Here is a 71,323-nt window from a genome sequence, read left to right on the forward strand (position 1 = left end):
CAAAGCTATCTGTTAAAGATGAATTGTATAACTGGCTTGTGAATCTGTGAATGTGTGTGTGCTTGTATGTGTGTGTGCGTGCGTGCGTCTGTGCCCTTGTTTTAGTACATTCATGGGGTCCAAAAACTGGGTGCCCACTATACTGGTGGGGTCTGACAGCTTCATGGGGACCCCACAAGTTTAAATGGCTTTTTTAGCTTGAGGGTTAGGCATTCAGTTATGATGGTTAAAGATAGGATAAGGGGAAAGGGAATGCAATGTGTCAATGACAGGGTCCCTGTGAATATACTACAAGTATGTGTATATAAGTGCGAGTGTGTGTGGCTGCCTTTGTCTATGTGTGCATTGTTAGCGATGCTGAGGAGGACTCCATTGCTCTGGCGAGACGATACAGGAGGGTGGGTTGTCTGGAAAAAAGGTGTTGGCCCATCAGCGGACTGTCAACCACACACGCATTTTCACACACACTCCCACACACGAATAAAATACAGCCATCAACTACTGACAAATACAGAGCTGGGGATAGGAAAGGTATTTGCTGCATCCACCTGCATGCCCACATATCCAAGAACGCATATAGGCCTACGGTAAACACATGATTATAGTCTCATGTAAGCCTTATCATAAGAGCAACAATTTGTCACTCTGTAGTGTTTAAGCTGTCATGATGAACAGAGTGTGAATATCATGAACCGAGTTTGTGCCCTGAATTTAATCAAATCAACTGCTGCTAACCCAGCAGGAATTACAGCTTAAACCACATTACAGCAAGTAAGCACTTTTCGAAATTCATACATACAGTATGTCCTTGAGGTATTTGAATATCACGTGTTAATGAATATTTAATGATGAAAATAGTAACCTCTGAGCAGACTTGATTTTACAACATGCATCGCTGCAACATTTAAGGAAAGATCTCAGTGTGTTAGCTGGCAGAAAATGATGGCATTAATCAGGAGATGTGAAACTGTATCTATGCCTCACTCTGCTAAGCACTGTAAACTGACAGCCTCCTCATGCCACTGAAGAGAATTAAGTAGGTAGAGAAAGTGAATGTTGCGTTAACAGCCTGCTGATGTCATTTACACAGGATTTGCAATCATATCTGGGAGGATGTGATCTTTGGCGCTCTCAACAAATACAAAGACTTGTCTGTTTGTTGATCATAAAGGCCTCTAATGGATTATTGAAGTTAATCACATCTGGCTATTACAGCTTGATTTCATTCATTGTGAATAGTTCCATTACCTAAAGAGACGTGTGTAACTCCAAAACAGGAATCAGCAATCTCACATCCATTCAGCCTAAGAGCATTAGGAAGCTGTACAGATGGATACAACGTATTTACATTGCAAAAATGTAGGCTATTCATACAAGGATACAGAACAAGCACAAAACACCTGAAATTGAGCATTTTTTTGGTCTGCTTTTAGAAGTGATATCTAGCATTCTAGTTTGAGATAAAGCCACTGGACAGCTCACTATTGCATGTCTGTGCTGCTAATATCGATTTAATTTGCTCTTACTGTGTGTCTTCTCTCTTTTTGTGGTCATGGATCATAGAAGGCCAAGGAGAGCAAACAAAAAAAATTAATATGAAGCGAAAATGCATGACCATAGCCTTGGGGGAGTGGAAGGACGGCAGGGTAGGGACCATTTGTGTGTGTGAGCGCATGTGTACATGTGTGGGAGACATAAAGAAAGGGACCATTTCTCTCAGAGCCAAAATGAGGTTGGGGAATTGGACAGAACACTTGCATTCCCCTCAATGAAAGTGGTTCTCTCATCGTCAAAGGAGGACATATGGGGTGTGAAGCCAAAGCCATCGGACGACGACAGAGGGAGAGGAATGCTTGTGAGCCTGAAGAGATAACAAAGAAAAAAAACAAAAAAAACAAAAAAACAAACCCGAAATCAAGTTAAGGGGGAATCTGTCGCAGAGATTGCTCGGGATACCACGGGACTGGCACCAGTGTAAACTTTAAAGAAGAAAGTTCCTGTGTCGCTCTTATGGGAGTGAGTGCCACTGTTTCAACCATCTAAACAAAAACACAGTGATTCTGTCAAACGCTGATGGGCTGCACAGTGTGTTCTAACACCGTGGAGCACAATATACAGTGTCCACCTCACCTCACTCCATCACTGTGAACGTGCTGATACACTTAAGCTTGCACGTGTGCAGACATACCCACACAGCGCACACACATTAACAGCTACACACACAGGCAAGACAAGGTGGTAGACAGTCAGTGTGGAGATAGATGGGGGAGGTAAATAGGGGTGTCATGGCGGTGTGATGGAATGAGGCAGAGGAGAATTCATCCTGTGTTTCCTCTAGCCTCTGTCCCCCTGCTGACAGCATCCTGAAATAGGGCCCACTGTGTCTGTATATATACCTCTATGTGTGTGTGTATGTGTGTGAAAAAGAGTGCATTTCTCTTTGTATATGCTTCCTTCTTTTCTCTCTCTTCTGTGTGTTTTTTGTTTTAACTTTTGTGTGTCTGCATGTAACTCTCTCTCTCTCTCTTTCTGTTGTGTATCTCCTCAGCTCTGGGAGCTGGATGAAAGCAGCCAATGTGGAGAGAGATAGAGATAACGGTAGGGAAGAGGGACAGAGAGAGAGCGAGAGAGAGAGAGGGCCCTCTGGGAAAATGAAACATCCTCCCTGTTCCGTTTTTATGTTCAGATATGGTTTGAACTGGAATCCCATTGGGCCAGTGGTCAGTAAAGTGTTATTACATCCCGCAGAGCAGCTGTGTGTGTTCAGTACAGGTTGGCAATACCTGGGGGTAATCATTTAAATCCTGTTGCCGCTAAAGGTACAAGAGACATAACTTTAAACGTGTAAGGTATTTAGCTTATTTTTTCTCATTTCTGGCTCCAGTGGGACGGGTTTAGGTCATTCAAATGGCGTCTTTGTGAAGAAAAAGAATTGGGAAAAGGAAAAAAAAACAAACAAACAAAAGAAAACATCCTTTGGCTGTGGGAGAATGCTGCAGTGGAGGCGATCCCAGCGCATAAATGCAAATCTACCTTCTGCTACTTTTTAACAATGACTATAAAATATAGATTTCATTCTGCTTAGTGTTATGTTTCAGCAATACTCATTAAAAATACAATCTCAAAATCAGGCAGTAGAGCAAGATTCACTTTTTCTCCCTTATCCTTTCTACCTTTTTGGATCTGACTGACTGTGACGTTGAAGACTGACTGTGGTGTTAATATATTATCTCTGTTTGGCAGGCATGACTGCCATCTTGGGATGTACATAGCAAAAGTGCCATCGGTGTGGCAGAAAAATCTTAAACAGAGCAGTTAAAAGTGTTTTTTTTTTTTTTTTTAAAAAGACACAAAACCCTGCAGGAGTAGTAGCAAAAATTGACTTTAGGCAGTGCTTTGGGAAAGATGGAGAGATCATTTTGTTCCACATATTTTAAATATATAAATATAGATTTTGGGTACTTTTATCAACAGGTTGGTACATAGATCCCTAGTAGATATACAGAGCATTGTTTTCCTTTTAGCGCAGTTTGCACAGTCAAGTTACGGGTTGGCTTCTCCAACCCAACAGCATGTAAGCAGCATGTTTGTAATTTAGCTTCCACGTACCTCATGCACTAAAATGTGCCTGTCTTTTACTCTGTTGGTGGAGCTCTGTATGCTTGTCTGTCCCTGTTATTTAGAAATCTAAGCACTTTACAGCTAGCCATCAGTGAATTAGTGTTGAGCGAGGCAGTACTGTTGTCCTTACTCACTTCATTCTACCTTCCTCTTTTTCACTTTCAACTCTGTTTCTTACTTTCTGTCTGTCTTTCTTTCTTCTCCTCTCTTTCTGGCTGTGTCTGTCTGCCTTTGTCTCCTTCAGACTCCCCCTCTTTCTCTCCAAAGGGATAAAGACCCTCCCAGTCTTCAGCACACTGAAGCCTGTGTGGAGTAATTAGAATTAAAGTATTAGAGTTAAAAAGGAGGATTTGAGTCTGATTATGATGAAGGAAAACTATAATCCAAATACTCCCTCGTGGGTTTCATACAATTTCAGTCAGCAATCCAGTTTTTCAAATGCACAAAGCTAAACAGGCCAAATATTATTTGCTGTTGTCCGTTTGAAGCTGTGAACATGTGTGAGTGTGTTTGTTTGTTTTCGGTGTGTGCGAACATGTATAGGTGTGTCTGCACTGCGTTGTGTAGGTGGCTGGAAGTGAATGGGCCTCATCTATCTGCCTTTCTTTTTGAGGTGAGGCTGACTTTTCCTCTCGATTAAAAATGAATGCCCCCCCTTCTGCTCTCTGTCACTTTTCCTCGCTTGTGCTCCCTCTCTTTTTCTCCCCTATATCCTCTCTATTTTCTTCAAGCCATCTCTATATATCAACCTGCCCCCCCTCAACACCACCAATACATATACACACACACACACACACACACTCACTCACACATGCACACACTTTCTTTCCTCCTGGCTCTCTCTTCTCCGATCTCATTCTCTAAGACCCCCCCTCTCTTTCTGAACATATTTCATCAAAGGCCTCCTCACAGGTAACACTCACCCTGATCTCATTAACTGCTGCTAAGCGCAGAAGACTTGAAAGAACACACTGTCTCTAACACACACACACACACACACACACACACACATACACACATAGACACACACAGCTTGTATAACCCTAATAGTAGCATAGGACAAGAGAATCAAAGACGGGAACCTTCCAGAAGGCTCATGTATAATTCTTAAACTGAGGAGAGTTATAACGATCTAATGATTTCAGGCTATGGCACGAGCACTGAGATAGGCCTTTATATTGGCTCGGTGTGCGTGTGTGTGTGTGTGTGTGTGTGTGTGTATATATATATACCCTCCCTCACTCTGTCTCTGTCCTGTTAGTAGCTGTATTAACCTGGGGTCTCTCTGCTCTCCCGATCACTGTAACCCCATTAACTCCCATTAAGTCTCATTACCACCCTCGTGAGGATCGTTACTACTTGCTTTATCTCATTTCCTAAACACCACAGTATGCATTCTGTGGATGTCTGTTCGGTGCAACACAATTTTTGCCAGTAATTGCGAGTCATTATGCGTTTCATTGGAGGAGGGACCAGTTGTGAATGGTGGTCTGCCACTGAACGATTGACAGTAATTGAGCAATCCACTGACTCCGAAAGACGAAAAGGCAGCCCACACTGCCAAGGAAACTGTATTTTGAGGCCTGAAGGGTTGTGCGGAAAAACTACCAGAGAGGGGGCACTAGAGTGACAGTTTGACATAGAGTCAACTATAATTATACATGACTGCCAGAGTGAAATATTCAGCAGTGTGTGGTCATGGGAATGAATTATATATTCACTACAGTCAGGAGTTCTGTTCCAGAGTGGGATTTGATGTTGTGAGGTCTGAGAGGGAGTGGGATCTGGAGTAAAATGGAGTGAAAAAACACATAAAAGGGGGTGAATGGAATAATTAAAGATGAGAAGGGAGGGCAGATTAGATTAGACATGGAGGAAGTGAAGTTTTACTCTGTAGCTCACTGAGGTCTGTAATGTCCCCAGGTGCATGGAAGATGTACGGCAGTCACTGTTGCCTCGCAGTTCTTTTTATTATATATTTTATTGATAAATTTTTCATTTTAAATTTTAGTTTTCAGTATTCAATAGTTTTAGTTAATATTTTCTTTCTGGCCATTTAGAGGTCTCAGATGATTCACTGTGTGATGATTCATGTGGGGCCCTGTGCAAAAGTGCTGAACAGAGCATGCTGCTTTCAGTGTATTTAGTTTCACTTCTTGTTTTAGTGTGTTTGGCAAGACCTGTTTTTTTTTTTTTTTGTGAAATACAAAAAAGGAAAATGCTCATAAAATTTCAGAATAGGTTTGTTGTTGTGTAAATCATAAATGGAATACATAGAGCGAAACCTACAAAGCTAATTCAGGCAGACAATATGAGTCGCGCTGCCGCACTCACATGTGACACACTCTACTCGCTGCAATAACCAGCAATGCTTTTGTAATAAGGTGGTGTATTTAAGCTGTCAAAAGCCGCAGTTACATTCCTGGTCTGCTAGTGATGTTGCTTTATGGCTCCGTTTGCAACTAGTGCCACTACTGATACTGGTGCTGCTGCGCTCCTGCATTTCATCAACGACTGGTGCTTGACCCACACATAGGAGGTTTCATGGGACGGATATTCCTCAAGGGGGCTTTAAGGTGGCTAATGTAATGGTCATATGGTAGCTGACACACAGAAGATCCTACATAATGTAGCTGATATCACACTCTGTATCTAATGTGGCTTTTGGATTTGAAAGTCACATTATTTGAACCGCTTTTAAAACCCCTGAAAACTTAAAATCATAGTATTTCTCCAAAGAATTAAATATCTATGATGATAATGATAAAAATAATAAAAAAAAAAACTGTTATAAACTGATTTCCTAACTGAGCCCTGCCCACTTCAAACCACAGGAAAAAAATAAATATAGAAATGTGTCATGGGAAATACCCAGATCATATAACCAGATTCCATCACTCATATAAAGAAGCTGAGAAAATACATTTTTAGGGCCTTTAAAATGTATCTTTGCAGAGAGTTATGAGTTCAGAGCCTTGCCTCATATCATCTGTGTGATATGTGCATACACTATGAGAGAAGACTGACATTCAGCAAAAATAGCCCAAAATCATTATTACTCAGCATGAAAACAAACAAAGTATTTCAAACATTTTACTTCAATTTTGAATCGTACAATAGTTTATGTTGTTTAAGGGTGCTGCACACCCACACAGGTGTTTTCATTGACACTGTTTTATAAGGCCTCTTGCCAGGTTTAATTTGGATAGTGTTATGCAGGGAATGACATGGTGTCACCAAACTATATTTGCTAATAAGAAGGATAACAAGGTAAACTGTCCTGCCCTCAATCAGCTGTACATGCCCACACAGCCTTGAGAAGAGGTCTAATCAGGCAACATAAGTACAAACACCCGCCTGGATGGATGATGAGTGTATAGTGGGTTTAAAGCTCTATTTTTTTTCTGTGGACCAAGTATCCAGAATCTGTAATATGGCATACATGAGTGTTACCAGAGGACTACTGCTCACTCATTCAGTCACATTTTATAACCACTTTGATTAAGACCCGTATAAAGCTGAGACCATGTCCTGATTCTGCTCTGCATTGTAAGAGACAGAAAGAGAGACAGGATGGTGTGTGTGGGCCTGAGAAAGAAGTGAAGTGAGAGAATGCGTGTGTGTGTGCGTGTGGGTGCGTGCGTGTGGAGTGAAGTGTGTTACAAGGTAAGATTGGATCTGACCCATTAACTTTACAGGCCACTCATTGAGCACCAGAGCAGCAGGGGTCAGTAGGGAGATTTCACTGTAAATCTCTACAACGATCACAATGATAGACCAGAGAGAGAGAGAGAGGCACAGCTTGCAACTCAGCCCCTGACTCTGTCCAAAGCCAAGCTAAGTTTCACTAAGGATATCATCTGCTGCCAACCAGCCAGGTGGACTTTATTTTCTTCTGTTACTCATTTAAACACTCTACAAAATAGGGGGCTTTGACAGCTCAGCCGTTTTGTGAGAAAATGATGAGAGTATATGTGTGTTGTTTTTCAGGCCGCCCCTCTCATGTTTCTGCCTTAAGAAAAGCTGTTTTTAGATGTGGCCTTTCTGCGGCTGTGTCGGGTCATGGCCTGCAACCCAAAACGCAACCTCAAAAAGATAGCTCAAGGGGCTCATATGAGGACACTCTGCGCCTTAAGGAATACACAAACAGCAGATGTGTTGTGCAGAGGAGGTGAAGCGAGAAGAGGGAAAAGTCGCTGTACCAAACATCGGCCTCAGACCAGGATGCTTCTCGCTCTTCTTTTTTGCCCTGCGGCACGGCAGCTCCTCGGCTTGGTCACACCTCAGATCCAACTACCTCTACCCGCCAAACCCCTGCGGTACTGTACAGCCATTATCTAACACACCCATCCCCTCTCTATACCATCTCTCTTTCTTTTTGACATCAAATCACACTCTGCAACAAATCTTCCCACTGTAGATTATTAATAATTCACCCCCCAATGACCATGCTCTCCACTGAATAATTGCTCCAGTTATTCATGTATCTGATAATCCATTACCTGGGGAGCATCTGCTCTGATAACCCAATCACTGTAGAAAACCCACATCACCTTTTCCCTCCTTCTCCTCAGCTCTCTAAGGTCTAAGTTCCACCATGATCACAATTACACATATATTCATTTCTTAGAGCTGCTTTAAAAATAGCACAGAGCAAACACTGCGTCCAAACCTCGAGAAGTGCAACTTAAAATCAATCATTTTGATTATATAGTACAATGATCTAGAAAGCAGGATGCCTCATTTCATGCACCAGAATTCATTAGCATAGACTTGTGGCTCTAATGCACCCTGCATTATGCTTAGACAGTCAGATATTGCGAAGTGGAAAGCCAATCATGGTAATGGCGGTAGCCTGGGAATACTGGACAGTCCAATCATCACCCTCGCCTGAGAGTGCCTTTTTCTAGACTTGACATTTGATATGTGATTGCTGCTTCCATTCACTTTTGTTTTGATCATCAGCCCGCCCACTCTTTTTCGAGGCAGGATTGTTTGCTGTGTAGCTCACAAGTACTTGACTGCAGAGCTTCTGCTCAGTGAGGTTGAGCTCTGTTCTTCAGTGCCCGAGCTGTTACTGTTTGATCTCTGAGCTTGGCTCCAGAGGGCAAGGAACTCTGGGTCAGTTATTACTGATCACTCGATATATGGAAAAAACAAGACTACCACAGTGGATATATAACTCTGACCTGCTAGATTTACATTAAACTTGAACACTTTTTTCTATCAGTCTTTCTTTTATTTGTTTTTCTTCTTATTACTGTTGCAAAAACCCATGATTTTTCTTTGTTTATCAAGCCTGACCCCCCCATTCAATCAGCACCACTCTTCTTTAGGCGTTAAGATCTTGTGGGAGGAAGAGTAAGCGAGTAATTGTTTACCAAACAGCAGATTAATTGCTGTTAAGGTCTCAGGCTAATTACTTCCCAAGAAACCAGATCAGCGACAAATTTCATTACATTATCTTGTGTATATGTGTGTGTGCTAGTAAAATACAGATATATTTGTGTCACATGTAGACACACACACGCACACACACAGACACACACTCACACTCACACAAACTGGCCACTTAGTGAAGCAGCAGAGCAGAGGGAGTAATTACAGTGTAGGACAGGTCACCATGCCTGTGGTTCACCTCAACCCTGAACACTGGAGCTATTCTGGACCTCTGGGAAAATAAGAGGGGCTGCACTCAAAGGCCAACTTTAGTTACGAGGCTAAGAACATTAATTACTCACAGGGCAGCACAAGAGTGTAGATTAGACTGTAATTGGTGGGTTTGCCTGCAAACTCCATGAATCAGCAAGTGCCTATATACTGACCACCACATCAGTGACTGATTATAAGGATTGTGTTCTTTCAATCCAAGTGCATGGGAAATCACCCCCTGCTAATAAAAGTGTGTGTGTTTTTGTTTTGCACACAAGACAAAGTAATTATGCTCTTGGTAGGGCATGTGAATTTTATGGTCATATTAACAGATGGTGTAGGGAAAGAGAGGAGGGGGTTGAGTGAACTCACGGTATGCATTGTGTTTGCATACCGTGACCTAGACTTGGTCCAGATAGTGTGTTTGTAAAGAGCTCAGTGTTACCGCTCCACAGCAGTGATGAGTGAACTATCAGCTAATCTTGTTCTTGTCTGAACTTTCAAAGTTTTACTCTGCACTGAATCTAGGACACTAGTATAAAAGTTAACTTTGTTTTCACCTCTTTGGTTTCATTCTGTGTAAATGCCTAAACCTGTATAATGATCTTGTCTTTGAGCAGCTGACATTAGTTAAGCTACAATTAAAAAATCTGTCTCACACTGCCAGTCAGAGAGAGCTCACTGGGGGTTTATAGATGTGTATTGCCTGTACGTCCTGAAATTGACTGGGACTTTCACTTACTGCCTCACTCTGTGCGTGTTGCTTAATGTGTGTCTACATAGCCATAATTTGGTAAAATCAGAATACCACAGTACTTTTTGGCGTACTATAATGAATTACAGCATTGTTTTCCAGCGTTGCATAATCAGAACGACGAACTGCTGGTTTCCCAGAAGAAGGCCATACTTGAAACATTGCCACAGTATTTCCCAGCCCAACACAAATGCACACAGGCGTAGACAGGCACAGTTTGTACAGAGGAAAACATAACCACTCACTGACACTCATGCCAGCACAGACACACTCACACCTTTGGCTGTGGAGTTTCCCAGTGTAGACAGACTTCACCCTGAGCCCATCCTAAAATAGGAGGGGATGGGCCAAAACAAAAACTGACTCCAGACCGACAAAATCTGTCAGTCCAGAGAGTAATGAGTTAGAAGAACAGAGACTTGGACTTGAAGGGATAGACAGTTGATTTCCTGACACATTTTCGAGAAGCACCCAGGAGAACTGTGACTTTGAAGACTATTATTTTGTTACATCTACCTCGAATCTGGACATATTACTCAGTCATATTTCAGTACAGCTGTCTAGCATTGACAGAAAACCTGGTGGAGTGTTTTGTTCTTTCAAAACCACAGGCGATATCAGCACTGTTTGTGTCAGACTGTCGGCTGAAAGACTGAGCAGCATGTCAGAGGAGGTGAAGCCAGAGAGCGTGTCGCTCTGTCCTCTAGGCACAGCAGCTGCCCCGGAGCCAGAGCTGCTGTGTATTTTTGGGACAGGGGACTTGGGGCGCTCTCTGGGCCAGCGTCTGCTCCAGTCGGGCTACAGAGTGGTATATGGCAGCCGCAGACCTCACAGCTGTGGCCCCTTGCCTCAGGGAACTCAGGTACAACATATTGCATGACATCTTCTCAAACTCTGGAATTCACCCTTTCTTTTTATTATTGAGGATTGTTGTCGTTATAACAGCTGATACTTCAGAAACCGTGTTGCATGATGGCTTAGAACCAACTCAAATATCTGTACTGATAAAGGTTAAAGTGCGTAGTCTGTTTTGGGGGAAAAAAAACAAACTGTTCTTATCAGACTTTGAAAGCTGACTGAGCTAAACAAGGTCACTGATAATATGTGTGTGCACGTGTGTCTGCAGATGTTGCTGTGCGTTGTTTGTGTGCTACATTCCGAAGTGTTTTGTTTTCATATTTCATGCAATATGTGCTTAAACTAGTAACACACATGTCTGAAAATGCTGAGCCAGTTTTTACTGAGTTTGTTTCCATGTGTAATGGCCACACATGGTAATAGTGCTGTGTTTGTGTGTGTTGTGCAGGTGATGAGCCATGCAGAAGCAGCCCAGTCAGCCAGTCTGGTGTTTATTTGTATTCACAGAGAGAACTATGACTTCCTGGAGACACTTGCACCTCAACTCATGGGGAAGGTACCTTGTTGCACAGTCAGATGCTTTTGTGTAACATAGCAGTTGATTAATTTCGAATGTTTCATCCACTCCGCTGATTTCATTGATCGGAAGGTGCTGGTGGACGTCAGCAACAACCTCAAGAAGAATCTATATCCTGAGGCCAATGCCGAGTATCTGCAAAGGTAAGAGGAAACTAGGCAATAATGTAATTACCTAATTCAGACAAGTTATGGACCATGTGGTTTGAATCATCACCAGTTGGTGGAACATGAAGCAAACGTTTGTTGTTTGTTGTCCAGGCTGATCCCTGGAGCTCATGTGGTGAAAGCTTTTAACACTTTGTCGGCTTGGGCCCTGCAGAATGGACCCTCAGATGCCAACAGACAGGTACTGAATATGTCTGTTTCTGATGCCGCTGTTTCCAAACCCCTTACATATTGAGAATAAGATTCGTTTAAAATGATTGATACATGTTCCAAATTGGGTCTTCTTTTGCTATGTAGGAATGCACCTTTTTTTTTCCTGGTTGGTACAGATCTCATTTTGAAATTAAACTAGTCACTTCTGCTTGTCAGATTCTTCCTCCAATGCAAAACTACAAGGATTTGACAGTTATCCAATGTGTTCACACAGTGGGGTGTTGACCAACAAGTTAAAAATAATAGTCTCTTTCAGAAAGGAAAACATTTCAGTCCAAATTATATTATTAACTCATTTGAAGTTTTGATCAAACCAAATCCAAGTAAAATAAGCCAAATCGGAGGAGTCAGCCTTATGTCTTTGCTGTGAGTGCCATCTCTGATGTATCCTTGAATCAATTAACTCCACAATCTCTCTTAGATCTGAGCTTCTCTTCACATGCTTTGCTCTCTCACTCTGTACTGCAAAGCTGCAGCATATGTGGGTTTTTCTGTTTCATTTTGATCTGGTTGTGCAATCCCAGAGGACAGTAAAACCACACAGGAGTGTGTGTGTGTGTGTCTATGTGTTTGTGTGTGTGTTGTGGAGGGAGTATGTTTATGTATCGGAGTGTGTTGGTGTATTTGGAGCACCATCAGCAACATTACATATGTTTACTTAGTGTTGTTAGTTTTTTACCTGCTTTCTTTGACTAAATTTAGCGTTTCATACAGGAAGCCACAGTATCTCCACGTAATTTTAGGTTCAGTCCTCTGGAGTCAAAACCATCCTTTCATCATTGTGTGTACAAATGCATAATCATAATTGCATAAATATAAAATAATGAAGACACATACTCCTCAGGCGTTCTTGAGTTCTTTAAAAGCTATGGATGTTTTCATCCACCAGGTGTACCTGTGTGGAAACAGTGCTGAGGCGAAGCAGGCAGTAGCGGAGACATCCACCAAACTGGGCTTCACTGTTCTGGACAGGGGGTCTTTGTCTGCAGCCAGAGAACTGGAGGACTTCCCCCTGCAGCTGTTCCCAGAGTGGAGGCTGCCACTACGTCTGGCCTTTGGTCTCACCGTCGTCCTCTTCATTTATGTGGTCATTAGAGATGTCATCTACGCGTATGTTGTACAGGGGAAAGACATCTCCTTCAGAATCATGGTGTCCTTGGCCAACAGGGTACAATTAAGATCATTTGTTCCTCTTTGAAAGGCAGCCTCCAGGTGTGTTCTGGAGAAATCTGGTGCATGTTATCCTCACAATAATCTCTCCTGTGCTTATTCTTCATCATTCAGGTGTTTCCCGTTGTGTCGCTCATCATGTTGTCTCTGTGTTACCTGCCTGGTGTCATAGCTGGTTTCCTTCAGCTCTACAGAGGAACAAAATACAGGTCAGACATCAAAACAAGATGGATTGTTATTTAGTTCCTGCACACGGGTACACTATTTACAATATATTTTATATGTTGTATAATACAAATCAAAGTATGTTTGTTGCAGGCGTTTCCCTGACTGGCTAGATCGCTGGATGCTGTGCAGGAAACAGCTGGGACTGCTAGCACTTGCCTTTGCCTTTCTACATGTGCTCTACACCCTCATCATCCCCATAAGGTGTGTAACAGGTGCACACATTGTGATACAACTTTTATCTGGAATCTCCCATTAAAGCTTTGTTGCTTTCAACCAGACCAAATAATGACAGCTTTGAACATGGAAGCAATCGCATCTGTAACTTACACTACTGCCAGTTGCCAGATTATTATCTCCACCTAGCTAAAACTAATGCAGTAATTAGTTATTAATTTAAACTAGATATTTAAATACAGTTAATAACAGCCCTACAATAAATCCTGCTTTAATGAATTTTTAGTTTGTGTTTGAACTGTTCGAGAGAGGTGTTGTTTCAACTGTATGTACATTCTGGATGCTGCAGTTTCTGCTGCTGTTGAATTGTTTTATGCTTTCTATTACGTTATATATTATGTATTATATAATCCTACTCCGATCAGTAACACTCTTCTAACACCAGAATAGGCGGGAAATGAGGGAGGACCCGCTGTCCAAGATATGTGGGAGAGAGAGGCACATTGTGCATATACTGACAGGGTACAAGACTGCACTTACCCAGGGGAGTTACAGATAGGGTCACAACAATTTCCTAAGAGCACTTGCTGACATCTTGGAGCAGGATTGACAGAAAAGGCATCAGACCCACGTGAGAGCAGCTCCATCCACCCAGTTCATCAGGGAGGTCATATGGTCTCAGGAGGGGATGAGAATCATCCTGATTGAACTGATGTTCCCGTGGGAAGATGGTTGCAAAGAGGCCTTGGAGAGGAAGACCACCAAGTACCAGGACCTGGTCCAACAATCCAGGGACAAAGGGAGGAAAGCCGGGACATTTCCAGTTGGGTTTCCTGGCACAGTCTGTGTGGAAGATGCTCTCAAGTTTGGGAATAGCGGGAAGGGAGAGGAAGACGGCTTCTTGCAGGTTGGGGGAGGCAGCAGAAAGAGCCCCTTCTTGACTGTGGAACATGTGGGAGGAGTTGAGCTGGAAGCCAGGAGAAGATGGGCAGCGACTGGCCATCACTGCTGACCTACCAACTGGGGGACTCTGCTTTAAGGTTAAAACATCACAGGAAAGTTGGATGCCACCTGACAATATCTTTTAATGGGTGACAGCTTCAGTCATAAGAAAGTGACGAAAGGTGTTAGCATCTAGATGTATCTAACATTACCTGAGAGGTATTTCTAAAATATATTCTACTCCATTTATTAGTATAAATGGGGGCTGTTGTATTGGACTCCATTCGTTTTAGCTAGGCGTAACTATAAAGCATAATAATACTAGGTGTTAACAGCATGTGCAACCAGGAGATTCAAAGAATTAGCCCTCAGATTCTTAGGAACACCTAAATAAACTTAAAGGGACTTTATTGTGCTGATGGTAAGACAGAAAGAAGGTAGCTAGCTAGGTGGTTGCTATTTTTTGGATGGATTTTGACCGGCAGTCACTAAGAATGAGCATGAATGGTCACTCTTGACCTTGGAGTTATTTGATGAAACATCTTCATGCAAGATAGACTTATCAGCTTTTATTCAGAGTTCTCAACTGCATCTCACACTCCTCCTTACCAGATAGAAGTTGTTCAGTTGTCATGGAGATAACATGAATGAAGTGTGGAACAAGAGTAACAGGATAACAGGATGTTCACAGTGGGCCCTGGACATTTGCTAGGACATTAATTGGTGGGTAATGTGGTGTTGCTAGGAAGACTGAAGGTGGTTGCTATGGTGATTTAGGGTGGTAAAGGACTAAACTATTGCAGGGTTGATAGGATGTCCATAGTGTTCATAGCCATCTCAAAGGTAGGTCTAACTTTTCCTGATGATTTTTCTCTAAAAAATCTTGCCATTTTCATCCCCAGATATTATGTGAGATACAAAATTGGTGAAAGTACCATCTCAAAGGTAAGGCAGCTACATACCTAGAAAAAATGGTTGATACATTAAAATCTTTGTGTTTGCATAAAAAAAATAAATAAATAAAACTTGCTTATTCATATGAAATCAAAAAGCCATGGTTTTGAATAATAGTTATCTGTTTCTATCAGTACAGAGATGGTTAATCAACATCTCTCTCCTTTGTGTACTGTCACTTTAAGATGAGGGAGAACCGTACATCAGTGTTTGACACCACCACCGCCTGGCGTAGTGACTCTTACTATGCAATGGGGATTCTGGGATTTGGCGTGTATCTCCTGTTGGGAATAACCTCTCTACCCTCTGTCAGCAATGCTCTCAGCTGGAGAGAGTTCAACTTCATACAGGTGGGAACTGGCATGTGTGTCTGAATCATATGATATGTTGGTATCTGGATGTCTGAACTTTAGTGTGTAACACACTTTCACAGTGACACTTTGTGGACACAGAATTTGGCTGAATCCCTGCATCCTGTTTACATGGTGAAACATTGGTGGCCACAACTGGAGGAATGAGACTGTGGAATTTTTTATAACAGTTTCCAAGGCAATCTGTCCAACAGATTTTCCCTCAGCGCATGTTGGTGTCGGCTCGTGTGTGTTTTCCAGGAATTATTAAATGATAATAAGCTGGTAATAGGCGTAATATTTACTGAACAGAGATGTTCTGCTGTTATCTTTGTTTGCTGCCTTCATTTGAATTCGGGCTCGAGCTTGTAGAGATGGATTTGAGTAGTTGCCATTTCCTTTTTTCATGTTCAGCCAATCAGGAGAAAGTGGGCTTTTAAAGAGGCCTCTTAAGGAGGCCTGAGCTAATATTACCTGTTTCTCAAATGAGGGGCTGCATAACACACTGTTTTGAATAAATATTGACTTTTTTGAACTCTGAATCATACAAAGCTTCTCTTGTGGAGTCCCAGAAAGAATAATATAGAGCTGGAAATGAGTAAAACAGGTCTGCTTTAGCCACAAAAGGAAACTGAATGTCACACAAGCGCATTTCCAGTCATTTTAGTACCATTTCTATGATATTTTCATGGTGAAATGAATACAAACAAACTCATTGGGAAATTTAATTTGAGACAGTTGATTATCTCACCTCTTCACTGTGGCCTTGAAAAGCTGCAAATGACAACCATTGATTGATGATTCAGTTAACACAGAGACACATGCTCACAATATTAAATAGGTTCACTTGGTATCCAGCTACAATGTGCCTGCTGGAGATATTTTAAAGTGCGTTATGAAATTTGAAATAGTGTACTTCCGCTATTGCACATGTTTATGCTCTAGGCTGCTGAGGCTCAGTTAGTGTGGAAAGTTACAGAGAGGCTGCTGGACCTTTAAGGAATGTGGATACTGGCAGAAAAACTGTTTTCTGCGATTTTCACTTCATGTCCATTAGCCAAGATTCAACCTATGACAGATGAGGACGATTCTGTGCTCCAGCCTAGATGGAATGTAGTCACATGGGCCTGATTGCTGTTCCCAACTCCCTATTGGAGGTAATCTGTTGAAAGGGTGTTAGTGATATCTCATTCCCTTGCTAAATCTTCCACTGTGATTGTTTTCACTGAGCAGACTCAAATGTTTACCTTTTTTCACACTTTGACCAATCAAAAATGAAATCGGACTCACCACAGGGAACAAACTCATTCATAAATGTAACTGGGTCATGTCAAGCTCATTTTCTCATTCCACACCCCTCCCCTTTACTCCAGCCCAAATTAGAGCAGTGCTTTAAATGTTAAGTTATTCATCAAATGTAGTTTGAGGGGCATACATTATCCTTGGCCACAGTCTTTAGGTTTTGTTCATGTGTATGGAGTGGATCTATGGGTCAGTGAATGTGTAAGTCTGTATGTTTGTGTATGTGTAAGCACATTCTCTATCTACTGTAGCTGAATTGTCTCTATCTATGCACACAAGGTAGATGAGTGTGTTGGAGTATGTGTACATGTGTAGGTCAAAAACTTCTCTTTAAAGGCCATTCTATCACATTTCATCTTACTGAGCCTTTCACATTATAATAATGTGTTTTCAGTGAAAGTGAAACTATGTGAATCTGTGAATGCACACACACTGAGTATAAAGTTATAATTCTTAACTAATTATTCTCCCTTCCAGTCGAAGCTGGGCTACCTCACATTGTTCCTCTGTACCTTTCACACCTACCTGTACGGCTGGAGCAAGTTCCTTTATCCCTCTTCCTACAAATGGTACACTCCTCCGGCCTACATGCTCAGTCTGGTGTTGCCTTCTGCAGTGATGGTGCTCAAGCTGCTGCTCCTCCTGCCCTGCGTGGACCGCACCCTCACCCGCATTCGACAGGGCTGGGAGAGGACTGATCCAGAGGATGTCAGCAAGAAGTTGCTGCTAACATAGGGCTATTACAATAACAGACAAAAAACATTGGTATTCACAGAAAACAGACTCAAAGACAATCCTTGAGATTTATAAGCTCCGTCATCTGGTAACCTCACTTCCTTGTTTTGGATGCCTTCGGTCCAAGACTATAGGCTACAGTTGTTCTGCTCTCCATTGTAAACACATTCCACAGAGAAAAATCATTCAGTCTCTTTATGTAATCATGTTGGAATTGTTCCATTTTGTAAACATAGCATATAATACAACAGCACTGTATAGGTTTTCTTGAGTTACACAAATACCCTGGACCTGCATTGAGAATCATAGATGCATGTTAAAACTGCTATGCTGCATTTCCGGCAGCTGCCCTTCTCTGTTGTAAGCTCATGTCTTTTTCTCCTCTAGAGTTTCATAATTGCACTATACACATGTACAGTCAGTACTGTTACAGACTCTGACTCAGAGACGGGCAACTTTGTTGTATTTCCTTATAATCAGCAGCGACCATTTGACAGATTTGTATATCTTTGACTTTCTCAACAACCTTGAGCTACTGTATATGGTGGCTAATGTTTATTGGACAAACTTCATATATTTTTCTGCTACTTTGTGTTCTCACTAAAGTGTTATCACTGTAAAATGCTATTCAAAGTAAACTTCATTTTGACTGAACAGCATTGTCTTATCTCTCTTTCTCCATGCCATTTATATATATCTCATCCTGTCTGGAAGCTCAGTCAAACTCAGAGTTTTTCCCTGCTGAGTTGAGTGTGCTCTGTCTAGTCGTCTCGGTCTGATCCCTCTCCAGGGTTCATCCCCCCGGCTGATCTGATGCCGTTCTCCAGGAAACATTCACTCTGAGCTATAGGCTTCTCCCCCAGTCACCACTGGGTCTCATCACATCAGTGGAGAGAGGAGCGTGCAGACTCCTCCATCACAGAAGTCTTCTGCAGAAAGGATGAAATATTCGGTTGTGACAGTACAGATAGGCCCCTGATGTTGCGCTGCAGCAAGTCAATTTTGCAAATCATGAAGGGAGTGAAGAAAGCATAGAACTCAGATAAGTGTTAGTTGTTAGCGACACATGATCAAGCATTAATCTATAAACGTTGACAAGGAGGCACACACACAGTAGGTTGTCACATGCATGGATGCATTCAAAACACAGGGCACACAGACACACCTGTAGGCAAGGAAGGAGGAAGGAAGATGAGTTTCACAGTCAACTGAAATATTAATAATCTCAAGAACAATTGTGCTACATTTGGTAAATCAGACTACTAGCTGCTGAATTGTGAAACCTTGTATGATTCCTTGTATGGAATCGTACAGTGTTATGACAAGTCTTATAGGTTAGGGTTGTGTGTATAGATTTGTGGTAAGAAATGATGTCAGACATGAGGATAATGATGTGCGACCATATAGCATAATGTATATGCTATTTTAATGTGAAGCCTCATTTTGCTTTTATCATAACTAAAAATTAATTTGTTTTCTTTTAGGACATACATTTGCTGAGCGTGACACAACTAAAAACAGAGGGCAGGGATTATTTGCAGAAGAAAATGATCTACATATTAACCTGTGCAAAATCAAAAGATAGTGGACAAAACAATAAGCAAACTAAAGAGCTAAGTGGGATATAAAAAATAGTTTTGTTAACAATATTCTCTGTCTTTCTTTGGGACTTGTGATCGACTGGTCTTTAGTAAACTTCCTCACAGCTTCAAAGTATTTTTTTTCATTAATCATGAATGACGGGTTGGCCACATGGGGAGCAGTGCTTACATGTATGCCATTCAGATATCAAGAATCAATAGTTTCTGTATGTTCCTACAAGACCTTTCAACAAAAATAGTTCCAACAAGAGATTTCTATCTTCAGTTTACAGACCAGAATTCCATGATGTAAAATCATCTTCCTCAAAATATCTTTTTGCAATGCATATATTGACTAATTACTTTATTTTTGTAACCACTGTATAATTCATTCATTGATTTTATAATTAACATAAACATTTGTCTCAGATATGTCTTTCTCTCTCTATCGCTCTCTCTCTCTCTCCCTCTCTCCCTCTCTCCCTCTCTCTCCCTCCCTCTCCCTCTCTTCTTTTTAAAGATCTGTGAGGTAAAATGTCAAAATTGAACCAACACAAGTCATGTAAAACTTACTGTATCATGGAAGAATTTCAGTGCCATAACAGTGTGTGTTAAATGTTTAAAATAAAACAAAGGATCCACTTTGCTGCAGTGGTGTATAATGTATGAAGTGTAAGTTCAGTACACCCTGACATTATAATTGCAGAAGGTCTGGTTACTGTAGTAGCACAGTATACTTGAGTATAACTTTAAATCGGCAATTTTAGGCCAAAATGAGAACTAAAATTGCAGTTAATCACGTGCATTTGACTATTTCAACATGAGGATGATTCTGTTGATTCAACAGAAAGCACTGTGTGTGGCATAACACTTTTTTATGTTACAGAAAGTTGAAGCCTAAAAAAATAGAAGTGGATAAAGGAAGGAAACACAAAATCACACAGACAGAAATAGGGAAGCGGTGAGTGTCCAAAACCCAACCCTAATTCACTGCCGTGCACACAGTCCTCACACAGATTTCAAGGTAAGTTCTACACATGCAAAATGCATTAAAGTAATTGTATCATCTGTGAACTATTTTTAATTTTTTTTATGCTTTCCTGTATTGTAGAATTCGAGGCAAATAAGAGTAAATTATGAGTAGCAACTCAAAAGTGGTAGATTTACTGGATCAAATCTAAATGTTTTCCTGGCGTCTTTTGTCTTTATATCAGATGCTGTTTTTACTTGCACTGCTGGTGCTGACAGGATGTGCTGCAAGTCCTCAAGGTAAAAAAAAATAAAAAATCTTCAAATTACATCTCAGACAGTTACAGAAAATTTGTTGCCTTTTGATATTTCTTTTATTTTTTTGACTTCACTCACATGTTGTGCAATACTCTCTGAAGAGAAAATTCTTAATGATGTTTTGAAATGTGCACTGTAACTGTTAATAGCAGACATTTAATTTGGAAAAATATCTATCTAATATATATATATATTTTTTTTTTACTTAAATTACCTATTTACAATCACCAATTAGAAAGTAAAATTACCAATTCATGACTAACCATAGCTGTTCATGGTTCATGGACAGATATTGTGTGACTTGGCAAAACACTGGTTCTCATTCCACTGTCAACCAAGAATAAATTCCACTATTTGCAATAAACCTGACCTGTGCAAAATCGGACAAACCAATAAGCAAACCAAAAAGCTAAATGGAGAATCAAAAAGGCATATCTTAACAATAAAGAGTGGCTATCATTTTCATAAGATTTGTAGTCGACATCATAGCAAGTATTTCCTTCCTCAAAGCTTCGAGTTTTCTCAGCAGTTCTTACATGTGTGCCAAAAGACTCAGTGGTTTACATGGTGCAGTATGTTCCCAGTTTCCTTTGACAGTGAAGGACTTTCACTCCAAATATAGAGCAAATTCATAATTTTAAACAAAACAAAAACTATAAATAGATAGTAAAAACATATTTCTCTCTCATTTTAGATCTGTCAGGTAAAATGTTCACCTTCCCACAAGAAACCAACACGGCTTGTGTGAAGCTGAATACATCACAACAGACTTTCAGTGCTGTAACCGTCTGTCACAGGTAATGTTGAATGTGCAAATGCATAAACAAAAGTGTATTTCTTAATTTTGAAAAGTATGATGCATAATAATGTTTTTATAATGCCTACAGGTCCTTTACAGACCTCAAAAGAGACCATGCCCTTTTCTCTTTGGCCACACCTGCCTCTGCCAATGACTACCTGATTTTTTGGGATGAAACAAATAAGGAGATGGAGCCGCATATCAAGGATAGAAAGACAGAATATGGAAGACAGGACTACAAGCCGAACGCATGGCACTCTATTTGCTCCACATGGGATTCTGATTCTGGACTGGTGCAGCTGTGGATTGATGGACAGCCTTCGATTAGGAAATTCATCAGCTCAGGATCCAGCATCAGAGGATCTACTATAATTATTCTAGGACAGGTGCAGTTTTATTGATAAGCATAATAGTTAATAGCCTTTCGACAAATGATTTATATGCTAAGGTGGTTTATTGTGTGTCTCGTGTGTATAGATGTCAGAACAATGCCGCTTGAATTTACTGTCTTCCAAACCTCTGCACTCTCTACAGGAGCAGGATTCCCATGGTGGGGGCTTTAACGCTAAGCAGTCTTTCGTTGGCATGATGTCTGATGTCCACATGTGGGACTACGTCCTTTCCCCCTGTGAGATCCATAACTACGTTGATGAACAGAACTTCACTCCAGGGAATGTGCTCAATTGGAGTGCACTGAACTTCCAGATCATAGGCAGAGTGCTGCTAGAGGAGAAAGTGATGACATGTCACTGAATGTAGAATGTAGAATAGAAAGTATAAATGATCAATGTCAGAATTCTATGTTACATGATTATTTAGTAAGGGAGAGGTTCTGATTTTTTCAACTCTATCATAAAACAATAATCACATGAAAGTATGTTATGCTTTTCAATAAATACGTTCCAGGAAGGTGTCACCTCACAGCCAGTATTGAGGGAAGGAAGGATTATGTTTACTGTCTCAGCATACATGTAAATTCGAACGTCTCAAGTGAAAAGGGTGTTGACCCAAACGCAGAATCTGCAGGCTGTAAAGGCAGATTAAAAACTGAATTTATTGTGTCGCTGAACACAAAAATGTTCAGCCACAGGAAGGCACTCAGAATGGCAGACTGGCAACAGCACAAAAAAAGTGAAAAGTTATAATTAGCTGACTCGCTTGTATCAACACTATTAAGAAAATCCTTTAGTTTATCGCAAAGATTTTTTTCTTTAAGTGATTATCTTAGATGACTTATGACTGGCTGCATTGTAGCTTTAAAATAAAAACGAGACAGCTATGACGTAGTTAGCTATCGTATCATTTCCTAATCTGTTTTCATTTCTTGGTCAATAAATAAAAATCTAAATTGGCCAAGAGAAAAATAAAAACAATGAATCAAATGACATGTGATGTGGAACGGGTCACTGGTTGTGATTGTCCCTCAACAGATTTTCCATCTGTATGTTTGCTAAGATATTTATCCTGACTAACACATAGTCTTGGTTTTGTCCATGTATGGTTCAGTCTTACCGCCCAGACGCTTTCTGCAGACTAAAAGTAAAAGGTTGTAATGTTGCCCCATGACTCCTCGATGTGTAAGTAGATTCTTTGGGTTTTTTTATTTTATTTTATTTTTTTTACATGTTAGCCATAACAACTTTATACTGCAATAATATCTGGGCTGTGGATCATTCTGCTTATTTTGAATGTCCGCTGACCCCTACTGGCCAAATATTGATAAATGCATCTTTAACTTAGTTTTGATATACAGATGAACTCATCTGATCTTGGCCTGGTATTCTTGAAATAAACATCATCAACTTCATTGAACTGGACAGCACAACTTTGTGCATACTCTCCTGTATGTGAATGGGGCTATACTTGGCAGAGGGCTTAAGTTTCTCCATGTTTCATCACTTCTCCCAGTTCTTTGATAATAAATCACACACACTCCCACATGGACTTTCGATTGTTCATGCAAGTCATTCTGTGCTGACAGATGCTGCCAGTCTCTCACTCAGTAAAATGACTACTCTCTCCTATGGATCCATTCTTCATAATGAGATGGACTACACCAGTCTCTAAGGCTAGTGATGAACCAAGCCATGTTTGTGTTACCTTTTTCTCCTAACTTATTGGATGAATCAAACATGAACTTTATGTTCATAACAACAATTGACTAAATTACCAATTTTGTCCATATAGCATCCTTCTGTTATGCGTGTCACTCATTTCATTAATTTGTAAATTACAATACAGAAAAAAATCCTAATTATCTATTAAGAAAATTTCTTGGTCAATCTACAGCCTTGTGCTGAGCAACAGTCAGGAAAAGTAAACAAGTCCAAGGTGCAGAGGCAGAGGCAAACAAGTTCTCTGATAATAAATCACACACCCTCCACGTGGTGTTTTGATTGTGTGATTGCGCTGCAGATGCTGCTGGTCTCTCAATCAGTAAAACTACTAGATCACAATGAGAAGGACTACACTGCTCTCTAAGGCTGAAGATTACAAAGCCATGTTTATATAATAAATTACCCTACGTTTTGTCTCTGAAGAAGCTACCAGTTCATGAAGGTCCAGAAGTAAAAACCCAATGCTTTTTGAGAGGGTAAAGCTCATGAGGAGACACTGATGCCCAGTGATTCTAGGTGTTTTAAAGCTCTAAAACCTTAGCAAAAATCAGCTGGAACAACAAGCACTTATGTCACTCTTCTGGTAAGGACTTGTAACATTTGCTCAGACTGTGGCACTGGTGATGCTGCAGGATACTTCCACAATAAATTAGGCTGTCCAATAGCAGTTATAGCAGCAACACTACACACCTGATATTCCTGTTGAGAACTTAAAAGAGCGTCTTGTGTAGATTCCTGATGTAACGCAGGGCAACAAGAGTTTGAAATTAATTAGCCGATTCCTCTTCGGTGTGACGCGCAATACGTTGTCACATTCATGGATGCATTCAAAACACAGGGCACACAGACACAAACACATACACCTGTGGGTAAAAAAGAAGGAAGGAAAAATAAGAGAAAAGGGAAAGGAAAAATAAGTTTCACTGGAAACTGAAATATTAATAATCTCATGAATGACTGTTCTACATTTGGTAAATAAGAGAGCAGAGAAGCAACTGCTGAATTGTGAAACCTTACAGTGGAAAGGTTTATCAATACACAAACAATAATGTAATGCAATTGCGGTGCAATGACAAATCTTTTAGGTTTGTAGGTTAGGGTTGTTTGTATAGATTTGGGGTAAGAAATGATGTTCCACATTAGAACAGGTTTGACTTGTAACAATGCACTGATATACAAACAGGCATGAAGATTCTGTTTGTCATAATTTTATGTCCAATGCAAATGATATACAGTAGTCTAATCGTCTCAACAATTTACCTGAAATGTTTTCTTAGAAATTTGGTAATGTGGTATTTTATATATCCCACTGTTTTACCATTAAAGCATCTTTCTGGCTCTATTCAGATAATAATTGTTTGGAATATTACAGGGCTGAAAATCCACTGGTAGTTGTTGCTTATACCAGTGGATGAAATTCTTACTTTGCTGCAGGGATGTATAATGCATTTACTACATCCTCACATTATTGTCACGGTATGTGTGGTTACACATGAAGCACAGTATACAGTACATATGATAGCTTAGTTTGCACCAGCAATTTTAGACCAACAAGAGTAATAAAATTTATCATGAATGAGTTTGGTTTGCTCTCTAATGCTCAATTGTGTGGGTTGTGAAATAATGTGAATCTGCACTTGATTCCTTATGCCGGGAACACACTGCCTGTGTTGCTTGTGCGTGGTGGCTGCGTTGCTGGACTGCTGCAGCTTGCACGCATGTGTGTTCATACTGGCTGCGTGTCTGCTGCTACTGCCAGCTCTATCTCTCTACATAGCGTTTACAAGCTACTCGAGTGTTGCATAACTACCTACTTACATTAATTAGCCCAGATAATGCCAACGTACTCATGAACAGAGAAATACAAATATACAGAAACACATATACAGCAATCTTACAACATTTTCAAAGCACTTTATATTATATACATTTGTCCATCAACATTATTTAATACATTCATTTTACTCTCAGTGTGACTACTTTCCTTTGGCTGTGTCCTGATCATCGATGACATAGTCACCAGGAACGAGGCTTCTAGCCATAGCTCAAGAGCTGCAACTCAAACTACACGACTTAAAGGGACTATTTGTAAGTTTTGCTATTACTACATAGCTGGCGTTAGCATTAACAGCTGTTTACTTACCAGTCTTACAGCCTCATGTTCAGCAACACGTAGGCAGTCAGGATAAGTAAACAAGCCCAAGGTACAAAGGCAGGGGCAAACCAGTTCTTCTAACTATTTTATACACTGTTTCACACAACATCCTGACACAGGATACAAGGTAAGCCCAACTCATGAAACAGAGGAATTCAACGTGAATGCATTAAAAAGTTTTTCTGCTTTTCTCCATGTATTGTATATTTAGATGGCGTTGTTGCTTCTACTGGTGTTGTTGACAGCATGTGATGCCATACTTCAAGGTAGAAAACTAATTTCTTTATTTAACAGAGGGAATACAAAAATGTAATCACAGTAAAGCAAGTGCACTAGGCTCACGAATCAAATATTATCTTTTGATGACTGTTAACTTTGTTTTCACTCTTTTTGATATGTACAATTTTTTGGTTTTTTTAATTTAATATTATGAAATACTGTATGAGCTTTAAGTTAATAGCATCAATTTTGCCTTTAGGCATACATCGATTATGTTTTTGTCATTCATTTATTCATTTATTTAACTTAAAAATTACAGTACAGAAAAAATATATTCTTAAATATTCATTAAGACAGTTTGCTTGGTCAATTTGCCACCATACACTCAGCAACAAGAGGCAGTCACGAGTAAACAAGTCCAGGATGCAAAGGCACGGGTAAAGTCCATAAACAGGCAAGGGGTAATCAAGCTATGGCAGATATCTGAGTAAGAAACAAAGGCTGGAGCATACTGAAGACAATGAGCAGGGTGCAGTCTTCAGCTTGAATTAATTTTCTATGGGAAGTGGTAAATCCTTCACATGGAACATGATGGGGCAGGGTAGTGTAGAGGGCAAAATACAACTGTGAACTGGAAGTGTGGAAAATGGTGACACGGTATGCAATAAAATTTGACACACAGTGTGTAACTGTCTCAGAGACAGGTTTCATTTTTTTTTTATTTCATATGGTTCTGTCTTACATTCATGATAATTTGAGTTCATACTGCCATTAAAAAGAATTAACAATGCAAAGATGTCTTCTGAGTAAATAAATCTGTAGAAGACATCTGTATGAAGAAGTGTGGCCATTATTCGTTGGACCAGTGTAGCTATACAGTACATGACAAATTTATTTTAAATAAATGTATTTAGCAGATTAATGTTAGCTGCACCAGTAGTGTGGCTTTATGAATGGCAGGTACACAATAAATTCTACATTTGAATATATTTTCTGCTAATATATAATTATTTGTTTATTATATTATTTACATTTCACTGTCTGATTTTGAATGTCTTTCCCTTTTTAAGATCTGTCAAGTAAAATGTTCACCTTTCCACAAGAAACCAACACAGCTTACGTGAGGCTGCCTACAACAAGACAGGATTTCAGTGCTGTGACTGTCTGTCTCAGGTAGTGGTGGTTATGCAAAATGACATTCTGTGTTCCTGACAATAAAAATCCTCATGCGTGATAATATCTTTGTAATGCCCACAGGTCCTTTACAGACCTCAAAAGAGACCATGCCCTATTCTCTTTGGCCACATCGTCTGCTGCCAACGACTTCTTGATTTACATGAAACCTGAAAACAACGAGTTTCATCTTAATAGCAAGGACAACCAAGCAAAATTAACAGGGCATGACTACAAGATGAACACATGGCACTCTATTTGTGCCACATGGGACTCTGTGTCTGGACTAGGGCAGCTGTGGTTAGATGGAAAACCCTCGAGTAGGAAATTCCTCAGCTCTGGATCCAACATCAATGGACCCGTTATAATTGTTTTAGGACAGGTGCGTTTTTTAAGAATCACATTTGAAGGAATGGTTTGGCATTATGGGATGTACGTTGATTTTTTTTTATTTATCGCTGACATAAATGTAGCTTGACTCATCCACAAGTTAGTTTAGTTTAGCAGACAGACTGGGAACACAGGGAAAAAGCTAGCTGTGGCTGCATGAGACTGGCTATCTTCTCTATTAAATAAATTCTCAGCAGCAGCTACTTTATAATTTAGTGTATGTCTTCAAATGATATACAGTATATCATAAAAAAAATGAAGCATAACACATTAAAGCTGTTATCTAAAATTTCTGCATATTCTCAGGACCAGGATACCTATGGTGGGGGATTTGACATTAAGCAGTCTTTCGTTGGCATGATGTCTGATCTCCACATGTGGAACTACGTCCTTTCCCCCTGTGAGATCCAGAACTACGACGATGAGCACAACTTCACTCCAGGGAATGTGCTCAATTGGAGCACCCTGAACTTCCAGATTGCGGGCAGAGTGCTGATAGAGGAGAAACAAAAGAGCTGCATCTTTTGAAAAAGTGTTTTGCAAAGTCAAAATATAATTGATTTTTTTTCTGTGTGTTTTTGTGTTTTGTTTGTGAGCTCATTGAAGAACAATGATTTTTTTTTTTTTCTTTAAACTTCACCAATGAGTTTATGTCCTTATGTTGCCCAATATTAATCTGGTTAAACGAATGTTGTTAGGCGAAGTCATTATTTGCCATTGCACTAAAGTTTGTGCAACTGAAACCAGCTGAAGATGATTAAAAAAAGTTCAGATAGTATTGCATCAGTGCTATGTGTAAACTAACCAAATATATATGTGATGGATGTGCCTGGATCCTGAAGATAGTAGGCTAGTGTGTGCTTGCTTTTTATGACTACTGTACAACTCCTGTGTTCTTCATCTCAATGTAAATGTTTTGACGATCCATCAGCCAGCCAGGATTTGAACTGAAGCCCACCTGTTCTCTGCTCTTGTCTCTTTCTTTGTGGGAGGCCTTTTTAAACCAAGACTGTGGTTTCTTTAGTGGAACACTGCGGACTGCACTGTGCCATCTCGCATGTGGGCAGTTCCTGTGTCTTTACAAACATGGGGAGGGCCAACGGTTTAACAGGGAGGGACGCAACATGCGCTAACATGCACATATACAGTACATGCACTACCTTGTATGTGCTGCCATCCAGGATACCAAAACAAAGAGCAAAGAAGCTCAGATTATAATCCACACAGAAGGGGTGTCACTTCATTCTTTGCTCAGGATGCCAATAGTCCAAAATATCTTCACATAGAGAAATTGTTTGCTGCTACAGTATTGTTTAAAATCTTGTTTACAGAACCTTTAATCAAATTACATGTATATGAAAATGAGTTTTTAATTTGCTTGTGTTTTGCTGCTTTACATATATTCTGTATGTAAGCTGCTGAGCTCTCAGCCACTGTACAGGTTAAATACTTGCTCCCTAGGGATAAAAGCTATTTGTAAAACCTATGCAGGGACTTCCACAATAAATTAGCTTATACCGATCTGTTACACTTTGTGTGCTGCATAAGAACTCAAGTCTGTTGTGTTAAGCTAGCTGGGCAATTATGAGTTTGCAATTAGTTGCCTTTTCTGCAGTCGTTGAATCTCATTATTTTAGGCTAATAGCTGTGTGTGTTTATGGAGAAGCTGGACTATGTGTTGTTGATGGGTATAACTGATTTGGTATTCTGGTTCACTTGTATTTATTTTTTGTGCCTATACCCAGTTTGACCCCTACAGTCAAATATTTAGATTTACTATAGTTCTTGGCAACATCACTAATATTCCTCTATGATTTTTGAGAGGCTTATAAGTCAAACTTCATCTGATGCAAAAAAAAAAAATAGAATATTTTTGGGTACTGCCTTTTTCAAAATAACAACTTCAACATTAATAGCTTCACATGAATATCTTTATAACTCAATAATTCATAACCTTCACTATATCAGTTAAACATTTTCATATGCTTGTTAAGAACTTAAACACAAACCTTCGATTTTTCTGAAACTAACTTTATTTTTTTGATAAAGGCAGAGGATTTTGGATGGTTGTACAACCATATTAGTAAACCACAGTTTTCTTGGTACTATTCAACATCCAAGTGTATACTGTATTTCACAGGTGAATCCTGGATGAACTCTCAAACTCCGTATTCTTACCTGCAATTTCAGCTGTTTATTTATGCTCATATGAGTCAAGCCTTCATGGCTGGACACACATAATCTCATTAGGGGTTTCAAGGTTGTAGGTGTGTGAAATTAAATACGAGTGGAACTGAGGAATGTAAGTTAGCTTGTTTCACAGCTTTTCTGTACATTGCTACATCTTAATTTTTTCCCAGGGCAATACTTGGATACTCTATCTCATTTGTACATCAACATACACACACATGCATGCAGGCACACAGCCCAACACACTCCAACAGCAGGAAACAGGCTAAAATCAACAGCGGCTCTTTGGTAATGGGAGAATAATACATTGTGAGAGGGTGTGAGGGATTGTTGCAGATTGTGTGCGCAGATAATGTTGTTAGATGCTAGATAACAGGATGTCTCTGACTAAATGTTCTGCTTTGGGCAAAAAAGGCGCTGCATATTTCTCTCGTAGCACCAGGCGCTGTCATGGCGACAGCTGCTCCATCCTCCTCTCTTTCCCCCCTCTGCATCTTGATCATCTAATTGATTTCTGTGTTGGATGCTATACATACTAACTCTTACTGCTGTTCCACACCTGCCATTCTGCACCTGTCCGCTGGTTGTCCCTGCTGAGTCAGAGTCATACTGTATGTACCCCCAGCTGCTCCTCATGTGCGACCTTGTGTATAGTCACACTACTGTAGAATGTACAAAATCTCAAAAACCTGTCTCTCTACAGCTAAGCCTGTCACATTCCAGTATAATGAACCTGAGACACATTAATTAGTCTGATGCTTTTTGTGGAGTTATAATTAACCATATGTGGGCTTAAGTGCATTTTCTTTCTCAGTTTTACTCAATGGTCTTATACCTACAGGTTGTTCACTTCTCCAGTATACAGTAGGCCCACCTTCTGACTCTGGCAACAATAACACAACACGCATACACAGAAGCAAAGATTCTATCAATATTCATGAATTGCTCTGCCCTCTATTGTCACCAAACTTAACAGAGAAAAATTTCACTGTATCTTTTCATGTAGAAATGCTGAAACTGATATAAAAATATACTGTACAACAGACATAAAAACCCTTTTCTGACCTTTAAGTGTTACAACTGATAAATGATCTTCAAAATAAACGTTAGTGTGATTGAAGAGTTTTGCCTTGTTTCTCTCTCTTTCACTCTCTTGCCACCAACTGTATCTCATCCTGTCTGGAAGCTCAGTCAAACTCAGAGTTTTTCCCTGCTGAGTTGAGTGTGCTCTGTCTAGTCGTCTCGGTCTGATCCCTCTCCAGGGTTCATCCCTCCGGCTGATCTGATGCCGTTCTCCAGGAAACATTCGCTCTGAGCTGTGGGCTTCTCAGTGGAGAGAGGAGCGTGCAGACTCCTCCATCACAGAAGTCCTCTGCAGAGAGAGGATAGAATATTTGGTTGTGACAGTGCAGATTGGCCCCTGATGTTGTGCTTCAGCAAGTCATTTTAGCAAAGAGCATAAGAACCCTGTCTGAAAACTGACAGTTGTTAATGTAAATGATCATTGTGCATGTATGCATACAAAATTCAGAGAAAAGAAAAACAGAAAGAACAATGATACAAAACAATGGTATCTGTCCATACTATACATAAATTAACAACATTATTTAGATTTTTTATTTTTATGATTATATTTTCTAGGTTTATGTCTCTTAGCATGATCCAGATGTATATTTCAATTCAGTGTTGCAAACTAAATTAAAACACACTTTCCACAATTTGGTAACATCTGATTCTTGTTTTTACATCAGCCTCATGTTCAGTCTTTTATGACCATTATTCTGACATAAAACCTTTGGTAACGTTCAGCACATCAATGAGAGGAAATGGTGCAGACACAGCTAAACCAGCTTTTATGCGACACATTTTTTATAATCTCTAGCATGTTTCTGAAACCTGAAGATTCAGCTCTTGGTCCCCTAGAGGTGTCCATGCTCATATGTGCTATAAGAGCTCTACCATGTGCATTATATCTCTTAGTATGCAAGGAAATTTTGCTTCGCTTCAGGCCTATGATTTTAGCCTGTGAAGGCATCGGCACGGCGTTAGGTTTCTGCTTCAGTGTGCGGTGACTTACTCTCTGTAGAACTGTACAAATCCTGCTGGGAACACAATCTGAGGCAATCATACTTTAAAAAACTGTATTAGGGTATTAATTCTCCTTTATCTCCTTTATCACAGTCAAAAAACACATTTAATTTCCACTTACATGAAACTAATTCATAGAATACAAAACCAGCAGGGTTCAGAGCTCTGAGAACCTCAGCCTTAAAGAAATCGAAATTGTAAAAAATTTTTGTTGTCAGATCAATGTAAAAATGATATTTTTATATATACTGTGTATATATATATATATATATATAAACAAATGTCAGAATAAACATTTGTGCATTTATTTTACAGTATAAGCTTTTGACAGTGTTCACCTTTGGACAACAGCCATTAATCCAGCTGATGCTTTATGATTTAATGATTTGTATGAGCCCCAATGTGACTTGGGAAGATCACTGTCCTGATCTTAAGAGTAGTGGCCTGTGACGACTGTATATCTCTCCTCTTTTTATGGGCATCTTCATTCTACTTTTAATGACTCCACATCATTCTCTCTCCTAAACCTTTTTTATATTAACGTGTCTTAGTCGTCTCATTCATGAATGCTCAGTAGTACTTGTATTTTAAACAGGCAAGACCACAGACCTTAGTAACTTCTGTAGCTGAACAACTACAATTCATAGCAAGACTCAGCAATAAAGAGATAAAATACATAATGTCAATGATAAATCTAAAAAAAGTAAGTGCAGCAACTGCAAACTCTTTAAAAAAAAAGACCTACTTATTCTTGCAAATGCTTAAAAAGCAAATGTTTTGAAAAGGATGCTACGTCTCATTGTCCTCGTACTGTGATCTTTGTCACTGCATGTGGACTCTTCACGGTGTGGAACATGCTGCTGTGAAGTTTGTGAGTCAATAAGTTGAAAAGGTTTGGTACTCTGAGTTGAATTTTTTGGTCATTATGTAACTTTATGTTGACTGAGGGAAACGCAGCGCCCACAGTCATTACGCCTTTACATTCAGCAGCAGATGCATACCAACTCTGCGGGTCTGTAAAGATAAATTGTGCCTTAGCAGTCGCTGATTTGTCTGGTGGACTGAGCCAACCGGTCTTTCATCCTTTTTTTTTTTCTTTTTTTTTTTTTTTACCAAGTTTACTCCTTTAAAAGAATTGTAACAATTGCTCTATATGGCACTAGTGGTGCTGTCGGCTACTAGCAAACCTCTAGCGACTTCCACAATAAATTAGGCTGCATGATAAGAGCTGTAGCAACTCTGCTCACCCTAAACACCTCTCTTTTGACATTCCTACTGAATCAATTAAGCATTATGTGCTCCGTGAGAACTCAGAAAAAGCCCCTTGTGGTATGCCAGCTGCTTCCTGATGTAATGGAGGGCAACTTTTACCTCAACAGACCGGGAGACTGAGAGTCTGAGCATGTTGTAAAGGTCTAATCCACCGGACAATGAGGAACACTGTCGCTTGAGATGCCATTTGCCCCTTGGTGTCTAAGGCCATGGTGCATGTACCTCATGCTGTGCTCAGTTATACAGTCTTAATGCAAACCGGAGGTGTTATACAGTTGGGCTTTCTGATCTGTATGAAAAAACAGTATGTCAAGATTTACCATATGGGGAAAGTCTTTCATTTATTTCAGGCAACAAGACTCAGTTTTCCTTTGAACCTGCAACGTTCATAATTCAGAGTTCACAGAAGGTAGAATAACTGAATTTAGAAATTAATTTGACAAAAGATTAAATCGGTTTTGGGAAAAGGCCTTTTTTTTGTGTAAGAACCTAAAAGCTTCAGTGATTCGTCCTTTGTATCTATGTTTTTTTATAATTGTTCACTTGTAAACAGTTTGCATGGAATGGTTTTTGCGGATGTAAATCACTATTGAGACAAGACAAAATGCTAAGACAAAACCAAATATGATAAGCTTCTTTTGATGTTTGTTATCAGCTGTTCTTGACAGAAAAAAATATTATCAATATAATGTTTTTTTCAAAACTTGTACCTACAGCGTGCAGAGGAGATAAGACATTTGATACAATTCAGGAACAAGGGATGGACATAATTCACACATTTATCTATTATTATTTTTTAATTCATAAAAGCAAAAACAGATTTTCTTACAACTTCACAGCTCTTAGACAAGACAGGTTTAGTAATTTGGTTCAATGATCCTTTTGTTACAAAGCAAAATGTAGAAAATCTGAAGCTATGTCCAAACTTTGCCATGGCGCTGTGCAATTTGTGACAAACATTCAGACCACTATCAGTGTTGTTACATACATATCATTCAACATCCAAGTGCATATTTCACAGATGAATCTCACATGAACTCTTTATTAAATTTGGTCCATGATAAGTTTCCTTACCCTCAATTTCAGCTGTTTATTTATGCTCGAATGAGTCAAGCCTTCATGCCTGGACACGCATAATCTTGTTACGGGTTTCAAGGTTGTAGGTGTGTGAAATTGAATATGAGGAATGTAAGTTAGCTTGTTTCACAGCTTTTCTGTACATTGCTACATACAAATTTTTTCCCAGGGCAATATTGGAATTCTCTATCTCATTTATACCTCAGCACACATGCACACACACGAACTCGCATGCACGCACGCGCACGCGCACACACACACACACACACACACACACACACACACACACACACACAGCCCAACACACCCTAACAGCAGGAAACAGGCTAAAATCAACAGTGGCTCTTTGGTAATGGGAGAATAATACATTGTGAGAGGGTGTGAGGGATTGCTGCAGATTGTGTGCGCAGATAATCTTGTTAGATGCTAGATAACAGGATGTCTCTGACTAAATGTTCTGCTTTGGGCAAAAAAGGCGCTGCATATTTCTTTTGGAGCACCAGACCGTCACGGCGACAGCTGCTCCATCCTCCTCTCTTCCCTTTTCTGCCTGTGGATCATCGTAGTGTTGTACGTAATCGACTCTTAAGTTCTTCCACAACTGCCATTCTGCACCTGCCCACCAGCTGTCGGTATTGAGTTTCCTGCCTCTTATCAAGTTACCTGCGTACCCAGCTGCTACTGATCTGTTATCAGTGTACACAGAGGCCACCTCTTCAGTCTTTGCCAAACTGTCTATCTTGCCTTAGTTATACAAGTTATACATCCTGTCTGCCTCCGTTTACATCCTCTGATGACTATTATCTACTTGCTTTAGGCTTCTGAATTAGTTTCTGACTGTAACCCTGTTTTAAATCTAGTTAAGACAGTTTTTTTTTATCACACTTGTTCTGCCTCCAGAGTCTGCTTTTGGCTACACAATGTGTTATCCACTGTTACACACTCTGGTTTTGGCACTTGTACGTGCGCATCTGTGTGTGCACATGTGTGTTGACTCTGCACGTGATAATATAATTAGCTTAACCTTACTCTCCTTTTCGTTGTGTATGTGCATATGTAACTGTGTGTGATTGTAAGTGTACATGTATTGATGCCCTTGAGAGGGAGGAAGGTTTGGGCAGCAAGGTATTTTGTGTTAGAAAACAGGGGGATCAATAACATCCTCCATAGAGAGCAACCTCAGGGATACAATCGCACCACTTGAAGGGAGAGGAGAGAGGGGAAACGGAAACTATTGCCTATGTTTATCAAAACAATGGATTTCAGCAGGGGATATCAATCTTTTTTTCACCACATTCTGTGAAAAGGATACAGCACAAATATGAAATCTGTTTTGTTTTCCATAGCTCAAATGAAATAGAGATTAAAAACATTTATATCCATGGAGACGTGTCCATTTGGCTGAAATAAACTATCCTTGTTTTTTTCTTCTTTTGTTTGGCTATTGCACAGTTGAGAGTAAGCAGCGCTGACTGATTAAAGGACACAATCTCAAACCAACTGAGCATGGACAAAATTATCTTTGGATGTTTTTTTTTTTGTCCGAAGCGTCACTCGTTCTACATAGCAACATTTCTTTCTGCAAAATCAGAACATGACATGTTGTTAATCTTTTTGCCTACTTTATGGCTATTTACAAATTACTAATATTTTCCATTTTAGCCTCATCTCTATTCTTAAGATGTATACTTATGTACATTTTAAGTTTTTTGTCCCTCTTGAAATAATGAACGAATGAGCCCCTCAGTAATCAGCAAACCTGATAACTACAGACTTCAGAGTTCACAGGTTGGTGACCTTGCTCTCACCCATCTCCTCCCTCGGCTGAGTCCTCTCCCAGCCCTGTCGAATGCGGGTGAGGGTGCGGTCCACGCAGGGAAGGAGGAGCAGCGCCTTGAGCACCAAGACCACAGACGGCACAATCAGACAGAGCATGAACGCTGGAGGAGTGTACCATTTGTAGGTAGAGGGTTTAAGAAATTTGTTCCAGCCGTAAACGTAGCCGTGCGCAGTGCATATGGACAGGGTCAGGTGGCCCAGCTTGGACTGAGAAAAACAAAACACGTAGAACGGAAACATTAACAGAATAGTGTCACATTTTAGAAAATAAAATAGCTTAGCTTAGCTTAGCACAAAGACTGAAATGTGGAAACAGCTAGTTTTACTTAAGAATAAAAGATTACTTGACACATACATATCTACAAATAAAAGATACTGCATGATTAAAATCTGGCTTTCTGTAATGGACAGTTGGTAACTGAAGACGTGCTGTAGTTTAGTGAATATCAAAACCTAGCACACACCAAAAGCTTAAGTTTGTGAGGTATTTTTCTGTTAACTTTAAAGATGAAAGTCTGGACATTTTCTATGCTTGTGTAATCCCGAAGCATTACAATGAGCTAAAAATACAAAATGTTTCTCAGCCATTCCAGAATAATTGTGTTTTTGCACCAGTGGCCTTTGAGGCTCGGCTATTGTTAATTACTTGGATAATGTGCTTTCATTTACATTTACATTTTTAGCATTTTGCTGCTGATGTTTTCATCCACAGCAACTTACAACAAGTGCAAACAGCACAATAAGGAAACATTCACATTAATGTGGTGCAGTAATGAACCGTGCCCCTATAATGATAATCAGGGATCTAATTTAACCAATTTAGAACAGCAAATCCTTCGGCTATGGTCATGTATATTTAAAAATGTATATTCCTTGACCCTGATCATAACTGTAAGAACAACAAAAACAGTTTATGTAAAGTGATATCAGTTATTTTACACCTTTTACAGCTCTTAAGGATTATCTTGACCTTAACCCCTATCTCTGAGTTTCATTCTCTATCTGTGGTCTACCAATGGATCTAACCTTTACACAAATGGACCTGTGACCTGCATTAACAATCTTCTCACTAGGGATTATACCAGGTATCATAATTCTATTTAATGAATAACTTAACATTTAAAATCCTGGGCTAAAGTCAGCCAAGCTTTCACTCGGCGTGTCTGTGTTAGGCAGTTGGTTAACTAGGCTCTGGGGAAACGAGCGCCAGTGACAAACTGCTTTTACAACAGTTTAATAACTCTGAAGGAAACTTTGAAACTCCAAATATAGATTATCACAAAGTCAGATTGTCAAATGACTGATAGTAAACATGTGACTGATAACGTCTGCGGGGCCTAAAGGTGATACACACACACACACAGGCACACACACGCCCACACTCCCACACAGAGCACGGTACATTTCCAACTGCGCTCTGACCTGAATGAAGCTGAACTCTCTCCAGCTGAGCGAGCCTCCCACAGAGGGCAGGGATGTTAGTCCTAGCAGGACATAAAGAAAAAAACCCAGGATTCCCAGCACATAGAATGAGTCTGTGGCCCATGCCTCTGTATTATCAAAGTAAAACGGGGTGGTCTTATTGTCCTTCATCTAAGAGATAGAGACATGGAGAGAATAACTACGGTGAATTTCCTACTTAATGATATTTTCATGTCATGTTGCTCTATATATGTACTCGATTGCAGAAATTGTGCAAGAGGTTTGGCCTGTTGTACCTCATCCACCACGAGCGAGATGAGTTTGTGTCTGACAGAATAGCGAATAGGAATGATAAATGTATAGATGGCATGGAGAAAAGCAAAGCCCAGTGCAACCAGCCCCATCTGCTTCCTGCACAGCATCCAGCGGTCCAGCCAGTCAGGGAAGCGCCTGAAACATGCAAAAGTGAGCTGGGCACTTTACACTCCAAAAATAATACAGCTTTTATAACAAACTGCCGCAGGTAGTGAACATTTCGCTCCTGGTTTGATGTCTGACCTGTATTTTGTTCCTCTGTAGAGCTGAAGGAAGGCAGCTATGACACCAGGCAGGTAACACAGAGACAGCATGATGAGCGACACAATGGGAAACACCTCAGTGATGAAGAGTAAGCACAGGACACACGTTTTGAAGGGAACACAAAATAACAGGGTACATAACAGTGTACAGGACTAAACAAGAGGGGTTGGGGCATATCTTTACCTTGTTGGCCAAGGACACCATGATTCTGAAGGAGATGTCTTTCCCCTGTTCAACATACGCGTAGATGACATCTCTAATGAGCAGATAGAAGAAGAAGAAGGCGGTGATGCCGATGGCCACTCGTAGAGGCAGCCTCCACTCTGGGAACAGCTGCAGGGGGAAGTCCTCCAGTTCTCTGGCTGCAGACAGAGACCCCCTGTCCAGAACAGTGAGACCCAGCTTGGTGGCCATCTCTGCTACTGCCTGCTTTGCTCCTGCACTGTTCCCACACAGGTACACCTGGAGCACGGAGGAGTAGGTTATGGGTTTATTTGAAATGGGCTGCAGCATAGTCATGGGTTATTAAAATGACAAGTTTGGGTATATTATATATATGTTACTGTCTATAAATACCAAGAAAAGAATCTCTCACTACTGTCTGATTTCCACACACAGTCTGTGCCACTCAGCCCAAAACCCTCTTGTTGAAGTTAAAGTAAAAATTAAAATCTTTAAAAACAGGTCAATACTTTTACTGGCTGAATACTAACCTTAAGAAGATGGGCACTGTAGGTTATAGCAAATACCACTCAAACAGGAGTAAGTTCAGCCAACTACTGAGTATTTATGGCAGCAGGACAATGTATGTAAAATGAATTACAGTACGTATGAGGGTGCAACAGTGTGCCTCTGATGTGTATTTAATAGTTTTGTTCTGTTTTTTACAAACATGAAATTCTGTGGCACAGAGGAATAAGATACAAAGACAATACTTATTATTGAGATCAGCTCATCTTTGTTGACAAGAAGAAAACCTATATTAGTAGCAACTGGTACAGTAATTACTCATTAGTAATAAAGGTCACAATAACATGTCATGTAGGTGAATATTTATTCACTTTTGGTTACCTTGGTAGCACTGTTTTCAAGAATGTCTTTAGCTCTAATTTATGTACTCTATCACTCAGTAATTTTAAAAACCAAATGCTTTTTTCCTTTTTCTGAATTCTAATAAGCTTTTGTTTTTCTGTAGCTAATAATTACTCTAAGATGATTGTTAGATGACTCACCACTGTTTGGAATATGTAGCGCATGACTGCACCGTCTACACCTACAGTGTCTGTAGGTGTAGACGGTACCCTTGTTTTGTTGATCTCCCCAGTCATTCACTCGTTTTGAGATGTAGCTCCTGGAAGTATATGTGTAAGGACACATGCATACTAAATATACGTATGCTGCTCAATATGTAACTCCCATCTCTACATCTCACAATGCTGAAGCTTATTACCACACTCCCAGCTCTGTGATAAGACGATTAAGCTGTTTGTAAAGGGGGGGGGGGGCTCACATGAAGTGAGAGAGATGGTGAAAGCTAGAGAGTGTGTGAGAGAGAGAGTAGTTTGACAGGCATATGCGGAGTCAGTAGGATTGAGCAGTTTTCCCCCAGGTGTGTGTATAAGTGGACTGGGCAGCCAGCCATGTCCCCCTACATTGCACCAGTAACAGCAGGGGACGGCCGACAGACTAAATCTCCATCTGAATGTAAATGTGACAGAGCCACAGCCCCGCTGTGGATCTGATCAAATTGCTGGCCGGGGAATAGCACACACTTACAAGCATGTGCGTGTGGATATATATACTGTACCTACACATGCACTGATGAAGATACACACATTCAAACACACTACTCCTGGACTCTAACAGCTACCTGTTTTCAAAGAAAATGGAGCAATGCACGGTGTGTGTGTGTGTGTGTGTGTGAGAGAGTGTTTGTGTCTGTGTGTGTGTATGTATGGTTGGGGGGGTTTGTTTGTGTTGAAGAGAATTCGAGGCAGATTCAGGTTTAGTCTCCAGAGGTTCCAGCATGTTTGTGTTTCTCTTTGTAGCTGCGAAACGGAAGCTGCAATAAACATTGGTCTTTCGACTTTGTAACATCATGAAGTGTGTTTGTTTGTTTGTATGTTTATACAAGCACTGTCCTCATTTTCTCTTGCATTGTTGTGGGGAGACGGCAAAATCAATAATCTGCAGCAATACAAATAAGATCAATTCCTTTCCTAAGATTTGCCGGGCCGTATGGTGAAGCGATCATTTCCTATTATTAACAAGTCTGAGAGACACTTTTCCCATTGTATTCCAAGAGAGGATGAAAGCAATGAATGTTGCCTGGTTTTGAAGTCAAACATGTCTCGTCATGAAAGGATCAAGTTGGTAATCGCCCCTCCTGTTACTGCTCTGTCTTTTTATCTTTGCTCTATTCAATCAAAGCCTTCCTTAAGGCGCCGGAGCTCGCTGGCTGTTTCACCTCGATCCCACTGCCTTCTTTTCACGGACTCCTTACCTCCACTCCAGTATTACCTGTTTTCCTGCCAGAAGTCCATTCTGCAGGGCCCAGGCAGACAGTGTGTTAAGGCCTTTCACCACAGCAGCTCCAGGGACCAGCCTGGAGAACACACAAAAAGGACTTTAGTTGCTATTGTTTCCATCTACAAAAACACAGACGTGGAAGGAAGGGTCTCAAAATGGTGAGAATCAATGTTTCCACTCTGAGTGAATAGACACACAGCAGGCCATTCTGCTGAGGGAGCTGCAACCCCACAAATTTTTTCATTTCTTTTGGATTCAGTGGAGAGTTTTGATGTCGCATGCTCTAAGTGGTGTTTAGGAGCACTTTCCCAGAAATATGTTATTCTCACAGATAAAAAAAAAAAAAAATGGCACCCACTATTGCAAAATGATTTTTGACAATAAACTGGAATTTTTCTTGGGAGAAATTGTGGTTCCTTTTATCAGACTATTGCACACATGAAACCTTACTTTCATGGGGAAGGAATCATTTATTTGCACATTATGTTTATGAATGAGACACCCTTCATTTCTTCCCCACACTTTCACAGGAGTCTGTTACCTTTGCAGGTAGGCAGCATTGGCTTCTGGGTACATGTCTTTCTTTAGGTTGTTACTGAGGTCCACCAGCACCTTGTAATCAGCATAAGATGAAACAAAAGAAAAAAGTAGTTCAGTGTATTCAGTTTAACTCTTATCTTATCGCCTACGTATTAGTGAATACTGATTTTCATTTTCTAAAACTTTAATATCTTTATAATCTGAGGTTTGATTTTCCAGTTCAAATATGCCTTATCTGCAGTATATTTGTTTATTTCTCCATTAAAAAAAAAAAAATCATATATTGTTATTCAGGTGGATTTTATTCTATTTCAGTTCTTTTACCTTTCATTTTTTATCTTATTTTTTTATTGTCCTGAAATGTTTTAGCCTTGATTTTCCTGTGTAAAGCACCTTGTAACTTTTTACACAGTAAACACAGTAAAGATATTCGTTTCTTGCTTGAGCTACATTCAATGACTTCTTCATTCTGCCTCCAACATAAACCGGATAGCAGAAGTGAACATGTAAGTGCAAAAGCAATGTAAAGCTGGTGTTACAAGAAAACCTATCATTCATTCAATCTGTAATTCATAACTTTTGAACAGTAACAGCTCTGACACACTGGTTCTGTTTGTATTCTATATGTTACAATGCACTATACACAGTCTGGAGCAGTTACTGTGGAACATATACTGAGCATTAATGAATAACTAACAAGTTTGAAAAACTCTGAGTCATGCATTATATTATGGCTGATGATAAGTTAGTTGAGGACAAACTGTTGGGGGGATATACTGGATATAGGAAAGAAGACAAAACTACTTCACAAAATAAGGCCTTTTTCGTTTTTTCTCTCAGCTTTTCGTGTTATTTGGGAAAATCAGGACACTTATCTTTTCAGGCCTCATAAAAATATTCAAATTAAGCAACCTGAGAGGGAATTATTAGTCCTTTGCGGAACTACTCACAAGTGGAGAAGTAGACATATATAACATGTGACAAGGCATCGCAAGTAAACAGCACTTCATTTTATATGAGACAAAAAAGGGTTGTGGGACCTCTGTCTTACTTGATACTGGTTTATCAGGTGGAAGAATGTCACCAGTCACGACTCCTTTATTATACTGTGAAAATATTACTTTCTAACTCTCTGTCACTCTGAGTTAATACTAAGAAGGCCTTATTATTACCCCAGAGTTACCTTCCATGTACTTCAATTTCTTAACCACGTTCTAAAAGCGTCACAAAAACAAGAACTGATATGCACACAATAACGCAGTACTGGTTAATTACAGTATTTTTAGAGGCTATTTATCATCTAATTCAGAGTTTCCTCAGGAGCAATATGTTGATTATCTATATGTAGATTCACAAATGTGGAGGAACATAAAAAATAAACACTAGTTTGTTGACATAATGTCTAGCACTCAAATAATTTATATTATGTTCCTTAATTCAGAGTCAAGAAGCACCTTCAGTCGTTAGATACTATTATGCATTTATTCATTAGATCCTGATCCTGATTTTGCCATGGTAACTACTGAGGATTTTGTGTACCTAATGCTACCGATCCTAACACCAGTCTTTGATTCACCTTTCCTTCTAGATGAGGTGCCATTGTCTCAAGGAAGTCATAGTGTTCTCTGTGAACACAAATGAAGATCAGACTGGCCGACTGAGCTGCTGCTGCGTGGCTCATCACCTGCAAAACACACACATTCGGGACACGAGAACATGTCTGAGCCGCATGCAGTTTTGTCTCCATAACAAATCCCGAGTGCTTTGTAATGCCATGTGTTGTACCTGAGCTCCCTGAGGCAAAGGGCCACAGCTGTGAGGTCTGCGGCTGCCGTACACCACCCTGTAGCCAGACTGGAGCAGGCGCAGGCCCAGAGAGCGCCCCAAGTCCCCAGTCCCAAAGATACACAGCAGCTCTGGCTCAGGGGCAGCTGCTGTGCCAAGAGGACGCAGCGACACGCTCTCTGGCTTCATCTCCTCTGACATGCCACCAGTCACCGTCATGCTCATACTGAGTTTAGACGGTCAGCGTTCCCTGCTGTGTTATTATATTGCTGTGGAATCTGACCTGTACGCTGCCTCTCCCTCTCAGTCTCTGGGCGTGTACAACAACATGTGATTTTAACCCATGTGTGTGTGTATGTGTGTGTGTGTGTGTGTGTGTGTGTGTGTGTGTGTGTGCGTGTGTATGTGTGTGTGTGTGTGTGTGTATGTGTGTGTGTGTGTGTGTGTATGTGTGTGTATGTGTGTGTGTGTGTTGTCACCGAGGGTCAACAAGTTTAGAGTGTATTTTCTATTTTTCAAATAATTTAATTGCCTATACTTTCCATAGATTGATTATTATCACAGGGCTCTGAACTGTAAATCAGTTGTACTGGATTCCATCTGTGCTCTGTGGATGTAACATTAACCTCACTTTCACATTTTTAAACTTTTTATCACTGCTTAGAAACACAGACTGCTTTAAAGGCAATATCTAGTTCAGCCAGAATTTGACTTTCACATCTGACAGAAAAGAAAATGTTATGCTGCTGCTTTCCAGGGTTGCCTTATTCTATTTCTTCTGTTTCCACACTAGACATGGTGCCATGTGGGAGATCCTGGCCCACAGATTCATTATCATTTCAAAACCCACTGTTCCAACCAAACGACGGGGGAAGAGAATTTGTACAAATTTAGTGTTCATGTCCCCATGGCTGAAACATCTGCAAAGTTGTGACACGAACAGACTCAACAGAGCAGGGATGAAGCTTGGCACATATGTAGGCCTAAGTCTTACTTTCTATGAATGCGTGGCTTTGCTCGCAAGTGTTCGTTGGTGTATACGTGTGAGCCCGTGCGTGTGAGCGCGCGCGCGTGTGGTGCACTGAAATGGGTCAGGACGATCAGAGCCGAGCAGAGTCTCAGCTGTTATCTGACTCACGCGGGGAGTCGGCTCTGGAGACAGGGTGACTACCTGGCTGTAGAAATGACACATAGCATCACATCAACTTTACTGACTATTTGCACAGAAAAAAAATACTCTCCTCACCGTAAACGCAGCCTCGTTGAAATCACAATGTGCATATACATAGCCGGTGATATTTATGGCAGACAGGCCAACACGTTACCTCAGGAGCTTTTACAGTCAAGTCCATAACTAAAGCATTAATGTCTACCTGGGGGGATATCGCAGGAAAATGAGAAGTCATTTTATGCCTAACCTTTAAGGCATCCATTCACTTGTGGCGCTGTTAGAATAGACCTGATAGCAGATCCACTCCGATGACTCATTTACTTGCTCTGCCTCCAGGACATCTCTCTTTTCTTCTCTTCTCTCTTCTCTTCTCTTCTCTCTCTCTTTCTCGCTCTCTGTTCCTGGTGCTTTCCCACCTCACTTTTCCAGTCGCTCTCTAAATGAACAACTATTGAATTCACTGAGTAAATTCAGCTGAAGCTGGCTTCAATGATGTAGTCAAAGGCCATGTCCCCTGTCTGAAAGTAAGGTAAACTCAAAGAATTGCTCCATGTTCGCAAGGTTGTCCCACAGAAAGACGCTTAGCACATATATAATATGGACTGGACACCTATTCCCTCCTGGCGACTTTGCTCCTACTAATTCTTGAGATTTCAGTCGCGGTTGTTTTTGGCGATACCTGCGGTCATCACAGAGGTCCCACCATGACATGAAATGAGACACATAGCAACCACTGGGGGCAGTAAACGCATGTCAAACTGCTCCAGAAGTTTAACAGAAGAAGAGCAACTTGAGCGTCTGTTTTGAGGTGCACGGAAATGGGATGAGAGGATTCACCAGGCCGCATTGTTTCAATGACAGAGGACTACAGAGGACTGTCAACAGTAAGACACCGGCTTTTGTCTCTGCGTCACGTCCTGTGTGCATCCATTGTTCTCTTTTACTGAAGGTAGATAAACTGTCTATTGCTGTGGGGGAAAAAAAAAAAAAAAAAAAAAGACAACCATAAATGTTATGAAAACTTGGCCACTTAGTAGCAGCACTGCAAGCTGGAAAACTACATTTACATATTATCAGCTTTTACTTAGTTATTTTATGCGGATGTGTAAGGAAAAGGAGGCTTATGTAGGCTATGCACTGAGCTGGCATGCAGCAGCATCAGCTCTCATTTGAAGCTGTGTTTCTGTGCACCTGATACATGCAGGTCCAGCGCTCACTCTCCCTTTTAGCTGTGTTTTGCCCTCAAACCATTCCTGAGGAAGATAACTGGTTTTTATTAGCGTGGTAAATTTGTGAGCCAAATTTGTCTTCTCTAGAGTTGAGAGGGAAACTGCAGAGTCATGTGATAATTTTCTTTTCACATCACACACAGTCGTTCGATCTGTTGTTAATAGAAAAAAAAGATATTAAAACAGCATGAAGGATTAGAACTGATTAGAACACATGTTAAACCTTAAAAACTGCTATAACCTAAAACAAATTCATTTATTTTACTGGTGGAGCTTGTTGAGGGTGATGTGCTGCCCAGGACAAGGTGTTGCCTGAAGGGCTGAATTGAGTTACAGTGTGTTGACCAAAATTTGTCAAATATAGCATGACAAACACACACACACACACACACACACACACACACACACACACACACACACACACTGAGTCCTTGAAGGTTTCCCCAGCAAGTCCATGGAGGATTTGAAACCATGTGAGTATTTTGTGCTTATCTGAAGACATCTTGCGACATTTAACAGTGATGCGCTCTGGGACATGTTTACATCAAACACATGCTGAACCGCCGGTTTGTAAATGTCAGGGTGGAGTTGCAGTTTACAGCTCGTATGAGAAATTGAGCTCAAATTTAGTCAGCGTCGTGTTGTATCAGCCTGCAATGCATTACTGGAGAACATGCATGCAGTAATGAACATGAAACATTTATTCTGCCAGCTTAACGTACCAAAATGTAGAATTCTCATTTGCAACTCTCGCTGACAACACTGTGCTGCATACACTGCAAGCTAGAGTGAACTGCTGTGGTGCTGAGGCTCAGTTCCCAAGCGGAATTATTTGGGAGTTTCCAGCTGTTTCCAGCAGGCCGAAGGCGCATAGAATGATATGAGGCATGGTTATTAAAGACAGTTTTGAGTTACCGCATGCATATTGTACGTAGTTCCATGCTGCTTCAATGGACAAAGAGAAGCCTGCAGGATAGATGAGTTCTGAGGGATTTCTATGATGACTGCTACTGTAATGCATTAGGTATGAGGTTCAGATTGAGGTTTTGACTGAGCTCAGGTTTTGAGGTTGTTGAATACCAGACAGAAAGAAAGGTGGGAAGGCGCAAAGAAAAATACTGTATATACAATGAGACACAAAGACGAGAACAGAGAGAAAATAGCAGAGAGACTGGGACACTGAAAGAGAGACGGAAGGAGAGATGCAACTTAGGAAAGCAGAAATTGTGCCTCAGTAGAACAAAGACGCTTGCTATAACCAGAGTTTCCCATAAGTATTCCTAGAATTATTCTATAAATATTCCATTACCAGCCTTCCAGACAGACACGCTTGGGATGTTCATTATGAAACACTTAGAATAGGTTTAAGGAGAATCAGAAGCCATTTGGATGAAAATGTAACCTATTTCTGCAGATGTTTGTCTTTGACGAAATTGCTGTTTTAGGGCTGATGAGATAAATGAATAGTTCGTATGCCTGTGTGCACATGCTGAATCTCTGAATGCTCTGGTATTGGTTGTGTTTTTCTGAGTTCCCATGTGTGTCATTGTGTATGTGCAGTGTGAAAAAAAGCTGGAATTGTGTGTGCGAGTGTGTGTGTATGCGTGTATGATAATGTCACACTATCGCCATCTCCACAGCAGGGCTACATACCATATAGAAACATTTCCAAAGTCGGAGAGCCTCATCCTCTATCTCTGCTTTAACAGGATGAGCATTGACTGCATGTTTGAAGTTCAGAATCTTATCTGACAAGCCAAGCGGCAGAAATCAGAGGCAGGGAGGAGCTGCATGAAACTACAGATTTCGTCACACATCGCTTCTGAATTATATGGCCTTGCTTTTTTTTTTTCAAAATTCAGCCTTTTCAACAACAGAGGGGACTGTGACGCTTTGAAAATATCTCCACAAAGACAATGCTTTGCGTGGAATAGTCTCATCCTCTGCTTGGAAAACAAGCTTTGATAATCTTTTTGCCTCATAACTTCTTCCTTTCCCCTTCCACATCACGTCACTCTTTGTATGATCTAAGATAGATGAAACTGAACAGAGCCATTTTGGTTGCAATGCAGTGAGAGTTGAGATTAAAATCTCTGATGTATCTGTGTCATTCTATATAATCATATCTTTGACAAACAGCTGTAGTCTGCAAATAGCATGCATCCAGACAGCTCCTCCTTCGTGGCTGCAGGGAAATCGGCAGCCCATTATAAGGCTGAAATAGGCCTAAAGAATTTTTCGCCTCATCTGCTCAGCCATACCTCCAGTCGAGTGAAAGAGCTGACAAGGTAGGAAAAAGCTGACACAGAAGTCTAATTCTATAAGGATGAAAACCTCATACTCATCAGAGGTGCAATTTCCCTTCTCTGTATTTTCGCTGCAGGAATTGTGAGGGAAGAAGAGAGCGGGCATGGCAGCATGCAATTTGCACAAATTTAATGAGCAGTATGGTGATTAATGGCGATTAGGTAAATTGTTGTTTCTATGTACATTTTCGCACCAAATCTATAGTTAACAAGGGGAAAAATTCTGCTAACAAGCATGGGTGCCATTTGTTCTCATTCCACTTCAGACTGCCTTCTGGGATGTGATGCCCAACTGAGCCTATTCACATAGACCAATGATTGGTGAAATAATTATGAGCCAGCAGGCCTGTTAGATCAGCAGCAGGGTTACTCTGTCATGTCACTCTGTTGAATATCTGCCTTTCTCTCTATATCTCTCTGTATGTGACTGCAATGATTGGATTTTTTGTTTAAATTTGATAATAAAAGGTTTGGGTTTTGTTTTTTTTGTTACAGGAAATCTATGGAGCTGTAAATGTCAATAAGAGCTAGCTAAAACAAAAACAAGACGTGTCGTACTGCAGGAAAAAACACCAGCCAAAGGACATTGTCGACATCTCTTTCCGTTCAAGTGACAAAGCTCTCTAGTGGCCATTGGAATAATGACTCTTGTCTGTTGGAAGCGGATGGAAAAGTCAGGTGACGTCATTATAGAGCCGCAAAGTCTGTTCCGGGAAGAGGTCAGGGTGAATGGATGGTTCGACAAAACCTCAGACTTCGCACGGGAGACGGATGTTCTCTTTTTTCCTGCTAAGAATTAATGTTGCGTTCTTTTCTCCCTGCCTGACTCGGTTAGTAGATTATTCTTTCAGCTACGGCGACAAAGGTGTTGAAGTTATAAATTTAACACAAACAAGTTGGGCATCAGATCAGAAAAAGCTTATCTGTGCAGTTGTGGAGGACAGTTACAAACAGTGTGTTTTGTTGTTTGATTTGGAGGCGAGGGGAGAATGAACACATTCTAATGATCTATGACGCATTATAAAAGAAGCTTTTAGTTATAAACTCGTGTTAGAAGGTGGTACCAGGATGTTTGGCCAATCTTAACCCGCAGTGCCTGTAACTGTAGCAAGGAATTATGGCTTTGCCTGGAATTGCCTTTTCTGCAATTTACCTTAGGTTTTAAGAATACATGAAGTAATATGAATATATGAAATATGCATGTGAACATCAGTTCAGACTGTGGGTTGTTTTATACGAATATCTGTCAGTTCAACTTTGATACTATCGTTTCTCCTCACGCCCGTAAAACCTTGTTTTGTGGTGATTTCAAACAAACACCACAAAGTTAGCTTGAAGGATGTCGGAGCGAGCAGCACTTTCCACTTGTGCTGTGGTTATTTGGTGCCACCCCAGTTGGAATACAGAGTAAACCCCACAGAATATAACCAAACCACTTGAGACATGTTTGATCTGAAAATGTATTTGTTTGCCTCTTTGCTGGTGTGTCTGTGAGCGTGTTGCTGCCTGTTCATCCGTCCGTTAGTTTGTCTGTGTGTCTGGCCACCCGTCTATCTCTGTGTTGCAAGTAGATGTGGTAATTCAGAGAGAAACATGATTTCCATGGATTTGCTTTGAATTGAAGTGTATTGTGATGTTAATGTAAAAGCTTTGTTTCTTAAATTTCCCCATAATTGCAAAAAAAAAAGAAAGAAAGAAAAACCTCAGTAATTCTGAACCATCCGGTGTTTCCATGTCTCATTCTCCCCTGGAGAAAATACAACCATACTTGCTGTCAGCGCTGATAAGACGCACCAGATTCTCATGCATTCTGCTGTCTCGTGGAGGTTTTTAATAGAGAAAGAGAATTATTCATTGTCTCCTACACTAATCTGTATGTCTGTTAAACTGTACTTCTGTTTGCCATTCAATGTCATTCTATTACGTTCTATTGTGCTGAACATTCCGACGCTTTCATTCAACATTGTGTTTCCGAATAGCAGATGGCTTGCTAGCAGCGATAAGAACCAGACATTTAGCAGATAAATGAATAAATAAAAATGATGATTGGGTGTAATATCTAATATTCATATACTGCCGGGCTGCTATAAAAACACAACTGTGTCTCCTTCACTCTTCTTTCTGTGCGTGCGTGTGTGTGTGTGTGTGTGTGTGTGTGTGTGTGTGTGTGTGTGTGTGTGTGTGTGTGTCTGTGTCTGTGTCTGTGTGTCTGTGTGTCTGAGTGGGGATGACTAAAGTTTGATTTTTCTGTGAAGCGTTTCACCTGCAATACATGCATTGTGTACATCACATAAATGCCTAGGAGAAAAAGTCTTCAACAAAATAACAGAGACGGGTATCAATTTGTAAAATTACAACAATTTCTATGATTATAACAATTATCATTTTTCTTTGACTAGCAAGAGATTTACAGTTGGTCAAGGATCCGTCAGCTGTTGATGGATACCTCGGAAACGGTTGTTTTGAAATAGAGCCGGCTTTCGGCGTCGTGTGATATGCTTGCATGAAGATGTTTAGATCTGCAAGTATGAGACTGAGAGGGAGAGAGAGAGAGAGACTATGCTAGCGTATGTCCTTGTCACACAGGAAAATATATTTTGAGAGAAGTGCAAATAATTAATGACTTGCGGCAATCACTTGTTAGAGAATTCAAGCATGAATGATGTGTGTTGATGTGTGTGTGTGTGTGTGTGTGTGTGTGTGTGTGTGTGTGTGTGTGTATGTGTGCACATGTGAGTATGAGGGTTTGTGTGTCAAGGCAGGCAGCTTCCTCGCTCGGAAGCTGGCTGGAAAATGCAGCACATGCAAACCTGAAATGGCAGGTGTCGGCAAGAACAGGTGAAATTCAGACACTGGATGATGCATTGTTCCCCTCTCTCTCTCTCTCGCTCTCTCTCTCTCTGGCTGTGTGTGTGTGTGTGAGAGAGAGAGAGACTGTGTAGGATACAGGGAATATATTTGTGGGTGTGTGCATGAAACTTGCTGTACACACTAGTTTACATTAAATTCCTTCCCCTACTTCAATGTGCAAATGACTGACCCCATTTAGCAGGGCGCAGATAGAAAAGGAGCAGTGAGAGAGACTTGCTTCAGCTGCAGTTGCGTGTGTGTGTGTGTGTGTGTGTCTGTGTGTGTGTGTGTGTGTGAGAGAGAAAGAGAGACAGAGGTTAAGGAGGAGAGACAGTTTGTACAGTATGTGTAGGTTAATTGCTGTGCGACCATGCTGAGAGCAGTGAACTCTGACCTGTCAGGGGTCAGGCATGGTCTTTTCCGATTGGCTTGCAGAAGAGAAAATGTATAATTAGTCTGAATACCCTTGCCGATGACCTTTGTACTCAGCAGAACACACTCCAGCTGCACAGATACAGACAGAGCCACAGTGTTGCCAGAGTCACAGTCCAGTGTCGGTAATTGCTCAGTTTTAATCAGTCATTTTTGAAGCCAACTGACATGATGGTGTAACTTTTAACCGCTTCCCTCCTCTAGAGATGTTTTTAATCTAGCACCAGGATAGTTCCTGACTTTTGTTTCAGAGAATGAAAAGAAAACACTAGCTAAAGCTCCAACTCCAAAATGTCAAGTGAACATATGATATATGGGTGCTCATACACAGTATCTTGGTCTCTATAGCAGTGAGCAAGGTAATAACAACACACCAAAATTCTTAAAGTGTGAAAGTGCGTGTAAGGGATCACTTTTTGTAAGAACATGTGGTTCTTCGTGTGTGTGTGTGTGTGTGTGTGTGTGTGTGTGTGTGTGTGTGTGCGCACGTGTGTGTTACTGAGGACACTAATCCCTCCGGCTTTGTCCAGGTCACGTATCCTGTCAGGTAGCCATGGAGATTCAAAGAAAGAGCCAATGGAACGTCTTTGTGTCAGCAGAGGAGTGTAATTAGTCTCTGACTTCCTGAGCTATAGATTGACATTTAAGTGTCATTCGCACTCCTCTGTCTTGGTCTTGGTGTGTATGTCACTGCACAAATGTTTGTGTGTGTGTGTGTGTGTGTGTGTGTGTGTGTGTGTGTGTGTGTGTGTGTGTGTGTGTGTGTGTGTGTGTGTGTGTGTGTGTTGTGTGTGTGTGTGTGTGTGTGTGTGTGTGTGTGTGTGTGTGTGTGTGTGTGTGTGTGTGTGTGTGTGTGTGGCAGGATCCAGAACTACCAGTTGAATTGTTTTTGTTCATAATGTACACACAGAAACACACACTGTAGAGGAGCCTCAGGATGCAGACTCCTCTCTCTATGTCATGTCTGAAGCTGGCCATAATCTTACTTGACAAGTTATGACAGAAACTATGACATGATATCATATCATCATGGCTGGCAGACCCCTAACAGAGACAGCCCGACTGCACTCAATACTAAATAGATGAAGAAATATGCATTATGCATCTTATTGTAATGTATTGTGATGTTTGGTATCGAGCAGAGTTGTATTATGCCGTGTCATATTGTATTGTATGGTAATGTTTTTTATTGTGTGTGGTAATGCGCTGTGCCTTTTTAGAGGGCTGTTTTGTATTGTGTTGTATTTCATTGTTTGTCCGGAGGCCAATTTACCAGAGTGCGGCTGACATGTCCTGAGGACTGTCTGTAAATGTTAAAGAGACTCAATATTCCTTTATGTAGGTGTACCATGTGTGCTATTGTGTTGTGTGTGTTCTCCACTTTGCGTTAATGCCACGGAGGAGTGTGTGAAAGCTGTCAGCGAACATCGGGTTCCTGAAATAGACACTCCCCATGGGAAAAAAAGGAAGTGAGAGAGAGAGAGAGATGGTAGAGTGGATTCACATTTGCGAGACAAAAAGCCCAGATTCTGGGACAGCGACAATGATTAATTATAGATTAGAGATTACGGTAAACAGGAAAGCACACATGTGCATACAAACACACATTTACCCCGACACACACAGATACACTCACTGAATGCCTTGTGGAGTTTCTGAAAAGGCTCTTGTCATGGTACAGTAGAAGAAGGCCAAATACCAAACATACAGCAAGTCCTTATCACTGTTTGAATAAGACATGAATCAGACTTTTCAAAGTAGGCTAACACTGAAATAAGGGGTGAGGTAAAAAAAAAAAGTTTGAGTCTTATATATTTACGCAAGTTAAAATTAAGCGACTGACACAGGAAAACCAAAGTAATGTATAAAGGAAAAATGACCCTAGATGACTTCTGCATTTCCTCAACCAAAGTAATATAAAACAATATTCACAGTGTCAGAGATAAACAAAGGTTTTAACATAAAAAAGAAATTATATGCACATCAGAGATTCAAATCTATTATACACTTCAGAGAAGATTTTAACCAAATGATAGGAAGAGTCCCAAAAGTTAGGACCGCTATATTTCTATTGAAAATTGTCCTGTTAAAATAAGATACAGAAATGGTAATAAGTTGAAGTTCCTGAAATAAAGGAGCTGATGGGGAGCAGTGGGGCATGAAAGGGCTCCGATTCTAATAAAATGCAATTTACACTAGATTTCACCATGTATTGACATGAGTGTGGGTGCACTTCCTTAAAGGAATAAGGTTTTTTTGAATTTTCTTTTTTAGCTCTTTTTAATGTTTATCTTTTTTTCTACAGAGGAAATAATTAACCTGCTATTGAGCACCAGAGCTAAAATGTGCTCGCCTTAAACTCTTGCTTGAAATGTATAAACTGTGAACACCAATTCAAACCTTTTTTGTTTTGTTTTGGCCAAAGTTAATAATAATAATAATAGTAATTGTAAACTTTATTTGTATAGCACCTTTCATACATAATTGCAGCTCAAAGAACTTTACAGAAGAAAAATAAAATCAAAAACATAGGTAATAGCAGAAGATAGCCTAATGAATAAAAGGGCAGTAAAACAATATATAAAAAAACAGCTTTAAAAAAACATTAAAAGGTATAAAAAGAATAAAAGGAATAAAAACTGTATCAAGTAAAAGCAAAGTATAGTTAATTAAAAGCAAGATCATAAAAATAGGTTTTCAGCTGTTTCTTAAAACCATCGACAGAAGCTGCTTGTCTGATTTGTGTTGGGAGTTTGCTCCAAACCTCAGGTGCATAAAAACAGAAGGCTGCTTCAACAAACTTTCTATAGCTCATTTTTGGAACATTCAGCAAGCGTGCACTACACGACTTAAGGAGACGGTTTGGAACATACTCAGATAAGCAATCAGAGATGTATGAAGGTGCTAAACCATTAAGAGCTTTAAAAACAAGTAAGAGAATCTATCCTCAATGACACAGGCAGCCAGTGTAATGATGCTAAAACTGGAGTGATGTGGTCTCTTTTCTTGGTTCTTGTTAAAACCCTGGCTGCTGAGTTTTGTATGAGCTGCAGCTTATCGATAGTTATTTTTTTCCTGACTCCTGAGTAGAGTGCATTACAATAATGCAGGCGAGAAAAGACAAAAGCATAAGTTATCTTTTTGGCATTTTCCAGTTTAAGGTAGGGTCAAACTAGCGATATTTCTTAGATGATTAATGGCGATCTTTGTTTACGTGTGAATTAAAATCAAGCTCAGAATCAAGAATGACCCCTAGGTTTTTTACTTCCAACTTCTTCTGTAGTGCCAGACTTCCAAGTTAACTAAAAATATTTTTCCTCTGTTCATTTGTACCAAAGTTATCATTATTGTTAATACATTTCAGACCTTGAAACTTTATCTGCACATAACTGCGATAACAAGCAAAGATAAAGTGACTTTTATAAAAGTTCATGTTGTTCACGGAGATGATGGATTAGACCACCCCAGGAGGTTTTATGTGTCTACTTAGCGATTGTCATATTACAGAGAAATGAAAAGAAAAAAAAAAAGCCCTCCTAAAATATAATAAATATATCCACAAATCTAAAATACAACAGAATGATTTGAAAAATGGTTAGCTGGGATGTAAAGTTCACATGATTTATAATGAAAAACCACTGGCCTCAGCAAAGGAGGTCTCCTTTTTTGCAGGGGCACAGTGAACAAGCTGCTGTGGCTCACAGGTCAAGGTAAATATCAAACCATTGAGAGTGATTCATGATATGGTGACATATTTCTTAATGTCCTCCTTCAAAGTATCCTTGTAACAGATTCAGTTGTCTATAGATTGTATGTTGAAGGTGCACTTGACATTCTTCATGTGTCCGTTGTCCATCTATTGAATGTGTGTGTCCATCTATTTTCCTGTATTCTCACACCCGACTAATATCTTCTCCCTGTGAAAACAAAAAAATGTCATGTTATTATAAGTTAAGTATGCAGACGAGTAATTGTGTAGGTCTACAGTCCTGGTCAAAATTATTGGCACCCCTGAATTTCAAGTACTAAATTCAGAATATCTTCAGAAATAAATGCAAATCAGCCATTTCCATAACCAGAATATATTAGTAAAATATCCAAGGTTACAGAACAAAAGAGAAAAAAACTTGCATAATAGTGAAATAACACAAAATGTAGCCCAGACACAATTATTGGTACCCTTTTCATCAATTCAAAGTAGTTCCTCAAACAAACTAAAAAAGAAATGAAATTCACCTGTGCTTAATTTTCAGTGGGCATGACCTGCATTAAGCAATAAATGATGGTTTTTACTGCATAAAAATCGCCGGAGTCTTTCCAGTTTCTTATTCGCAACAGTGAAGACCGCAGCACTTTCTGAGAGAATCCGAAATGCTGTCATCAAAAAACATAAGCACTCCAAAGGCAATCGCCATAGATCGTAATGTTATCAAGAAGTTTGGCATGTCATAAAACTGTTTAGATGCTTCCAGGACATGGCTATAAGAAGGACCTCGATGAGAGAAGTAGATTGGAGAGGTAGACTGGTGAAGATTGAAGGGAGAGCACCACACAAGCCATCTAAAGAGCTTCAGGCTTGATGGAGGAGTGTGGAACAGTGGTTTCAGCCACGCAACATACGCCTCACACCACAGCAAGTAGGGCTCCATGAGCGAAGGCCAAGGAGGACACCGCTATAGAAAGAAAGGCACAGAAAGGCAAGACTAATGTTTGCCAACACTTTCATAGATAAGCCTCAGCCTCTCCCGGATAATGTTCTATGGACAGATGAAACGAAAGTAGAGCTCTATGAGAATGCAGTGCAGCAGTTTGTTTATAGACAACAAAGTGAACCCCATAAGGAAAAGCACACTGTGCCTAAGGTAAAACATGGTGGGGCTGCTGCGCTGCCTCTAGTAATGGAAAAGAAATCAGATGATTACTGAGGCACTTCAGAGTTAAATCTGTTTATAGAAAACTAGATTTGAGGTGAAGGTCTCGGGTCTTTCAGCAGGACAACAACCCAAAGTTCACAGCCAGCAGCACAAAAGAATGTTTGAAAAGGAAAAGATGGACTGCTTTAAACTGTCCACCAAAGCAAGTCAGAGTCCTAACCTACTGTAAATCTCATTGAAAAACTTTGGAGAGCTAAAATCTGCCATTGCAAAGAGACTCCTTCAAACATAGAGGAGCTTGAACACATAGAAATGGAAAGGTGGCAGAAACCAGCAGCAGACAGGTGCAAGAAGCTTCTGAATGGAACATTTTTACCAAATGTTCTGCAACCAAATATTAGTGAGGGGTGCCAATAATTTTGTTCAAGGTACACTTTGCTTTTGTCACATTTTTCGCTTTTATGTTTCTATATTATTATTATATTTCTCTTTTGTTCTGTAACCTTGGACATTTTATTAAAAAATGTTCTGGTTATACATGATTAAAAAGAAAATATTCTGAATTTTGTGCCTGAAATTCAGAAGTGCCGATCATTTTTGAACCGTCAAAAAAGTTGTCTGTACTCATAAGTCACTTTTGAATGTGCATGGCAGAAATTATGCCAATAATTTCAACCATGACTGTAGGTATAGGAGGTTGAGAAGAGACAAGGGTTTAAGAGACTCTTAAGATGACCAAAAGAGATGAATTGTCTATTGCGATATTAGACACAAGAAAGAAAGAAAGATAATGTCTAGTGTGTCTCAGTGAGAGAGAGAGTGGGGGAGAGGGGTGAAAGAGAGGAGACTCTCTCAGTCATCAAATCATCATACACGTGGAGGAGACAGTTGATGAGGGAACGCACTGCGAGCGCTGCTATCTCTGCTTTTCCACACAACCCTCTGCTTTCCATACAGGAGTGGAGGATAATTAAAAGATAGACTGATAGCACGGGAGAGCAAGAGGACCACTGAGACCTCATCTCTGTTCTCCCTACTCTGACTTAATTAAAATACAGACTTTATGAAATAATTCAGGGGATTCATCCAACTGCATTTCTTTTAGATTGTCTTTTCATCCGTACTTCATCAACAAAAATCATTTTCAGACATAATGATTCTGCTTAACAACACAGAAAAGAGGACCTGTTAAACACACAGGATATTTTATGGGTGCAATCATGGGAGCCATTTAATTGCTTCAGGCTCAGAATTGAGAGGTTCACTGTGTTATCGTGGTCTCAATATAACCAAAGCAAACTCCTCAGGGGAGCAGTTAGTTATAGGGGAGTAGTTATTTATTGTACTGCTGTAATTATGGCTACTGTAATTTGTGTTACTGTTTCTCGTGTGTTTGCATGTTACCGTAGAAAAGTGGGATTCTTTCAGGTCATATCTAATAACAGGCTAGTTGTTAGAATAAAATTACTGGATTGATATTGGGTTGTATTTGTATATTGCAGGGTGTTATGATGGTGTATTGGATTTTTTTCAGGTTGAGGTTTTTCTGTAATAAAGTCCATTTATGTTTGCTCCCCTCCCCTGCAAGTCAAAGAGCTTTAATGACAGAACACGTGCTCTTTGCGTACTCAAAGCAGTGAGAAAAACCACAGCTATTATAAGAATTATAAGAATAATAGAAACTGTCACTCATCATTTGAGCACGTGTTATTGTACAGTATGCCAATGATGTAACTCAACTTGTTGCCATGAGTTTACACACTAGATTCGATTTTAGAAACATTCAGATAGAGACTGACCTCACCTGACCTCCAATTCTTAAAACAACCTGCGTTTAATTTTTCCTGACAAGTGACCGCTTGTGCTTCTGCGAAAAATGACTTGTGTTTCTGAGAAGCAAAGGCAGGAGTATAATGTGACGCTGTTGTCACACTAAATCACATAATTTGTCTCAAAGGGCTTTACAAGCTGTACAGCATAAGACAAGCTCTGTTCTCAGATGCTCAGTTTATAAAAGGAAAACCTCCCCCTAAAAATCCTTTTAATGGTGGGAAAAAGGAAAAAACCTCAACAGTAGCAACAAAGGAGGGATCCCTCTTCCAGGATCCAGCAATAGATGTTTTATGTAGGCTACCAAATACACAGAAATGACAACAGTAAAATTACATTATGGAGAAACAGAATTACAATACAGTGAAAACAGATTGCAGGCATAAACAAAGAATATGAGTCTAGGGAAGAAAAATATCACTCTATAGGAGGATGCTGAGCAACTTCCAACAACTTCCACAACTGTGCATACAGGAAGCAGTAAAATGCTGACAAGGGCAGGACACAAGTTTCATTTTGACACCAAATGTCATGGTGTCTCCTCCGGACAGTCAATGTCAGTTTCTATTTACCACGACCACAGTCTTTGCCATGTCACTTTGACCGAGCTCATCTGAAGTCCATATCCTGATGTAGAGTGTATGATGTGGATGAAAGCTGCTAAGTGGACCCTATAGTACATTTATTTTCTCAACCATTTAAAAAGGTCAAGAATAAACTTTAATGCACAACATTTTTAAGACAACATGGATAATAGAAGTCATTCACATGGCCTGAAAAAGTCCATCTCCTGATGAAGGTCATGTGAAACTTCCAGAACAGCTACTAAATGGACATCAAGGTTAGATTACGTTCTCAACACACCCCATGTAGTTTCAGTTGGCTGAAATTAAAACATGAATCTTGTTCATTTACGGCCACAGTGGTTCATTTTGGATGGCGCTGACAAACTATTTTATTTTAAATCTATTTCATTGTTTAAATTTGAGAACTTGTGTATTACTATTTATTAAAACTTTTCATGTTAAAACATTTATTTATGTGTTGAGGGGGAAACTATCTGCATCAGCTCTACCAGGGGGGCAGAGTCAGATCTCCATTGCTGTTTCTTTGGTCTCTGTCTTTCTTCCACTAAACCCATTGACCACCCCTGGTCACCTGGTCCGCCTCTCTTCAGCCTCAGAGATAGACAGATCAATTTTGTCTGAAACTCAGCTCTCCCCATGTCTTTTTGAGTACCTTCATAGCTCCTCTTCCTCTTCCTGTCATCCCACTACCATTCCCAACGAACCCGTTGTAATCCCTCTCTGTCTCGCTCACACTCATTCGGTCTCTCTGCTTATTTTTCACTCTCTTTCTCTCTCTTTCAGTGCTCAGCCTCTTCTAGCCTTGGGGTGTGTGTGTGTGTGTGTGTGTGTGTGTGTGTGTGTGTGTGTGTTGTGTGTGTGTGTGTGTGTGTGTGTGTGCACGCGCATGTGCACGCGCGTGTGCACGTGTGTGTGTATGTGTGTGAGGGAGAGAGACAGAGAGACAGCCCCGCTAGAGCTTTTCTAAATCCCAGGTAAGAGCAGAGCTTTTCTGTGGGAGAATTTCATTTCAACACCTCTCATCTTGCACAGAGAGCAGGAGGATAGGAGTCTCCCAGTTATGAATCCAATAACCACTGTGTGCGTGTGTGTGTGTGTGTGTGGGCTAGACTGTGGCCTGTTTATAGGATTGAGGTTACTCCCATAAACTCAAACTGAAGGTCAAAGAGAAAAAGAAAGAGAGAGAGAAACAGACAGGTATGGTGACAAAAAGAGTGTGTGTGTGTGTTTCTGTTTGTGTGTGTGTGTGTGTGTATGTGTATGTGTGGGGCTTTTGCATGAACAAGTGCGCATGGGTTTATGGATGAGCGGATCAAACTGTGTGTGCGGGGTTGCACAGTCAAGGTGGCATCATGACACACACACACACACATATATATATATATATATATATATATATACACAAACTGTATGTTAATAGGCTTGTATTGACATATAAGCAAGCTTGCTCTTACATACGCATGTACACACACACAAACACACACAGGCCTATATGCACACTGCAGCTGAGTGAGAAAGTGTATTGAGTCAGAGAGCTGAGGTCAGCTCTAAATCATTACAGGTCACCATGGCAGGCCTGGCTACCAGATTAGATTAAAGTCTAGCTGATAGACCCAGCCAAGCACATTAAAAAAACACACACACACACACACACACAAGTACACGCGCACACTTTTGTGCATGGAATAAACACAAAAGTGGATACCTCGGCACATTAATCACAGTGGGCCTGGATATAATGTGCTGTGATGTAGCTTTGGTTTCTTGTACAGAGAGCGAGGCAGCTTTCTGACCCCTAATCAGAAAAACAGCCATACAACAGATAAAAGCAGCAACAGTCCCAGTGGAGCTGGCTGTTGGGAAACCAGCCTATTAGGAAGTTGAAGAGACTGATTTGATTAGAGCAGGCTGAGACGGGTCATTGTGCTGGTCCTCTGGCTCCAGAAGCTCTCACCACCAGGAAGACACACTCCAGGGCTGAGCCACGGATACTTGCCTGCGCTTAATTCTCTGGGAAACACGACTCTTTTGTTGAGATTAAAAGGTGCGTGTATTTGTGTGTGTGCAGTTCGATGGAAGAGAGGATGAAATGAATAGAGGAGCAGCAGCTGTTTATCTGTGTGGCATCTCTGCTTTCAAGCACAAACACGAGAACAACACTATAAAGCTCCCTTCTTGGTGGGCTATATGTTACTGCGAGCAAAGACGGGACCCTATATCCCGCTCTCTGCGTCGCTCGTACCCTCTCTGTTTAAAACGAACAATAGAGTGAAGGATGGAAGATGTTTATCTTTTCCCTACCCCTTGTGTCCCCTTCTTCCCCCCTCTCTATCTCTTTCTGCCCCGGCCGCAACCCTATCTCTCTCTTTTAGGTGATATATGTCTGACCTTCAGTGGGGAATTTGCCATTTGCTGCCAAGTGGATCTTTAACTGCTTCCATGATTCACATGACCTCACTTCCTCTGACCCTGCTAGGCGCTGCTCAGCGTGGCTGGCAGCCAAGAGCAAAGGGGCACCGAGCCAGGCCAGATAAGGGCTACTCCAAATCAGCTTGGATATGATAGCTCTCCTCTCCTCTCCTCTCCTCTCCTCTCCTGTCCTCTCCTCTCCTCTCCTCTCCTCTCCTGTCCTCTCCTCTCCTCTCCTCTCCTCTCCTCTCCACCTCCATGATTATTGATACACGGTGGTGGAGCCTCTGTTCGCTCTAACACTATATTTAATCTTAACTGTCATTGCTTTGAAGTGCAATAACTGTAGATGAGAGGGCTCTTGAGTGTGCTCCTGTGTTTCCCATGGTCCTCCGGGATGAGCCAGAGACCCCATCAAGAGACCTTATCTATTATTTACACAGCGCTAGTGATATTCCAATAAATAAGCTAACTGCCTTCCCAAACAACTTTCTACTGTCACAAACAAGAGAATCATATTCATATGCTTTCTGGCGCACAGATGCAGCAGAGTCTTTTGATCCAGTGAAAAGCTTTCTGAAAAAGGCTTCACAATGCCAAACAAGTGCAGGGTTGATCGAGGCGGTAAAAGTTCATGACACACATGCAGCCGCTTACAAACACAAATAATAGAAGGACACAAGTGCAAAAAAAAAAAAACAGACCAGGAAACTGATAAAAACATGTCCAAGCACACACACGCACACACACTTGAGACTGATGGAATCCATTCTGGACAGGATGTTGTGTATTCCTATATTGGTGCTAACTCTAAGGTCCATTACTTTTGTCTGCAGCAGAATATATGCTGGTTAGTTTCCAGGGAGCAAGCCAAGAGAGGGGAGAGGGCTGCAGACGGAAGAGGGGGCAAATGAGGGAGGAGGAGGGGGAGAGAGGATTTTGGAGGTTTGTGAAATGAATTGCTGTCGAAGTGCATTAAAACTTCATCTTGAGTATCTACCCCTCTGGAATGTGGCACAGGAAGTCTGAGCAAGTGAATGCAAATACAGAGAAAGTAAAAGAGAAATAAACACAAACTTATAAATACACATCTTCCCCGCTTATGCATGAGTGAGAGTTGCACTCTCATTAATAGTGTTAGCGGAGCAGCGCACCTTAATGATCCCTATCTTTTTTATTGCATCTGCCTCTGACACCTTTTCATTTTAACTGCAGGGCCAGCAGGGTTCATGTCGGGACAGGGCACAACTCATATACTGTCCATATATCACAGACATATCATATCAGAGTGACTAATTGACCACCGCCCTGGAGATCAAGTCTGCATCCAAAGCCAGGTTTTCAGCTCTGACAGGCCCAAGACTGACCCTTGTTCCATATTTTACCCTCCTCTCCTCTCAGCTTTATTCTGAACAGAGTCATATTAAGAGCTGAGGCTATTATTCCTGTTCTTCTGGGTACTGTCTTGATGGACTCTTCGGACCAGATGTGACCAGCTTCTTATTTCCTATTTTCTTCACAGTGAGCCTGCATCTACACTGCTCAACCATTAAACCATAACTAAATATAAATCATCCATTCTCTTACTCTGTCATTGCGATAGCCCTTCCACACTCCCTCATTTGTTCTCTTCATTTTTACCTCTCTCTCCCTCTCTCTCTCCCTCTCTCTCTCTCTCTCTTACTCTCTCTCTCTCTTTGTCTCTCTCTCATATTCTCTCTGTCTTGCTCTCCACCTTACACAAACACAGCTCTAATAAATTGTGGCACTGGTAATTACATAGAACCCACCGGTAAATTTTGCTTCCATTTACATTTAGATTACAGAATATTTCATTCCTATCAATCTGCAGTGCAGGACCAATGTGTGCATGGCTTCGCCCATATGCAGACACAACTGTTCATGGCATTTTTATATTCTCACTGGTATACACACACACACACACACACACACACACACACACACCACACACAGGAACAGGCACAGGGTGAGCACACATATGCTCACAATGAAATATACACATACACAAACTGTGCAGGTGCTCGCACCAGCACGAGCACACTGAGCAATAAATCTCACAGTTCACCAGCACACATGGACAAATGCACATATTATGGTGGTAAATCCTAATTTCATTGCCCACAAATTTATGTGTTTAAACATATGGGCACACACGCATGCAGTGCCACTCATAGTTGATGGTATCTCAGGGTCAAATGATAGCTCAGGTATGTTCTGTTCATAAATTGAATTTTGTTTTGAAAAAGAGCCACAATTTACCTTGAACTGTGCAATTTTTATCTGATGAAAAATATCACGCTCACCCACCCTCTCTGTGTAACTCTGGGCTTGTTTGTTTTAGCAGTACGGTAAAGACATCTTTTTGTAAGAATATTTATCTGCCTCCACGCTTAGACGCATTCTTTGCCTAGTATTTTCACAGTAACGCCATGGTGAGTCTGTGGAGGCAACATACTCCTGCCCCACACGCAGACACACCACAGGCACACTCCCATCTACTTTCACACACTCAAACTTACCCACGTCTGGATCATAATACATTCAGAAGCAATCTCATCCACTGTGCATAAAAGACAGCAATATGCGCTGAAACCTAACTGTAATATTTCAGCGGTTTATAAGGAGAGAGGAGAGGGAAAAAGAGCCAGAGGCAGCAACTGGGGAAAACAGACACCACCAAGATTTTGCCTTCTCCCTCTCTCTATCTCTCCTTTTCTTTCTGTCTGTCTCCCCATCTGTCTCTCGCCCCTGACTCTCCCACCCACCCACCCCCCTCCCCTCCCCTCAGTATTACTGCATCATTTCCAACAGTAATGAGTGCACCAGGAGCAGGGAGAGAGCAAGGGAGAGGGGAGGTACTTCAGGGAATTAGAGTGTTTAAAATATACACAACGGTTTTCCTCTTGTGGATGATCAGTGCAAATAGTCCCCACCGACCCCCACCACCCCACCCCTCTTCTGCACATACACCCAGTACATTCTGGAGGTACTGAGTCACTCTGCATCACACACCTGCACACTGTGTGCTTTCTGATCCCTGACATTATTAGAACATTATTGACAAATACAAAGGAGTTCCTTTTTTGCATCACTATCGAGGAGCCTTAAGGATTCGTTCCTTTGTCTTGTGCATTACCTGATTGTTCGGTATACACTCATTACTGCTGCTGCTTCGCTCTCAGTGGCACCCCAGGACATAGAAAATACATTACCTAGCAGTGCTTAAGTGTATGAGACATTAACTAAAGCTTTTGCCAGAAGATAGTATGGAGGCAATTTCCTGCGTGAAATTGGTTTCCTTTTTCTTGTGTGAGGAAAGTGTATTCCCAGGCGGTAAAGTGGCTGAGAAAAAGCATCAAGACAATGTTTACATCACTGACACAGGACACGTGCAAATTTCATACATGTATGCGAGGGTGTCTGTGAGTGGACACGAGCACACTGATGTTTTTTCTCCAACCAGACACCTTTATTGTCATTAGAGAGTTGTGCTGATATAATCTGTGGAGTTTCAGGCCGGCGGTTTCAGGAGGAAATTGCAGCGGCGGGGTGATGTTAGAGTTTAGACTGCAGAGCAGCAGGGAACCAACAAACTGATAATGCTGGCCATTGGGACAGATCAGCATCAGTACTGTGTAAACAGCCACACACGTTTACACACACGCACAAACACACACTGTTGAACCTCAGGGTTACAATGAACTGGCAGAAGATCCTGGACAGCTTAGCAGAAAGCAAATCACTGGAGAGAGTGGAGTGCGGATGAGCGGAGGAAAACATGCCGTACTTACTTGTGTAAGAGCACGCAGACTGACACACTCGTGGAAAAATACAATCATGGGTCCAACTTTCTCCTTTCCTAGAAAAGCTTAACCAGACACCAAAATTGAAGTACTGGATTTTTAATATTTGCCCAAAGAACTTTTTATGTATAATCAAAAATCACGTATTACCAACTTTTCATGATTTTGGAAAAAGGTCCTGTTAATGGGTTTTCAGATAATTTATTGGGTTTTTTTTAATGGCTTAGCCCAAAGAAGTAGGAGAATATTTAATCCTTGATTCAAAACCACAGCCATTGCTTTCACTGGACAGTGATTTATCCATGTATTTATTGGCTTAAAATTAGTCAAAATTGAATAGATTTAATAAAAACATTATTGGAATCAGTGTGTAAAGCAGAATGTAAACTCCTCTAGGTTCCTATACTGTAAGATTCACAGAAAAATACCAAGGCAGGATCACACTGTCCTTTCATAGACTTTAAATCCACACCAATTACAAAGAGATAAAGAATCAGGAGATTTAATTAATTCTTAATCTTTGAGATTACTAAGATGTGAAATGTGTAAAAAGGCTGTAACGTATATCTGAAAGATGTCCCTGAATTTTTGTACACTGCAGGAGTTTTAAGCCAACATCCGCCTGAATAGGAAGCAACTGTTCATTTTAAATTTGGCTTTGGAGGGATTTTTAAATAGAAGTTAACTAGAAGCTGTAAAGAAATCCAAGGTTAGATCTCTACCTCAAAAACAGGCTAAGTGTTCTCTTGTTCTTTATTATGTTGACTCAGTCACTGGAATCAGACCTATGAAAAACTAGGGGTGGGTTGTTGAGGTCACTTCATAAGAACTAAAATAAATTTGTGGATTAAAGATGGTCTAACAGACACGAACAAACTCAGGGGCAAATCTTCACATGTTGTACACACTTGCATGGTCTTTTGACACACACACAGCATCATAGCATAGCCATACCGTCGGCTACACAATACACTCCACTGACTATCGCTCTGATCTCCTGAGAAACCAGAGAGGGTCACCATGCAAAGATGTAAATAAGTGTTTGTGTCTGCTCATAAATGCAAAGTGTGTGTCTTTGTGTCATAGAGGAGGAAGGCAGAAGCCCTTTAATAGACCCATAAATGAGAACGGTAAAGACAGACAGAGCCATGCTTCATTCTCTATGTGTCTACTGTAACTGGGAACTGTAGAGTCCGCAGGGAACAAACCTCTCATGTAGGAGGGCATGCAGATAAAAACAGCACCATCACACACTCTCTCAGTTATAACAGATCAAAACCAAAGAGCAGCTTTGCTTTGAATAACTCTAAGCTCTGAGGCTAGTTCATGTGGTGATGCAGGCAGCTACAAAGGGCCATGGTTTGGGGGGAGTAGGGTGAGAAGTGGCAGGAGCCTGGCCTGAAGGACTGGACAGAAACTTGGTGAAGTTTAGGAAACTGCTGTGGAATGAGAGAATGAGTAGGTTGCACAGGAGCAACAGTTTGACAAAGAGTAGGAGGTTGCTGAGAATAATAAGTTTGCAAAAGCTGCAAAAGTGCAAGTATCAGCCCTGTTTTGAAGAAATTGTGGCAGAAGCCTAAAAGGTTTTTTCTTTTTTCCTTTTTCAAGGTGTCCTTTGGGTGTTTGTTGAATAAAAGATTTGATAAAAGAAAGTTCTTTTTTTCTGTGCATCAAAACAACAGAAGCACTTTGGGTTTCTGTTATTTTGATTTAGTCACTGGAGTCAGTTATTTAAAAGCTGAATTTACAGCTGCACTATATCTAAATACCGTGTACGTGGGAGGATAAGTGGCCTGTAAGAGTCATGTATTTTTGTTGAGACCTATTTCATCTTCACAGGAAGTGACAGGTGTCCTGCCTGGGAAAAAAAAGAAAAAAAAAGTTAACATGAAGGACATATTTCATGTAGCTGCGTGCAGCAAGTTAGAAGGAGCAGGAAGAGAGCAGGGTGGACCCTTCTCCTCCATCTGTGTCCTTCTACTTTATGTTTACCTTTGTAACCCAGAGCTGTCTGTAGCAGCTCTGTGTTGACGCTGAGCACAAAAGGCACCCTAATCCTGGGCTGAGTATGCATGACGCGCCGTGCAGTGCTGTGCAGTGCTGCGCAGTGGCTGCTCGCAGTTTAATAGTTTCAGCACCGCGTTGGTGAACAGCGCCATACGCCGCTGAGACAGACTGAGGCTCAGCTGCAGCTGGTTCCGAGTTGCTCTATTGACGGAACACGGCGCAGTTTGACAGGCCGAGCCGGAGAAAGAGCCCTTTATCTGTAGTAATCAAATCATCAACTGAGTGAGGCTTCCTTCCCCCTGATGATATCGAGACCTCGTAGAAGCATGTAAAAGCATGGCGCTTTTACTTTGATGCCCTCAAAAGGAAAAGGAGAAGGAGAGGGAGAGGGGTGAAGAATGGGGACACAAGGGAGCCAGAGAGAGAGAGAGAGAGAGAGCAAGCGACTGATGCAAACATATTGTCGGTGGCTCATTTGCAGACATCTTTAAGTCATACACGCACCTTACAAATAAAGTTTATGCCATTCCCTTCTAGAGGAAGACGCTGAAATTCTGACTTACTCAAGCACAGCGTGGACAGCAGTCACCCCACCCCCCACCCCCCTATCCCAGACCCACACACACAGACACGGGCTGCATATTATAGGCAACAGCACAGACAGGAATCCGGTCCGGTGCAGCCCCCGAGAAGAGAGGCAGACACAGAGAGAGAGAGAGACAGAGAGAGAGAGAGAGAGAGAGAGTGTTTCCTTCTTGAGAAATAATCTGAATCACTTCAGCCTGCCTGCGCTGGAACCTGATAATAACTACAGGACTGCTCCGGATGGATTTATCGTCTCTCCCACCTCGCACAGCGGAATTTCTTTCACAAGACGGGCGATTTTTAAACCCGGTGCTGATCAATAGAGAGCAGAGAAGAAGAAAAAGAGGGTCAGATGTTTTCCCCTTCTTTCCTCCTCGACGTGCTTGAAGCGGAGGCGCACCTGCGAGAGTGTCTGCTCCCTTTATCTTTACTGAGAGCCCCAGTTGGGCTGCTGCTGCTGCTGCTGCTGCTGCTGCTTGGCTGAGGCTACATACACTTTACAGACTGGACCAGTGGACTGAGAAAAAGACAGAAAAAGAGAGAGACAGAGGCGGGGTGGGCGCGAGAGAGGGAGAGAGAGTGTGTGTCTGTGTGTGAATGTGTGCGTGTGTGTGTGTGAAGCAGGGACTGGATGGATTCCTCTCTTCCTCTGGCACTCCACAGGCGCTCATTCATTTATTTAAGCCCGACCGACGACAGCATGCCAAGCGCAGACTCCAGCGGCAGAGCTCGGTCAGTATAACATCCCCGTCTCTCAGTCTGTCACTGTTTCTTTCTGTTTGTTGTTCTCTCTCTCCCCCCCTCTCTCTCGCTCTCTCTCTCTCTCTCTCTCTCTCTCTCACACACACACACACACACACCACATGGACAGGTAAAGTCTTATCCCTCAGAGCCACCCTCATCTTGTCTCCCTTCATATGCAGAAACAGACTTCCTAAGAGAGGACAGGAGTGAGACGTCCTCCCACGCACCGTGCGTTCTCACCTGCAGAACATCCCTATACTTTGGCGTCCTGTCGACGACCAGGACCCGACTCTGAGGAAAGCCGCTTTCATGGGCCCCAAACCTCGTGAGGGCCCCGGGATGGCGTGCAGCGCGTGTTACTACCTGGTTATCAGCTCCACACACCTGAGCAATGGACACTTTCGGCGCGTCAAGGGGGTCTTCAGAGGACCGCTGTGCCCAACTGCAACCAGTGATTCACCGGTAGGAGAACATGTGGGTTTTGATAGATTTCCCTAGGTGTGTTTGTGTGTGTGTGTGTGTGAGAGAGAGAGAGAGAGAGAGAGAGAAAGAGAGAGAGAGAGACAGAGTAGTGTGTTTGTGGTTTTGTTCTTGGAATACCTGCTTTTTAGTCCTGGAGCTTGTAAAAGAGTGTATTTTAACCAAGTGAGATTATCTTTTTTTCCCCCACTTTATCATGGGCCAAGTTCTTGATAAGGGTCAAAGTTAGGGTATTTGTGTTATCATAGGAAGTTCTCACAATTGAAAAGTGTGTTTGTCTGTGTGTGCAAGAAAGATAAGAAAACAAGACCCAGAGTCACTGTCATACTGAGAGGAGGTGGATGACAGAGGTGGATATTTTTGCAAGGGATCATCATTTCTTTTCTTGAAGCATAAAATACTTTTTTTTTTCACAGTATATGTGAATATTTTAAACAGAGGAGAAACTGGGAATCCAACCATGAAGCCATCGTCTCTCCATGCCTCCTTCTCTCTCGCTCATGGCTGTGGGAATTAAACGAATCAAATTACATTAGCGCTTTCAGGAGGAGATGAGTTGCCCAGCTGAAAATAACACTAATTACCTGGGGAGTTAGGTGTGTGTTGGTCTGTGTGTGTGTGTGTGTGTATGTGTGTGTGTGTGTGTGTGTGTGTGTGTGTGTGTGTTGTGTGTGTGTGTGTGTGTGTGTGTGTGTGACCTGCCCAGCCCGGTAGGGTAACTCCCTGACCTTTTCCTGGTGCCCGTGGTTCCTTTGAGCCACCAGACTGGCATTTAGTTGTCTCTCAGTCTGTGTGCACTTACTGTGGAGTATTTGTGTGTGTGTTTGTACACTTGCAGAGACAAAGAAAGAGTGTGTGAAAGAAAGGAAGGGGGGGGGAGAAGGCGGATAGAGAGGTAAAGGAAATGAAAGTACATGTAAATATGTACATGATATTTTGGACTGTGTGAATGGGGGTGCATGAGCTGCTCGAAGAGTCTGTGGTAATCACACATTATTCATGAGCTCTTAATGTGAGACGAGACAAACTGGCGGAGCTGATGACAAGTTTGATGAGAAAGGAGGAAAGGAGCAGCTGGTATGTGTGTATGCATGTGTCTGTGTGAGCGTGTGTGTGTGTGTGTGTGTGTGTGTGTGTGTGTGTGTGTGTGTGTGTGTGTATGTGAGCGTGTGTGTGTGTTCATACTCAAGTCATTACCAGTCTGTCATGTTCGGCCCGCGCTCACTATGTGATGGGAATGAGCGAATAGTGTAGAGCAGACACAGTCACAGTGCCAGAGATGCTTGAAAGAGTAATGTACTTGCAAACTTTTGCGCACACACACACACACACACACACACACACATACACACACACACACACACAAATTATTTCGAGATGCTGAAATACTACCAAAGGAGATAATTACTGTACACACTCTACATATACAGTGTGAATCTCTCAGTTCTTATAAAAAAATTAGGGCTTCCCTTTTAAATTTGAATTGATTGAATCATCTGTCTCCGATGAGCCCATTCATCTCCTTGTAGAATCATGAAACTCTCTTCTTTTTTTTTTACTGCCCCTGCAACAAGTTTGGTCTTGTCTAAGAAAAGAGTTTAGCTTCTCAGAGATTTTATTCTTTTGAACAAGCTGCTAGCAATTTGGCATAATTTATTGCAATAAAAAAAGGTTTGAAACATATTTGTATTCCCCAAAGTCAGCGGTCTAAAAAAGTCATTTTTGGTATCAGTCCCAAAACTCAGGTATGGCTTCAAATGGTAATGTTCAAATGGCGCTTGGCTTGTACAGTTCCTAGAACGGCTGTTCAGAGCTGAGACTGCTCTTTCTTGTTGATGCGCTCAAGTGCTTGTGATATGTTCTAATAGTGCATTCACTAATCTAGATCCAAGTCATCTCAAATAGTTTTGCAGACTTGCCATAGTAGAGAAAAGGCAGATGTTTCTGATAATATGAATGATGGTTCTGCTCTGTCCAGTGAGTCTTGACAGGGCGACAGTGAGCCAATAGCAGGACCCTGAAACTGTAGCAGCGAAATGGAATTTAGCCATTGTTCATTTTATTAATGACGACTCTGAAAAAGGCTTATGATTAAATAGTTGAAATATCATACTGAACAGTAAAATCAGGTGAATGACTGAAAGTTAGGAGTCTGTAGAGCCCTACCACAAATCTAAAACTTTATTCATATCCCCTAAAAGTAGAAATAGCATCAAAGAAAACCATTCAAGCAAACAGCATCAGCAGCAGTGACTCAGAACCTCATTCAACAGGAATATGTAGACTTCCTCCAGCTAAAGACTTGAAACCATGCAGGCTTCAGGGTCTTACAGGCTCAACCGTGGCTGGTCTACATGTGAACAGAGACAAGTAAAAATAGCAGCTGAATACGTATCATTCTCTCCGAGCTGCATACTGTTAGTAATCGGTGTCATTCATGGGAGGAAGGACATTTTCTACCTCCAAGGCCAAACTAATGCAGATAAAGCTACATGTGGAAAGTTTTCAGTGATGGAAAATGCTGGCTAAGTGAGTATTGAGGGTCAAAAAAAAAAAAAAAGATATGCTTTCACATTTATCCATATTAGTTTCGACATGGGCCAATTTATGGGCCTGTCAGCGTGATAAACAGGCTGCACTAGTGGCCAAGCAGTTCAAAAGTGACCTCTTGTGTTAGGTGAAACTTCAGCCAGGAGCGAGTGAGTGAGTTTAACACACCTCTTCAAGATTGTTCGACATGCTGAGCAGCATCTTTTACACCTGTCCATCCCATTGTGGAGGATGCCGTGCCAACCGGCACAACAGCTACTGTATCTGCTCTTTGATTTAGCTTAGATCAGTGGAGTACAAAGGATTTTACAACTGGGATTTGTCAGGGGTAACTTCTTGTGTCTTCACTTTGATAAGGAATTGCAGCATTAAGACAACACTGGGAGCCTGTGAGTGGTAAGGCACAGCCCTCTCGACACCCCACCTTTTCTTCCTCCACAACAAATCCTCTTGTGTTTGTTAAGACTTCTCTGTTTTGTTGTTTAGTTAGCTTCCCTGTGGAGTGCTGCGGTATGTCTAGATTAGGATTTTGCTCATTACTACTTTATCACCACTAATTAGTCTTTGTGATAGGTTTCTTGGACGTGTCTAAATTTTGGTTCCCGTATGTATATTAGAGCTTAATCATCACTGGTGAGTCATTCTTCAAACTCTCATTAACACTTCAAAGGTTTTCTGTTCTTGGTGTCAGCGTAGAGGGAGGACAG

At 41.0% G+C, this 71,323-nt stretch overlaps 5 protein-coding genes across 6 annotated transcripts in view; 4 read left to right on the forward strand and 1 right to left on the reverse strand.

Moving 5' to 3' along the window:
* The first annotated feature begins 10,300 nt into the window (after window positions 1–10,300).
* On the forward strand, window positions 10,301–18,351 carry LOC130172872 (metalloreductase STEAP4-like). Its single transcript, XM_056381822.1, has 10 exons — window positions 10,301–10,889; window positions 11,334–11,441; window positions 11,535–11,605; window positions 11,723–11,810; window positions 12,732–13,010; window positions 13,127–13,221; window positions 13,331–13,441; window positions 15,259–15,301; window positions 15,496–15,660; window positions 17,440–18,351. Exons 1-10 carry the CDS (start codon window positions 10,689–10,691, stop codon window positions 17,695–17,697), a joined length of 1,419 nt encoding a protein of 472 aa, XP_056237797.1. The 5' UTR covers window positions 10,301–10,688; the 3' UTR covers window positions 17,698–18,351.
* Window positions 18,352–20,217: 1,866 nt separating this feature from the next.
* LOC130172261 (C-reactive protein-like) lies at window positions 20,218–23,180 on the forward strand. The gene is made up of 5 exons (XM_056380846.1): window positions 20,218–20,301; window positions 20,492–20,546; window positions 21,259–21,361; window positions 21,452–21,749; window positions 21,898–23,180. The coding sequence occupies exons 2-5, from the start codon at window positions 20,492–20,494 to the stop codon at window positions 22,114–22,116; spliced, it is 675 nt and encodes a 224-aa protein (XP_056236821.1). The 5' UTR covers window positions 20,218–20,301; the 3' UTR covers window positions 22,117–23,180.
* Window positions 23,181–25,661: 2,481 nt separating this feature from the next.
* On the forward strand, window positions 25,662–28,938 carry LOC130171663 (C-reactive protein-like). Its single transcript, XM_056379738.1, has 5 exons — window positions 25,662–25,762; window positions 25,847–25,901; window positions 26,925–27,027; window positions 27,112–27,409; window positions 27,724–28,938. Exons 2-5 carry the CDS (start codon window positions 25,847–25,849, stop codon window positions 27,943–27,945), a joined length of 678 nt encoding a protein of 225 aa, XP_056235713.1. The 5' UTR covers window positions 25,662–25,762; the 3' UTR covers window positions 27,946–28,938.
* A 4,813-nt stretch (window positions 28,939–33,751) lies between these two features.
* On the reverse strand, window positions 33,752–42,957 carry LOC130172478 (metalloreductase STEAP4-like). Its single transcript, XM_056381236.1, has 9 exons — window positions 42,739–42,957; window positions 42,530–42,637; window positions 40,955–41,025; window positions 40,405–40,489; window positions 38,068–38,346; window positions 37,864–37,958; window positions 37,602–37,755; window positions 37,306–37,476; window positions 33,752–36,090 (listed from the first exon to the last, which is right to left on the reverse strand). The coding sequence occupies exons 1-9, from the start codon at window positions 42,955–42,957 to the stop codon at window positions 35,827–35,829; spliced, it is 1,446 nt and encodes a 481-aa protein (XP_056237211.1). The 3' UTR covers window positions 33,752–35,826.
* Window positions 42,958–66,924: 23,967 nt separating this feature from the next.
* Window positions 66,925–71,323, forward strand: part of LOC130171633 (G patch domain-containing protein 8) — a 34,417-nt gene continuing 30,018 nt past the window's right edge. The window contains exons 1-2 of one of the 2 annotated variants that reach the window (XM_056379696.1): window positions 66,925–67,574; window positions 67,766–68,060. In XM_056379696.1, the coding sequence (XP_056235671.1) occupies window positions 67,896–68,060 (165 nt within the window). In that variant the 5' untranslated portion in view covers window positions 66,925–67,574; window positions 67,766–67,895. The remainder of the gene's footprint in view (window positions 67,575–67,765; window positions 68,061–71,323) is intronic. The other variant, XM_056379697.1, reaches the window with a different exon arrangement.

The sequence above is a fragment of the Seriola aureovittata genome, chromosome 7 (assembly GCF_021018895.1).
Source record: "Seriola aureovittata isolate HTS-2021-v1 ecotype China chromosome 7, ASM2101889v1, whole genome shotgun sequence".
Lineage (NCBI taxonomy): Eukaryota > Metazoa > Chordata > Actinopteri > Carangiformes > Carangidae > Seriola > Seriola aureovittata.

Excerpts from the sequence above, each read along its gene's own strand:
- LOC130172478 (XM_056381236.1), bottom strand. The coding sequence starts at position 42,957 with ATGACGGTGACTGGTGGCATGTCAGAGGAGATGAAGCCAGAGAGCGTG. Across the intron at positions 37,959-38,067 it reads TGGTGTCCTTGGCCAACAAG|GTGTTTCCCATTGTGTCGCT; the intron begins GTAAAGATATGC and ends TTCATCACTGAG. Across the intron at positions 37,756-37,863 it reads TACAGAGGAACAAAATACAG|GCGCTTCCCTGACTGGCTGG; the intron begins GTCAGACATCAA and ends TGCATGTTTCAG.
- LOC130172261 (XM_056380846.1), top strand. The coding sequence starts at position 20,492 with ATGCTGTTTTTACTTGCACTGCTGGTGCTGACAGGATGTGCTGCAAGT. Across the intron at positions 20,547-21,258 it reads ATGTGCTGCAAGTCCTCAAG|ATCTGTCAGGTAAAATGTTC; the intron begins GTAAAAAAAAAT and ends CTCTCATTTTAG. Across the intron at positions 21,362-21,451 it reads GCTGTAACCGTCTGTCACAG|GTCCTTTACAGACCTCAAAA; the intron begins GTAATGTTGAAT and ends TAATGCCTACAG.
- LOC130171663 (XM_056379738.1), top strand. The coding sequence starts at position 25,847 with ATGGCGTTGTTGCTTCTACTGGTGTTGTTGACAGCATGTGATGCCATA. Across the intron at positions 25,902-26,924 it reads ATGTGATGCCATACTTCAAG|ATCTGTCAAGTAAAATGTTC; the intron begins GTAGAAAACTAA and ends TCCCTTTTTAAG. Across the intron at positions 27,410-27,723 it reads TTATAATTGTTTTAGGACAG|GACCAGGATACCTATGGTGG; the intron begins GTGCGTTTTTTA and ends GCATATTCTCAG.
- LOC130172872 (XM_056381822.1), top strand. The coding sequence starts at position 10,689 with ATGTCAGAGGAGGTGAAGCCAGAGAGCGTGTCGCTCTGTCCTCTAGGC. Across the intron at positions 13,222-13,330 it reads TACAGAGGAACAAAATACAG|GCGTTTCCCTGACTGGCTAG; the intron begins GTCAGACATCAA and ends TGTTTGTTGCAG. Across the intron at positions 13,442-15,258 it reads ACCCTCATCATCCCCATAAG|ATATTATGTGAGATACAAAA; the intron begins GTGTGTAACAGG and ends TTTCATCCCCAG.